Source organism: Haliaeetus leucocephalus, unplaced genomic scaffold, assembly GCF_000737465.1.
Source record: "Haliaeetus leucocephalus isolate CR32 unplaced genomic scaffold, Haliaeetus_leucocephalus-4.0 Scaffold137, whole genome shotgun sequence".
NCBI classification, from domain to species: Eukaryota; Metazoa; Chordata; class Aves; order Accipitriformes; family Accipitridae; genus Haliaeetus; species Haliaeetus leucocephalus.
In genome coordinates this window covers 1,326,809-1,398,897 of record NW_010972573.1, presented here as the reverse complement: position 1 = coordinate 1,398,897, position 72,089 = coordinate 1,326,809, and the positions used below count along the sequence as shown (strand labels likewise).

The following is a 72,089-nucleotide window of genomic DNA, read 5'->3' as shown; positions in this document are numbered from 1 at the left end:
ATAAAATTACTCTGGATTCGGAAGATGCTGAAACTTAAGGGCCAGATCCTTTTCTGGTATAAAAAGTTTCAGCTTCATCACTTTCAGGGAAACAGTGGGAACTTATTCAGTTGAGAACCTGACTATGATTGGCAGCATAAGCAATCATTTAAAACTCAGTGGCACGTATTTCATCTACTTTGGGTGACAGCCATAAGGTGAATGTTTTAAATTCTGACATGGCATAGCCTTTCTTTCGAGTTCTGTGGTGTGATTTTAAAGGAGATGAGATAAAAGCCGTGCCTCTCTAAAGGTACCTTTTCTGTGATGTTAAAGGAAACAATGTAAAAATATGCCCACTAAATAAATCATCAGGGACTTTCAGAATAGATCACATCCTTCTGTCTTAAAACTTGTAATACAACTCAAGATGTTCACCTTAACTCAGTTTCTTTTGTTCAGCAATTTTTCCGTACAAGGAGGCATACATATGTAGAGAAGGCAAGTCCGGAGGAGACGCCCCATCAGAAGAGGTTCCAGAGTATAGAGACAAGAAGCTCCACTTTTGACTTCTGGCATGGCACTTCCAGAAGGTTAATCCTCATTGATCCCTCTCGTGTTTTGAAGGAGGGGATAGCGGAGAAAAGACTGAGTGCTGTCACTTTGCTGAAGATGAATACCAGCAACCTGGGAAAGTACTTGGCTCTGCAAAATAGCCTCTGTTTTTTTAAGTACCTTCGCCAACATGCTGGAGGAGGTGTGCCGATTGGGCTTCTGCTGCTCTGGGATGAATTTTCAGTAACATTTGTCTCCAGCTTGCATGCACGTAAGCATGCAGAGCGGCGGAGGGAAGCGTGGGCTGACACAACAGGCTTTTAAGGACTGTGCCTGAAGTTAGAACTCGCGGCACACTGCATCTATAGAAAAAGAAAATACCCCAAACTCAAGAACTCGTGGAAAGTTCATATACCATGCTGAACTCTAAGGTTGAAACACATCCTACCAAATAGTAGACACTGAAGTCTTAGCTGTGGCCCCTAGCTCCCTGCTGTGATAAGTGGAGAGAGGAGCCAACACCTCCAGAGACTAGTTCATGGCTTAGGCAGGATGAATCACCCGCTCTTGTCTGAGAACCGAAGGGTGACAGCTCTTTTATCTTTCCAATTAGTCCAATGCCCATAGTTAGATACGTTGAATCTAGGCTTTAAACATTTGTGGCATGTAGCTGTAATTAAACACAAGTGCTCAAACTGAGCCAGCATGGCATAACCTCCTTAACACTCTATATAGCCCTTGCTGTGAGGATGCTTCTTTATCCCCAGATGACTCCTTCGACCATCCCCTTATGTGCAGATGTGAGGAGGAGTGACAGTTTCTCCAAAGTGAGAGTATTTTCAAATGTCAAGAAGCTTTATTTTTTAATGTGTTTAACCATATAAAATCCCCAGAAAATATACCTCATAAATGAAATGAGACTAATTAGGAGGAATGTAATGAGAGAGCGTTTACAGAGGTTACATCCCAAGGTCTGGTCACTGCTATGGAAAATGCGAGAGAGGGGTAAAACCTGCAGTCTGCTTTGTTCCTTTAGCACCGGCATGCATAGTTGTTAATTAAGCCCAGCAAGGGCAGCTTTAGAATGGCAAAATGAGGAGAAAAATGTTAAGGGACTATGAACTTTGTCCTTCCTTTCTCTCCCCTTTGCCTCCCGTCAGCATCCCTGGGCTGGCAGGAGCTCCCTACTGCTCCGCCAGCCTGCCCGTGATCCATGGGAGCGCTGCGGCTCCAGCCGGCTCCCTCTGCATTACGGCCACGCGCTGGGAAATTCGGGTTCAAGTGCCTTTCCAGGAAAAACTTAAGGGCTACTGGGACACCACAGAAGTCCTTTTGGCACAGGTCGTCAAGGTCATGTAGGTGCCCAAATCCTTTTAAACTGCAAGTCAATCGCCCATCTGCAAAAGCAGAAAATAGCACTCCCTGACCTTTATAGTATTGGAAGTGTAAGTCTGTTACGGGTTTTTGAGCACTTGCATACAAAGGTGTGGAGAGTTGTGTGAGGACTTAAAACAGACCGTTGAATTCGAAAGCTGTCTGTGATAGCAGAAGTGGAAGCTATTGTACTGACTGCACAGTAAAGGATCCAAATGGCAAATTTATGTTCTGGATTACTTAAGCTTGAATAGAAGTGTAAGGTCTCATTCTAAACTCAATCTGAGTTGATAGGATCCTTCCCTTGACTTTAATAAACATCTATATTGAGCTGGAAGTTGAACCTTGAAACGAAACCTTGGCATGCGAGTAACTGAGACTTTAAAAGCATGAATTTACAGTTTGTCAAAATATCAAGGAGATAGTGCTGATGAAACAACATCTATGCTGTGTACTAAATCGTAATGTGCTTAGTGAAACACAGATGTCTCTTGAAAGAAAAGACCTATTGAGAACCAGTCCTGTGTTGAACGAGGGTCATCCATTTGCACAGCTTTTAACAGTCACCTCTTACACCTGAACAGTTACAGGCTCTCTTGGAACGTGACAGAATTTAAAATGCTTGAGGCAAATGCAACTGAAGGAACATACAGTCAAATCAGTGCTCCCTGTGAAAGAAGCATCTGTGTCTATATACTGATTGAAGGAGCCGGATGGAGAGGGAACAAAATGATGAGCTGAGGAGATGCGGTGACTGAAGTATAACTGATGAGAAGTCAAATAAGATTAAAAAAAAAAAAAGAAAAGAATAGCACTGATGTCAGCTGTCACAAAAGAAAAAAAATTACGGACAAGCAGGTGTAATGAGAAAACAGGTATGTTGCAAGTAACAGAATTTGAACACTGTGCCAATCTGAAGTTGATTAGACCATTGTGGAGAAAAATCATAGACAGGGTGCCAGGGAAGATTTTCTTCTTCATTTCATCTCAAAACGTAAATTTTACAGATCTGCTCTCTTCATCATTTTATTCTTGGTCCAGTGTTCTTAAATATGTGCATTAATTGCACCTCAGCTACCTCTGAATTTTTCACTAGTGTAATTACTCTTAGATTTTTGTTCATGTTTTGCCTAAACTTTTTCTTCGCTTGCTTATGGCCATTACTTCTTTTTCTGTTTTCATCTGAGACTTGGCGTAATTTCCTTCCTTCATTTACATTGTTACCTTGAAGCTATTTACAGGCTATGTTCATTTTCCTCCTGAGGCTTCTCTTTTCCCCTGTGTTACTCTTTTCAGTTCCTTTCTTTTTTCTTCTCTTTCCCTAATTTGTATGCTCCCCATCTTTTTCTATCACCAGTACAGCTAAGCATTTTGACTAATTTTACATGTGATCTTTTTCTCATATTTTTAAGACTAATACTTCAGTAGCAGAACTGACCTTAAAATACTGTAAGGGACATTTTCACAAAAATACTGCATAATAGTCTCTCTTTTATCACACTCTTTTGTGCTTTTAATGTCCATCAGCAGCAAACTTCTTGTATTGCTAAGCCAGCTGCCGCAGTTATGAAAAAAAAAAATCTATAGCCTTCATTTTTGTCAAGTAGGACTTTATATTCCAATTGCTTTAGTTTCTCACTGGTGCATATATTATTTGCAAGCTGCCCACACTTGCATAGGCTCTGCATAACTTGTGGTACATACGCGAGTCTGGTGCGTGCATTTGAACAAGCAGGCAGAGTCTGTGCTCTGCAGTGAAAACTCAAGAATGGCATTCAGTGTGCGTGTCCTACTTGGGACGCTTTTCCATTTAAGAAAGGCCGGGTCAGGTTCATAGCTACATTTAAGCCATGTAGATGTCTAACAGGATTTTGAGAAGTGACTAGGCAGGCTGAGTTCCTAATCCTTAATTTCCTGATTTTACCGTTTCACACCTGAATTCCTTTGGACATCTGCTACCTGTGCTTGTTAAGTTTGCTGGGGTGGGAATTGTCATTTTCTCTGCGCAGTGCTGAGAACAGCAGAGCCCTGCCCTTACCAGTTGGTTCATCAGCAGTACCAACCTGAAAACACCTAACAGCAGCAAAACAAACCCAGAGCAATGCCAAGGGGCCATGCGGTGGGAATTAATATGAAGTAGAAGGAGCCAAGAAAAAAAGACACCATGCAATCAGTTCCTCTGATGATGAGGGAGTGAAGATTTGGTGATCAGAAACATCTTGCTTAGCAATTCAAGACGAGGCATTGCCTTTCTATTCTTTGCAAATAGACTGATTAAAAAAAAAATCCCCGAATAAAGAAATAGGTTGGATGTATAAAAAGTGCAAGAATATGTTTTTCCTTGCAATCTCTGGCCTTATATTTCTTTATAAAGATTATCTAATAGAGGGACAGCTGCAATCTGAGGATGTGTCTGCGCTGCCAGGGAATGGGAATCTCAAGTCTGTCAGAAAAGAAATGTGTATAGCAACCCACGAGCTGGAGAAGATACAGCTCCTTTGCCCTGACCCCCCTGTTGTCACTGGCTGCTGTCAACAGGAGGGTTTGGCTGCAATGTTGTGAGAAACCTTAGGCAATCTCACACAATGCAAGTGAGAAAATGACAGCCCTCTGATGATGCGGCCAGTTTTCCTGATCAGCGTGATTGTATGAGAGCGCTGTACTTAGTTATATCGATTTGTCTCTGAAAGCTCTTTCTGCCACATAAATCTCATCGAAAATCTTTAAAGATCTTGCCTCAGAAGGCCACAGTGTTTTCTTTCTCAGTAAACAGAAGCAGACCCAGGAATTCATTTCTCAAAGTTTCAACTAGAACGGTCCATTTATGAGGCAGGTCCGAATGCATCTCTGTTTTACATTTTGAAACCTTTAAAAACAGCGCTGCACTTCATGGCTAACCCTCACATCTAAGCGGTACTACAAAGAGCTGTATCTATCTCCTCTCCCTTTCTTTCTTAGTTGGAGAGGCTTGAATAAAGAAAATCACTTTTCATTTAGATGGGGGAATTCGAAGGAGTATTGTGCTTATTGTAGCTCAAGCCTTAAGTACAATAGGCAACACATTATAAAGATACTATTTGTGCCACTCCAGTTAAAAAGACTGATAGTCCTTCCCTGATGAAATTTTTCTTTCAGAGTAACTAAAAAGATTTTAAAATAATTTAAAATATTTATTTAAGAATCAAGTCTTTCAACTCAGCCAGAGCTAAGGAAGCACAGAATACAAATTCATACTAATTCTCCATAGAATTATCAACAAGTTGGAGTCATAAAGTGTGTCTTTATGCCTGGCAGACTCATGTCTTCATGTATATAGAAGCATATGTAGAAGTAAATACGAGAAAACACAAGAAGTTTGGCCTTTTTTTTCCCTGACAAAAATACTCTTTTGAAAAAAGTGATTATTGAGTCTGAATTATCTGTAACACAGAAAGAACCTCTTTGTGTAAACACACAGACACGTGTGACTTTCAGGCTGTTCAGTTACAGAATAGCTTGTATGATGGGGCTATAAATGTTTCAGTAACACTAATGTTTGGTAACATTATTATTTTTCCCTCTTTAATGGCCTGGTCAATTATTCCTTGGCTTGCTCTATCGCTCTGCACAGATACAGCCGTCTGTCCAAACACTGTAATAGGAGACTGGGGACTTCATTTCCTTCTCCTCTTTTTCTCTTCTAAACAAACTAACTCCAAGACCTTTTACAACCAATATATGCCAAAATGTCATTTATTCATTTAAACTGTACAGCCCAGTGCAACTTAAATATAATTACAGCACAGCAGAACAAAGCTAACTTCATAAAACTAGGACATGGCAAGCAACATCTGATTAGAGAAGCATCCTCCTACAGGTACAGAACCATTGGCAACAAAGGAGGGTATCACGTTAATCCAGGATGTAATAGGAAATTAAACAGGCTATCATTTTGTCATTTATTGCAGAGGGATACACCAGTACATTTGTATGGAGCCAATTTCAAAGTCAGCGCTGTAGCCATCCCTGCAAATGGAGCAAGTTTGGAAATATGGCATTAATTGTGTTAATGAACCCTGGCCTAGAGTCTGTTCATGTGTTTGTGAGTTCTCTCCAAAGCTTCTTTGTCTAAGTATTCTTATTCTGACTTTATGGTAAATGACTTGAAGTTGCTACAGCAAACAGATGAGAAATCTAATGCAGTAAAGCAGCAGGGTTTTTGAGGACTGGAAAAGACAGTGCCTGACAGTACATGTAATAATTTTGTCATGAGTATAAACTCTCGTATCTGCAGCATACCAGCGTGTCTTCATAAGTGTGGAAGTGTTTTTTCAAATAACAGTTCAGACTGATTAGAGTTTGAATCCTTGTCCCAGACTTGAAGAAAAAAAAGCACCAATCTTGCCCAGATTTATGCATATTTTTCATTTTATGCACCAGGACCGGTGCCTTTAGTTTCAGTGAACTGACAGACTGAATAATCATAAAATACAAAATAATTCAAAGTCAGTTTCTGAGCCCCCATCAAGTTCTAGAAATCAACTCCGTGTTTTTTGGAGCAGCCTTTGGATTTCTGAGTTCCCCTTGATCAGCTCTTGTGTGCCTGCAGTATTAATGGTTCAGGTCTATGGGAGAGACGTAAATATGTCCACTAACCTCTCATGGCAGTCCACGTTATATTTCTGTCAGGAGCAACGTTTCTCCAGCTGACCCTCAGCACACCTTTCTGTTTCCTGCAGCGTCAACCCCTTTTGTCCTTAGGTGAGACAAATACAGACGATTCTTCCTTTTCCATGGCTGGTACTAAGTGGGAGGAGGTACTACGGGGGAGTAGGAAGAGAGCACTAGCTGCCATCGTTTTCATAGGAAAAAGGGCTTCCTAAAGCTACTTTCTGGGCCTTGCTTTCAGTGTGGGAGGAACCATATGTGTCTCTTTCCCGTACTCAACACCCCTCACACCAGATAAAAAATGTGCCTTGTTTGCTAAGGAGCCTAGAAAGAGTTCTGGTGGCCTCTAACTCACTGCTGTCCCGAAGAGATTGGGCAGTGGGAAGGCAGACTAAGTGGAAAGTGTTTTTCCTTGAATAATTAAAATATCTTCTGGAGTTTGCATTTTCTCACTTCATCACAACAGTAGCTCCAGCAATGACAGGAATAGCTCGTGTGCTGGCAGTACTGCACACAGAGAAAAGGTCTTTTGAACTTTACCAACGATTAAAAGGTACCTAGTGAGTGCCCTGAACTATGTGCATCAGTAAAATGTGAATAGTCCATTCACAACTGTAGGGGTAAACCAGAGCGTGGGCTGAGTACCCGGCAAGGTTTCAAAAGACAAGATGGAGTAAGATGATAAGACTGAGCAAGCATTAGCATAACAGCTTTGTATGTGTATAGTTAGTTTATAGCGTAAATGTTTATGAATGTCTGTAGGCTATCTAGAGGATAAAAGAAGGGATATGCAAGAACAAGAGCTGAATGAAATAAGTTTGCAGTTCAGCTTCGGTCCAGCTGGTCTAGAGGCTGGGTATGCAGGAGGGGTGGTGAGAGCTGGCACAAAGCGAGCACTGCCTGCAACCGGGACGTGGCCTTCCGGGGGGGGAACCCAGAGAGAGAAAGGAGACACCTTACAGAACTTGATGTCGTCTCAGCTGACATACAATGAGGGGTTTTTTTGGTTTTGCAAAGTAATAGTTAAGGGGCAATAACATGAAATGCTGAAGTCTTGGCACAGTGTTTTCTATATTATGATCCTAGTGCCAGAGACCTTTGTTCACAAGTGGTTCTTTTATTTCGTAGTCCTCAGGAGCAACATCGATAATCTGAGTCCCTTTGTCCTCTGCTGCACTTCATGCTGGTCATCAAACAGTTAACCTGCATTGTCTTTCAGGAATCCCATTTCACTCCTGCAGAATCAATGATAAAATTCCAACTGCGCAAGTGAGTGAGCCCATGGGCCAGGTGGATATTTGGTATCAAAACATTTGAAAGGCTCTTTCTGCAATAAAAAGCTATATGAAGTATTTGCTCTAAAGACAAGTACTAATCTCTTGTCTCTAGGGCATTTGTAATCAATATTATATTACAGGTTGATTAAATACCAAGATATTAGAACGGTGAATCTCAAAGTGTAGTTTTGACTTTTCTTTGCTACTCAAAAACAACTGTAAAAATTGTTTAGAGAAAGGTTGACAATACCAGAAAACAGCAAAATCAAAATAGCATCATAGTTACTATTTCTGAACGTGCAACCTTGGCAAGGGGGAAACACTCATCATTGGATCGGTACCTGGCAGATGCTGTGGGTGGGCAGAATATTATAACCTCGTGGGATAAATATTCTGCCCACTTACCCTGTGCTCTGTGCAAGTAGATAGTAGAATGTGTAGAATAATTTCTATGCACAGCTTCTTAGACTAGTATCCAGCGTGTGCATAAGACATGGGTGCCTCTTGAAAAGCTGGTAGCATCCACTTGAAGCCAAATAGAAAAGTTGAAATCTGTTGTCTTCACAGATATCTGACGAGGGATGTGTCTGGTATGGGAAACTCTAGATTTCATGCATTTCACACTGACAAAAAATGGGTAAGCAAGAGAACGAAGGCCATGTGAAGAGGCATGGCTAACCCAGCCATCATTGGGAGCACTAAGAGGTGGCTCAGCCCTGTTATCACTGGATTCCTTTCATCCTTTAGACTTTCTGTCTTTGGCAATAGCTATTAGGTTCATGTCCATCTGACCATGAGTGATAAAGTCTAGGACCGGTGTGAGATGGAGGAGGCAGAGAGAACCTGGCTCCGTACTCTAACTATGAAAAAGCTGAGCCATCAAAATGCCCAGCAGTGGCAAAACCGAGGTGCACCTAGCTCTCTTTTTTGGTTCTGACAGGGATGCCTTGGTACATGGGGGAGAAAAGTACATGAAACGAGGAACAGGGTGAAGAGTGCACCCTCTGCGAGCCACCGGCAAGCAGACTTACAGACAGTGGGCCGGCTGGACCCCCACTTTCTCCGTCTGTCCCTACACCGGCTTCCCCACTCTTTCACTTACCAGACCTCTTTTATTCAGTCCTCTTTTCAATGTCTTGTTACCAAAGTTTAGGTTTGTTCCTTGTGGGCATTTTTGGGTTTTGTTTTATTTTATTAAAGAAGGTTTGAGAGTTTGTTTGTTCTAGTAAGCTGGAGCTGTGATTGGGAAATGGGTTAATCTTGCTTCCAATTAAGATAATTGACATGAAATACCCAACTGCATCCTGAGAGAGAGTGAAATAAGTTCCCCAGCTGAGTTGTAGAAGAGAGCAGCTTTGTCTAACAATGTAGGTAGAAGCAGATGTTTAGAAAAACATGTAAAAGCAATCAGGAGGGGATTTATTCATTTGTTTATTAATTAAGATGCATGCATGAGCAGACAGCCAGCAAAGTCTCAAGTTAAGAAAGGCAAAGTTCCAGCAGGGGGTATAAGGAAAGCTGTATATAGGTGATTCTTGGGGATTTGTTTTTGGTTTGTTTGGGGTTTTTTCTTTTTATAAAAGAGGAAGCACCCCAAAGCTTTTTGGAAGATTCGGGTCACCATGTCCCCTTGCACATAGTCTTCCTGACTCTGCTCACCTGGTCCTGGTAAGCTTTTTCTCTTTTGCTTAAATAAAAGGTACACGATAAGGTGCTATCAAGCTATGAGTATCTCCTCAGCTAGTAAACATATACATGGTTTTGTGTGCTCTGTGGTTTGCTAAGGTTAAAAAAATGTAGAATGAGTACTAGAGCGACTCTGAAATAGTGAGTGACTGAGGGCTTCTGACAATGCTCATGTTTGTTTTCTAATTTGCAGGGAATAAGGAAAGTGGATTCAGCTTTTCTGTTTGGAGGGGCAGAGATCCTTGGGGATCTGATGTGGGGACAGACAGCTGCTGAGAACCTGCTAGTTGGCAAGGTCAGTTTAGAGAAAAGAAAATGTAGAGGGTGGGTATTTGCTAGATAGCTGGCCATGCTAAAACCAGGCAAAGATGTACTAGTGCTGGTAAGAAAGAGGAAAGGCTTCAAAGGCTTTGGATAAGAATAGGTAATTTTTTTCCTTTTTTTTTTTAAATGTCTGTACCAACAAACTTGGATTTCATTTACAGCATCAAAAGTAACATTATCTGAGATTAAAATTGGAAGGACCAACACCGAATTCACCCGGCTGCTCATGTAAGTGATCATTCCTGCAATTTTTATGCAAATATTAAAGTATCAGTTAAATGCATTGCTCTTTTCTTTGGTTTCCTTGTTTGAGCTATCCTTGAAATTCAACAAGGACCGGCTAAACTGTTTTAAAGTAAGAGACAGTAGGCTTTAATGGCTTGTCTGGCTAACTTGTCTCTGTGATGACTTTGGTAGTATTAATGAAAGATGAATATTGGGGGCTTGTGGTTTCTGTGTTGCTTGTTGGGGGTGGGAGGAGTTATTTTACATAGATAAACCTGGTAAATTAATGTCTGAAAATCAAATATGTTTTCTGAAATGCTAGCCTTTAGTTGCCTTTTCTTTGTGATCGAGGTGTTCTTTGGCATAGTAAGTCAAATAAGAAGATAGGAAATATGGCAGATTCCTCTTCCATGTAAATAAAAGTGGTCGGGTCTGTGTGTCCTGCTTCTGGTACTCGGAGCCTCAGTACACGTGGAGGGTTGCAGAGCCTGGCCCACCCCTCGGCAGGTGAACAGCCAGGATTCCTGCTGCTGCTACTGTCTTTGTGCAGAAGATGAAAAGCTCAAGCTGATGTTTTGTGAAATCTTGTAGGGCTGCTCTGATGCAGAAAGTACCAGAGCCAAGAGGTGGGCTGACCGCGGCCGCTGTGGGCTGGCGCCTGCAGGTGTGTGTCCTCGCTGGAGGGGCAGGAGATGCATCCTCCACGTACAGCGCGGTGCTTGGGTTCTGAGGGTTGGTGTTCAGATAGTGAGACAGTTAAAAACAAACACTTTTAATTAATACGTAGACCTATGTATTGACAGCCTTATAAACTGCTATCGAGTGTCTAAAAAGCTGGGTTCTTGGGCTATTCATACAGAAGTTTTCTTCTGGAGGTCCATCAAAGATTGCAGGTGGATGCTTAGGCTAATTCATCTCTTTGGTTACAAAAGTTACTCAGTTCTTTCATAAACCACATATGGGTTTCAGTAGTAAACTGGCCACTTCTTGTGGTTAGTTCTAATGCTTTTGATGAAGTACTGCTTTGTTGTGACCTTTCCTACTCTTTTATTTGTCCTTGTATTTAGGAAGAAATTGAAACATGATGTAATTTCTGGAGATGTAGACAGATCTTTTAGTAAAGAAGTGTTAAAATGAATAATTTTCTTTGGAGGTTGTTCTCCTTATGTAAAAAGATATTGCAAATAACATTTGGGGTCTCCATAAGTGAACCAAGCCTCTAAGTCTTTTTTGGACCTCATACAATGAAAGGCAGATAACTGAACAGTGCTATTATAAATTATATGAACTTTATATACTTCAAGGAAGGTATTTCGCATGCTTTACTTTGACAAAGCTCCTGCTGACTTCCTGGGAAACCTTGGCTATGCAAAATGTGGCTTGTGATCCTAGACTAATATCCTCCACGTAGTAAGCATCACTAAATGATGCCTTCTGAAATTATATCATTCTTTTGGGAGGCCTCACTGGTCACTGAATAGTGATCCTGCTGCTCTTACAGCATGTTGCAAGCCAGACACTTAACAAATGGCATTTGAAAGACTGAGTCAATTTACCCCTGTGTCTTAAAGTGATTGCAGAATCTTTTCAAAGGTTTATCTTTATGATAGCATTGTAAATACAAAACCGAGATTGAGAGAATTAGGAAAAAAAAGCCCCAAGTTAGAAAAAACGATTTATTAAGTAGTATCATATAAATAACTTGTTACAAAAATCAATTTGCAAAAAGGCAAATTCACTCTGTCTGTGAGAAATTGTTGTTCAAATTGGTTTCTCATTAAATCCTTAAATTTCTTTCCCCCCTGCCCCCCACCCCCCAAAAAGAAGCCAGTACAGTGAACAGGAAATATAAGGGAGAAGAGTGCACACTTGCCATCTGACCATAACAAATTGCCCATCCACGCTGCAGAAGAGAGAATCATTCCAGCATGGGTCCCTTTGCAACACAGGGAAGCTTCTAGGTGTAAATCTCTTGGGTGACAAAAATCTTACTGCCCGCAAACGTCCCTCTGTGCTGAGCAGTGACCAGATCCATCCGATGCTGAGGCTCCCTTGGCATAACCAGGGGATGACATCGCGGGAGACTGTGTGGCTGGGGCATGCCAGCAAGTAAATCTTCCCAGGCGGCGGCATCAGTTTCAATTTATGCTTGGAAGTATTTTTAATCAAAAAAAATCAATACCGAAAAGCATTTATTTTAAGGGTTTAAAAATCACAAATCGCAATAGGAGTTTGCCAGATTGATTTCGCTCAGTAACACAGTTAAGATGCACATAGCATTTATTATAAGGCCTTTCTTTTAAGTTTAATTTTTCAAAGCAATGAAAGTAATCACAGAATTAAAACAGTACAGTGATTCTGAAGAGTTTTTTTATGTGTCAAAATCCAGAACAATTTTGTGTTTGCAGTGTCGTTTCTTTGTTGTGTTCACCTGAATGCTTAATAATTCTATACATTTGTTTCTTTAATAAACACTAAAGTAATAGATCATAGAAAACTAAAAGCTTATAGAAAGTGTCTCCAGGTATATTTACATAAATAGTGCAGTCTCGTAGGAAAGGTCAAAAGCCCATGGGGGTGGAAAGAATTTCTCTGTATGCTGGACTTAAGCTTTATATGTCAAATTGACTTTGTGGAAGGAGAAATTTGAAGTTAGCAGCTCCTTTCTTTTTTTCCTTTCTTTTTTTTTTTTTTTAAAGAAAAAAAAAGCCACATGCAAAAAAAAAAAAGCAGGTTCTGTAAGTAACTCTATGCATAATATGACAGCTTTGTGGCTTTTAAGTGCCACGGGACTTGCATGTGAGTGATTACCTCCCCCCACCCCCCCATGCAATCCACTTTCTGTTCTTCCTCCCGAAACTCCCAGTTCTCTGACTCTTGTACTCCCTGTAACTCCAGCCATGGCTTTTGCATATCCACTGCTGAATTTAATGAACCATTTGGGGAAAGTGTTTAGCGTATGACAAACGCAGGTCTGGGCTGAAAAGTGTAATATCGCAAAGTGATGGGCAGGATCAAGGTTGTTTCAGCTGTACCTAAATAAAACTACTGAGGGGAGAGACCAACATTAAAACATTGCATTGGCTGCTGTGTTTTTTGCCCTCCCTCTGGAGCAATGCGTGAGGCTGTAGACATTAAATATGTTTTTGTTCCTCTTCTTTAAGTACAGAAACAATCTCTAAGAAAACAAGTCTTTCTGAAGACTAAACTGAAAAAAACCCAAAACCTGTTGTAGCTTTGATATTTATTGGAGGAGGCTGCTGTTCACAGGTCTGGAGGGGTTAGAAGAAAACCCTGCCATTCACAACTTAATGACTTAGTTCATACTCATTGGAAGCAGCGTAATGACTGTTAATTTGTCAGCTCTCATTTAACAAGGGAGCTCAGCCTACAGTGTTTAATTGAAACACAAATGGGCAGGGAATGGCAGCATCCAGTTGGGACAGTGGTCTTCTGAAACACTTCAATACTACTTAAAACCAAAGGAAATGTGGAGGGATTTAAAACAGATGGTGGCAGAAAGAGGTAACACAGCGGTGTTCACAGAGTTACCTGCTCAGAATCACTGTCCATAATTCACCCTGCAGAAGGCCATCGAGATAGGTCTGCTGCAGAAATTTAACACGTTTTAATAATAATCATGACAAAGGGACTTTCTTTCCTAGAGAGCTGCATGGAGTGGCCTGGATTTAATTTGCTTGGTCTGAAAAAGATGATGTCTGTCTCTCTACCCGTGCAAATCTCCCTCTGGCTTATGTAGGAAGCGTGAAAGTGTTAGAAGTGACCGTGCACCATTGGCCCTGCTCAACATGGATAAATCTGGTTTCGAAGCATGGCCAGCTTCCAATGTGCATTATTCCCTTCTTTTTATTCATACTGTACATGTGCAGACACACATGCCCAAAGCCATTTGTCCCTTCTCTACTTCTTTATGACGGTTCTGCTTTTTATGGTACTACAGATACTCAGTTAGTTGGGTTTTGTGGGATTTTTTTGTGACAGAGAAATGGAAACGTTGTGCCTTGTAATGGAGCCTGCTACTTCCAAAACTGGATTGTTTGAAGGTTGCCTCTCCCATTCACACTTAACCTGTCCATAGAATGAAGTAAGACCTGACAACTAACAAAATAAAAAATGTCAGAAAAATATATCTGTTTCTTAGGACAAATTTAGAAAATACTGCAGTTGGTACAGGTGAAGTGTTGTACTCAGAATCTTTCCCAGCGTTTGTGGGTTTTTTTGTTTTTTTTTTTTACCAGCGATAAGTAGAAAACACAGACAACTTGTTTTTCTCGTGATTAGACACAGCTCTGTCTATGTCAGGTGTGGGAACACATCCCAGTCATGCAGTACTGTTGGTAGAGCCCTGTGGAAACACCCAAATTCCCTTGTCTGGAGCTCACTGCATGTTTCTGCCTCAGCTCTCTTCCAAGTGCTTGTCTACACGGAGAGATGTCCTGGCACAACTGCATTGGAGGTATGTGCTGCCGTGTCTCCCCACACTGGTGCTGCTGTGAGATAGAATCAGTTTTAACCTGAAATAATAATTTTTCTGGAGTAAAAAAATCATTTTTCTGGAATAAGATGGCTGGTTTGGGAGCTGGGATGAAATAGCTATACTAGAAACCTTATTCCATTTCAAGTGTAGAGATGTTATTGTTCTGCAGTAGCAAGGCTGGAAAAGTCTCCCATGTGAACATGCCCCTGTTTCATGTTAACTCCACTGAGTTCCTTGGTACCTTTTAATAGGTACCCTGGTGTTAGATCAGATGTTTTTACAAATTAAAAGCCAACCGCATTGCTCATCTCTCTACCTGGCTTAGCTAAACTTCATAATAATATTTCTTCTTCTCAAATACATGTGGTTTTAAGAAAAGCAGGCTTAAAACAGCCTTGAAACCCACTTCATAGCCCATAGTCTAACACTTGTTTATCTATGAGTGACAATTCTAGCATTGTTAAATACTCGGTTCTATCATCTAGCACGCCGGCATGCAACAAAGTGCAAAGAAATACTACTGCAAAGTTTTGTATTCACTGCAATATGGCACTTTCAATATTTAATATGCAGTACTGATTTTATAAATTGCACTTTGTGGTACTGCCAAGCAAGAAGAAAAGACAGAATTGAACTCTTCTTGCTGTGTGAGAGATGCTAAATCTGTCTAATTTGCAGGAAAAACTAGACCTTAAAACCTAGATGCATAAATAATAATTTGGATGCAAGTTTGCCTTGAATTTTCCTAGAAGAATCCATTTGCTATTCAGGCACCCTATTTGTGGTGACATAACATAATTTTATATATAATATATATACACAACAGGCACGAGTAGCCACTCTCTATTATTTACTGTGTCACTCAATGGACAAGATAAAACCAGTTTTCAATTAAAAGAAAAAAAAAAAGAAAAACAAAAAAAACCCCTTGCGCTTGGACTGCTACTAACAATCACTAAATCGGACAAAATCACTGTACAACCATAGGAAAGTAGTTACAAGGAGATCAGCGATCCTCCCGTCTTGTCATTCCACCCCAAAGAGCGACCAATGCAAGTTTACCTGCAGGGTGGCCCAGCCCTTTCGGGGTGCGAGGTCTGGCTTCGGTCAAGCGACGGTAGGTCCCTCTTCCCCACCAGCAGCTCGCCGGGCTAAACACGCGTGTGGTCCCACGGCCGCCTCTGCCATCCCCTCCGCACACGGATCTGCTTCCTCGGGGCCGGAGGAGGGGAAGGGGCAGCTCACTGGCTCGCCTTGGGCGTCCAGCTGGACGCTGAGGTTGAGGAGATTCGCTCGAGGCTACCCCACGCAGCCAAGGGTGAGACACAGGCGTGCGTTAGGGAGCCGTTTGGAAGAGCCCCCGAGGGATATTCTGCCTCCACCGACTCTGAGGAGAGCAGCCCGGAGTGAGGGACCTGGGACGGGTGACGCTGAGCATCTGCTGCTCCTCCACGTGGCTGAAACCCAGGTGGTCCCTCCTAGGTGCCAGAGCCGGGCTTCAGCCAGTTCGCCTCCTGGTTGCTCTGATTTCAAGGAAGCTAGGCTTTCAGAGGCTTTTATAATCTTAAAGGACTGAGGTGCCCTCCGAAGGGCATAACAAGGGCCTAGTCGTGCCATTGGCACCGTGACGGGCGCGACAGGCGCAGCCCCCCTAAGCGATGGAGTTGGGCACCTCGCTCTGCTGGACTGGAGCACCGGGAGAGGTCTCCATCAGGGAGACTGGGGGCTCGGGACCCTTGGAAACTCTGGGCCCCTCCACTCTGAAAACCCATCTATCTATCACGCTGGGCTTCTGCAAGCCGTTAGCTGCCTTGCCCTAAACCTATAAATGTGCTCCCCACCGCAGAGGAGTCCTTCCCAGTCCCAGCTGGGCACCACAGCGTGGCTGGCTCGTCCTCTTCACTGTGAGCTGGGTCGCAAGACACGACGTTACGTCATCGTGCTTGTAAAAGTCTAATGCTCGGGAACCTGACTGCTCTCTTTAACTCTCTAGGAGTGATGAATTCAAGGGATTAATTCTTCATCCCTTTTAATTTTCTGTTTATTAACTTTTTTCCCTTTTCTCTTTATTTTTAGAGTAAATTGGAGCTGCTGTTTAGTTTTCAAACTGCTTCACTTTAGATTCGGGGGAGGGGGAAACTAGATGCATGCTTGTAATTCTGGTATTAAATATTGTTTCAAAATGAAATAAATGAGATTAGTTATGTAAGAGGTATACTAAAAAAAAAAATAAAAATTCCTTCTTTCCTTGGCACACTGCCATGGGCTGTGTCCCTGCCTTGGGATACAGGGTGGCTTTTAGCTGCTGGAATTGGATATGTCCCATGGCAGTGCCTTAGGGTTTTCTCCAGATAGCCTCTCCTAGCTGGCTGGATTTGAAGAGCAGCAACTGCATGCGTTTCACAATCCAACAGAAATACTTAGTGGTGCACAAGCTATAAAGAAAATTGTTTTGGCCTGAGACTATGGCATCTTCCTCCACCCTACCCCGGACAAAAATTACTTAGCTTGGCAAAGCAGATAAACACACCACAGAGAGACTTGTGATTAAAATTTTACCTTTTGGTGAAGTCTTTAACAACCCTGGCCCAGTAATTTACTTTTAAAATGAGTTATAGTTATAAACCCTACTTTTCAGGCCACTGGAATGACAATTGATTCTTGCTTACTTGTACATTCAGGGCTTGAATCGGGGTGGGGGTGGAGAAAACAAACACCTGAAACACGAGAATTTAGTTCCTCTGGCAGAATGCCAGCATTTTCCACCTCTAAAGCATTTTCCAAACGACTTGGATAATTCTTGCAACATCCTGATGAGGTAGGCATTATTTCCCCACTTTACAGATAGCGAAACTGGGCAGAGAGTCAGTGGGGAAGCCACCCTGGGCATCCCGGCAGGGAAGGTCAGGACAAAAGAAGCACTTTCCTCCTTTGCGGTTGCTCCTTTTGCCCCAGTGGGTGGCAGTCCCCTTGAGGCTACTGCTCCCCTCCTGCGCACGAGAACAGGCAGAAGTGGATGGCTCGGAAAAGCCTGACTCCCACCTCCCCAGTGCAGTGGCCGTCGCTGAACTGATGTGCAGGGGGAGGCCGACTGAAGAAGTACAAAGAAAAACACAGTTATGATCTGCTACTTCCTCCAAGTCATGATCTAATCTGGTGTTGGATTAGATGATTTTCCCCATATCACAAGGTAAGTCTGGGTTAGAACTGGGAAACCATCTAAGAATTGGATACTGGGGCTACTGACCACACACACATGCACGCACACGCATCTCTCCAGCAATGCTAGGTCAGAAGAATATATACATAGCAGTCAATGAACTATATATATATATATGTATGTTAGTATGATTCAGTGCATTGGGGGCAATGGTGAGTTCTAGAAAAACACTTAGGTTTAAATGACCGTTGGCCTTTCTACCCTCCTCATGAGTAAAATACATGTTTGATGTTTTTTCTCAGCTTACTCTACTTGTATAATAAACCTCCATTCCATCACCACTACTTTTGACTATAATACATAGGGTAAACTAGGGTACCTCATTACATTGGGATGTGCAATACACAATCGGCAGAGCAGTCGTCTGAGCTGAATAGTCCAAATACAAGTAAAAAGAGCAAGTGAGCTTAAACAGTAATATACTCCAATTTACAATATAAGCAGAACAAGTAAAAATATTGCTCCCCATCTGATCCTTTTTTTTCCCCTCCACTACTGCCGTGCCTGTAAGATTGGCTTGGTAAACTGGATGCACTAAAAAATAAGAATTTTGCCTCTTGGAAGCTCATAAAATGACGCTAGAAAAAGTTTTCTGATGGCTGAGCCACACAGACTGCAGTCATTAGACAATTTGAACGGGTAGAACAGAGAACCCCTTCACACAGCTGTGGAGAAATAGAAAGAAATAGCCACTTCACATATCTTAATGCTGTTTCTGAAAATGAGGAAGGGAAACAAAAAAGAAAAAAAAAGGCAACATATTAAGAGTCTTTGTCACTGTCCATTGCGCCATACATATCTGCCAGCTTTTTAAACCGAGGCCCCCAGTCACTGAGGTAATCGTAGTCCTGATCTCCGTCCGTAGTCACCGACTCCAGGGAGCTGAGGGACTCGGCCACAGAACCATTACCTTCGTACGCGTAGGTTGCTAACGAGTCATACGGGGGGGCGGTTGGGTCTGTATCATTTTCCTTTAACCTTTGGTTAATGAAATCTCTGACATCCGTGTTATCTCGCGCTGTTGCAGTCCGCCGTGGCATAAAAAGTGTTTCGGGCACAATGTCTCTGCGTAATTTATTATCGTCTATGGCTTCGGGATTCCTCAGCGTGCCGATATCAAATGCCTGGGTGTCTTCCTCTCCACCACCTTCATCATTATAACTGACAATGTTGTCTCTGATGTCTTCTTTGGAAATAATCAAAGGCTCTTTTTTCCGCTGCCGTCTCAGTGCTGTAAACAGCACCACTGTAACTGGAAACAAAAAATAACAGGGGAAGCGAAAGGGAAAGATTAATCCCTAATTCCATTAAAACCCAGAAGAAATGCGGCACCTCTGCTCGAATTCGAAGTCTTAAAAGATGTTTTGCAAACATGCACATCAGGTTTTCAGACTATGCTTGCTCTGCCTGTGAGTACCTTGGGAGATGAAATGGCATGGATATGCACAAGGAGAAAGGAGACGTCAAGCTTGTAAGAAGCCAAGTGGAGCGCCTTTTTGTCAGTAGGCACATTTTCACCCAGAGTCATATAGCAATTTTGTTGCCTTGAGAACAGAACTAGCTGCATGAGAGTTGGGAAGGAAGAAATGCTTTCTCCAGAATAAGTATCAGGTGTTATTTACCTTGAACTCCTGGGACGAGATGCAACTTGTGCTATGGACAAGGCTAGTATCTACTGGACTATGACAAAAGGTTAGCAAAGCTGCATTTCAAGAGAAGTAAATCTATTCTCCTCTGGAAAAAAAGTTTGGAGTATGGAGTGGATTGTCAGCCAGCACAAGGTCCAAGTTTTCTTAACTCCCCTGGCATGTTTTTACAATGTACGTCACCTTAAAAAAGTACAGGGTTTAAGTGTTAGACTGATGAGATATGGTAATGGTATTTTTTAATCTGCCAAAGGCATGAGATTTCTCAAACAGATATTTTATGCCTTTTGTTCTAAAGTGTGTGTGTGTGTTTACATATATTTTTCATTTATTTGGAGGGCAGGAACTCTTTCCAAGGCCCTGATCCAAATTTAAATATTTTATAATGGTCACCAGTACTGTTGAAGAAGTGAGCACAGAGGGTGGAAGGGGATATGTTCAACACTTTATTTCCTTTTGAAGCTAATTTCAGATTTCTTAGCTGGATTCTACCTTAAGATGGCAAATGGTTGAATATTTACAAATGAACAGCAATCACAGCTGAGTGATGATTCTTTGTGCTGCTGTGCAAAAATGCAGTAAAAGAGAATTCTCTTCCTTAAGAGCATAAAGCTGTGCCACTATATTGGAGGACTGGGGGAAGGTCTATGTGAGAGAACAGAGATAGCTGGAGAAAATTTTGGAGAACTTGAAAGACACAGTGTTGATTTTGAATGGGCTTCCAGAAGAGCAACCGGTAGAACGATCTGAGAAAGTGTAGGGATGATAGTTTTTGCATTGAAGGGTTGCTGAAGTATCTCATTAACAAAAAAGGTGTTACACAGAACATGCAAGGATGAGACTTTGATAATTATGTCACATCTCTGATACTTGGATTTTCTTATTTTGTGCTGAACTTGCAAGCAAAAAAACCCATTAGAAGTTATATGTTAAAGTACATCACCTTTATTTGCATGTCAGTTTTTAGCAGTATCTGAGGCTTCCTGATAAGCTGCTAGACTTACTCAAACTGCAAATAAACTTAGTAATTTACAGGCACTTTTTGTTGTTGCTAAACTTTAAGTTGTGGTTCAGGGCTGCCCAGAGTATTGTTTTTCACTCAGTAGTGGTTGCACATGCAAACCCTGCAACCAGCCTGAAAATAGAAATTTATATAGCTGAGTTAATTGAAAATCTGCTTATGGTGCATGGTGGCGTGAGCAGTAATTGACATAAAGTGCTGCTTAGCACACAGAATCAATTATTTTCGATTGACATAAAACAGGAAATCGTTTAATGTCAGATTGATATTAATGAGCACAGTTGTACTAACGAGTACAAGACTACCTGCAGCATTAGATTTCTTTTTCTGGTAAGGAGCTTGATACAAAGTGAGCTCAACCCTTAGAGGCAATGATACCATGTTTTGAAAAATGAATTTAATGGTAAATTAAGGGTAAGATTGTTATTGTGGGAATCTTTTCTGAAAATGGGATAGTACTTACTTGGGCAAGCCATGACTATATTGTTGAAGTCTGAGAATCACAACATGGTCTTTGACTCATCACTGGAGAGGGAAATTTCATTAATAGTAAAGATTGGGATGAATCCGCAGTGGTGATGAGCATGTCCAAGGAAATTACGAGTATGGTAGAAAGAAGCAGAATCACTGAGGAAACACTTTCTCCCGTTTGACCCTACTGCTATAAAATTGGTCTGACTCCTGTCGTTCCTGGCCAGACACTAACGGTGTCTCCCCAAGAGCTGCCTGTGTTGTATTGTACACTTCTCCCCAGATGAATAGACTATGGCTAATGGCTGAGGGACCAATGGGCTCTGTTTGCTGTACAAGAGGGGTGGAACCTGAGTGACAGGAATGTGAGAGGTGTTGCAAGCTGTCCCTATTTTTATATAAAAATAAACGTTTACCACCTGTAAGTGCTTTAGCCAGAGGCTCTACATCCTCCACACTCAGGATCCAACCCCTTCATATTCACAGGTGCCTGAAAGAGAGAACCCTGCAGCTTTTGAGAGAGTGCTTTAGTACCCAGACCATTTCAGCATCCTTTTCCAGCAGAATGGAAGCAGCGAGAGTTGCTTCTCCTCAGTTTAGACACAGGAAGTTAATTGTTTAAAACTAAGTTACCTGGCCTCCTTCTAAGGTCAACAGAAAGAGACGGACACCTGCAGAAGGTGCATAGTCTGGTCCACTCCAGATACCAGTAAGGGGATAGGATGATGAATCCCCACTCTACAGGTGCCTGTCTCTTTCCATTGACCGGAGGATGCAGCCCAGCTGTGTCCTCTTGCTTGGCCATTGCTAACTTTTAGATAACTAAGATTAGATAGGATGTGTTCTATACACCATATCTGTAGCAGCCCTCAGAGGAAGAAACACATTAATATAAACAGAGGATAAAACAAGGATGTCTTTGCTTTGCTCTTGTCCTAGCCTTGGTATAATCACTTGTAGAAATGCAGAATAACCAGGAAAGGAACAAAATGCCTCTGAGCTACTTACCAAGCAATATAATGATACAGAGAAGAATGGCAATAAGAGCCCCAGTGCTAAGACCAGTAGGATGAATCAAGGCTTCTGCATTACAGGACAGCATCTTTCCTCGATGGTCACAAGCACATACTCGAATAGTCACCGTTTCAGTGCTGCTCTGGATAGGGTAGTCATTGTCTGATATTACCACTGGCAAGAAGTAGGTACTCATTTCATGCCGGTTATATCTGTTTTTTCGGGTGAAAATCCCTGCTGTGTTGTCTGGAAACACAAAGCATGCATCAAATCTTCATCTGAAGACTGAAACAAGGATGAGATAATAAAGAAAAGTCTTCCTAGAAATTCACCTCTGTTGTCCTGTAGTGTAAAGTTTGAGCTGCTGGCTGCCTCGGGAGCTAAGGAGAATGAAAACTGATGTCCACTGTAAGAGTCATCTTTATCAACAGCACTTAATGTTTGTATCAGCTGAAACAACAAGAACAAAATTATCTTTAAAGTCAGTGGACCTTATGCTTATTTATGTACTCTAGGATTGTAAAGCAATCTTATTGTATTAATTTTTTCCTTCTGCTTTAAGGCAGCTGCTGCTGCTATGGCGAGGTAAAGAAAAGTGGTCTGTGTGCTGCTGATGCTGTTTAGGATCACCATGCTATTGTGTCCTGTACCATCAGCCAGTAACATAATGAATTTGAAAGTTGGCAGGAAAATCATGTTGAATTCAAGAGCAGGCTTGGGTTGATGCCACTCCAAATGGGTAGGAAACCTTTGTATGTGACAAGCAATAGAGATGAAAAAGGTAAGACAGTCCAAGCTGTATATTTATCTACGCAAATCTCATGTCACAGGAGTTGTTTGGCTGAACCTTCCAAATTATCTGCTACTTTGAACCATTTAGTAATAGGACCGGTAGAGTGAGAGTTATCTGGCAGAGAATAGTTATATCACAGACAGGACCTGTAACAGTTATGGACTTGAAATTGTTTTTGAAGGAGACAGTGGAGGTGCCTGAATAAAGCAGAGAATCACAGAATAAAAATGAGTCAGGGATAACAAGGTGCAGTACAGAAAACAACAGTCTAAAACATACTGACACATTAGCTGAAAGAATACTAAGTGTAATCAGGTACTATGCAGCCACTGTTTAGTTTAATTTTGCAAAACTGACAGTTTGATGCAATGCAAAGTATACCTCTTGATGAGGTGATGCAAGAGTAACAGCAAAGCTCAATTAATTTGGAGTATTTTCTTAGTACAAGCAGACAACACACCTGTTCTGCCTTCGCATTTTCACAGACGAAGGTCTCGTAAAACATGGCAAACTCTGGAGCATTGTCATTTACATCCAAAACCTTAATGAACACTGGGACACGGCTGCTTTGTTTTGGGTTGTCTGAAATGATAAAACCAGAAAGAATAGAGATTTTATTTAGCCCAGCTACTGACTCAGTGCAGGAGAAGGAACGGACCGACTTAGGGGGTCATTGCCTTAATTCTTCTCATTCACAACACTCCGCTTATATTCGGTTGATTTCTGGGGAATGCGTTATGGGGTGAATTCCACAAAATCGTGCTGTGTTATCACTACTCTGATTCTGTGTAAGCTAGACAGTTAAGATTGGGTAGGAATCCAGGATTTACACATTCCTTTGAACACTCCAAGTATGATTATGAATGTATGCATGACATATATACATATATAAATACAGTACTGGAATTAAATTTAATCTATTTATTAGCCTAACTGATACAGTTTGGTGGCAACAAAGTTTCTAGAACATAATCCTTTCCTTAACTCTGAAACAGGAAGACTGAAGAGTCATGAATTTGGGATTGAGTGGTTTTTTTCCTCTCCACCCTTTATATATAATATTCTGTCTCCTACAAACCTCATGACAGAGTTCCTTAGGCTACCATGATTACCATTATGTTATATAAATAGTAACTGAGGCTGTGATCACAGATATTTTCTAATCTGTTGTGAATTGATTTGGCTGATATTCCAGAGTTAACACTAAAATGTACCAGCTGAAGAATATAAGCGTTCTGTAGAATCTGCAGACCCCCATATGTGAACATGGTTTTCTCCCTATAAGGACTGTACGGTGCCAAGAGATTGAATTTGACAAGGATATTCCTGAGCATAAAATACTGATGAAACTATTGTCATCTTTCTAGATAAAAATAAAAACATTTGGAAATGCACCACATTTTATAGATCCTTCCTTTTCCTGTTGCACTATTGGTCCTGTTGGACCACTCCTTTTCCTGTTGGGGGAGACAGGCTTTAATCATGAAGATACACAAAATAAATAAGAAAGAAAGGCAACAGGCATCAACCTTGTCTAGGAGCCATGAACAGTGAAAGAGGCAAGATTCAGAGGCAAAAAGTCACATCATAACAACCACTGACTCCTGAAAGGCACAAGATCTGCCCCCAAACTAATTTGTCATCACCAACCAGAAGGAAACCAAGAGGCATTGCCAGGACATGATCTGTGCTCCCTATCACACAAAAAATTATCTAGGCCAGGTCATGCAGACCTACCCACCTCAGTGCCTGGGAGTATGTGGGTGTGGGAATGTGAAAGAGTAAAATCTATGAGGGAATGTGTGTGATTGAAATTAGTTTCATTTAAAATAAATACCTTCCCCCTCCCCTTCATGAGGGCTCACACTGAGTTTTGCTACGTTAACTTCCTACCCTTGTTAATATAATTTATTAATGCATTTTAATCTATGATACAAGTGAAAAAAAAAAGTGCAATAAAGTATTGAAGGTCTAAGACTCTGTATGCTTTTACAAGCATTCATTATAGTAGCTTGTTGAGTTAGGCTTTAATAAAAGTCCTATTACTGTGTTTATCATACTTTTATAAATTTGAAAATGCCTTCTACAAAATTGGCACTGTATATTTGTATTACAGAGTTCAGTCATTTGGACAAAATATTGTGCTTTAAAGCTCCACAGCCCCATTGAAGTTAATATGATTCCATTAGGCATAAACCACTTTCTAATACAAACCATAGGGCTAAATTCATTCAATGTCTAAAATAACAGTTTATGTATAATATAGACTATGCTGAATTCTATGCTGAAATACATCAATACAAATGTTGAATTTTTATAATAGGCAGAAATCAAAGGTACTTGTTTGAAGTCACAGGACTACTGGCAAGACTATTTTATAAGGGCATACCTTTCTAACAAATACATTCAAACATATCGGCAAATGTATTTCTTCTCCTCTCAAGAATTACGATTGTTTTCTTTCCCGCTTTTTGAACCATGAACTACTTATTTTCATTTTGATTCTCATGATGTAAAATAATACTGTAATAAATAGAAGCTTCATAAAAACTCTATGGACGTGGGCCTTTTTTCTGATTTACTGGAAATGTAAGTCAAAATATACGCATACGTCTTTGAGTCTTCTTTTGTCATCTTTCAAATTATTTTTGCAAACTAATGGATGCAGGTTAATTTGTTTGCATTATACTTTAATTACTGCTGGGCTTCATCTCCAAAACCAGCTCCACAGACTCAACAAACTGCTTAAATTTACTCATCTCTATAGCTGTGTGTTTTCTGTTTAGCCAGCAACCAAACTGTTGAAGTGGGTTTTTTTCTGAATACAGCCTCAAAGTCCTGCCAATATTTGATTTTACCCTTAAGCAATAAGTAAAGAATATTTAAAAATACTCTGGGAATTCTCTCTGGTAAATCGGCTGTAATTCTGCAGCTGTGAATCACTAGCCCTGTGTACTCAGTTTTATTGCCAGTTTGCCTTCTGACTATAGCAGATGTACTGACCTAGTGTTTCACTATTCGTCTGCAATATTCACAGAATGATTCTCCAGGCTGCTGAGCAACTGCAGCTCATACTGGTGAAAAAGAAGAACATTAAAAAATGGAGCTATCTACGCTTACTGACAATTCTAGACAATTAAAGGCAAAACAACTTGCATATTTTCTTTTTTTTTTCTACTGTAAAATGAAATCAAGAACAGTCATCTCTGAAAGGTGTTTTTCTTTATGACTTTATAATTTTTTTAAAACTTTTTTTATATCAAAGGCAGCACCCATCTGTCTAAACACACATCCTGCCTCTAACTTGACTGGATATTTCTTTTAGATTACTTCAGTGAAATATACCTGGAGTTTGATGTGATGGTATGTCACTGAGAGCAGTGATTAGCTGGAATTTAGTGGAATGGGACTTTAGCTAGCCTTGCTAGAAATTACCAATTTCAGCTAGGAACATTAAGCAGTGGTGCTTTCCAGTCTAGTCTCTTGAGACTGAAACTAATGAGGTAGCCTGGATCAGACCAAGGCTTGTTTAAACAGTAGCTGCATTTCAAACATGAAAATTTCCTTTGGAAGGCATCTACCCCAGTTATGCCAAATTTGGTCTAGGCTCAGCGAAGCAGAGCCTGGGAAGTAGCTTGTTGCAGCCTGGAAGGATTCAGACTAAAGAGGTATCGTAATTAAGACAGAAGCCTGTGTCAGACACAAAAGGTTTAGTTGAGAGGGTTTGGCCCACTAGAAGGTCTGTCCTTAGAGAAGGAGGCAAGGAACTAAAAGAGTATCTCTCATAGATGCTAAATTGGTTTTCAGACAGTATACAATTGTCTATACTGTATATTATTTCAGCTCTGCTGGGATCAATGCAAGTGTGCTTCCTAAATGTGCTTGCTATTCTTTCCTTTTTAGGTGTTTATTTTTCCCCTCCTCCTCTACCCAGGAGCTCAGTCTACAGTGTACAACTCTTGACCCTAGATCACTCCTTCAAAGACTTAACAGAAACACAAACACCCGACTAACAGTCAGCCAGAAGTCAGTTTGGTATGCTGAAACCACATACCTAGCGTTAAAACGTGGAAACTTTCAAGAGAGGGAGAAAACCGTTAAGACACATCATTCCTGTAGGCTCTAGCCCACTACTCTTTTGCATAACCCCATCTCCTTGCCTCAACAGCATTGTTTCACATCAGTTTTCAGTTTTAAAAAGATCTACAGAATAAAGAAATCTGGAGTCAAGTACTCCTTAGTTACACTCTTCTCACCATTCAGCAGCCAACTGAGCCATATACCCCTACACACAACGTAAGAAGGTAGAGCTTATATTGTCTCAGATTATGTTCATAAAAAAAAAAAAAGCCATTTAGCCTCTGAGTTGCACAAAGACTTTGTGACAGTTATAGAACTGGTGTTCATATTAGATCTAGCTACCATTCTGCCACGCTTCGCTATCATAGGTACTGTGACTGGAAAAACAAATAGAATTGCATTCCCTAATATTTAAGCATGTCACATGCTTGCAGTTAATGTATTAAAATAAAGAGGATGGTTTATTAAGGCCATCTAGCATACATGCCCTTATCTAGATCCCTGGCATTTCAGCTCCTAAAATCTACATGGCTAGTATTATCACAAGATTAGTTCTTCTGAGCAATCCTAAACTAAGTGACAGACTGATTTGTAACTATAGCTCATAATTTTGAAGGATGCAAAAGAGGTTAAAAATGGAAAACCTTAAAACTGTTTAAGATCTGGGCACCTAGCTCAGCCTAGCCACCTTAGTCTTACTTGAAAGCACCCAGCCTGTGCTATATTCAGTCTGGATCAGACTGAATTCAGCCATGGAATGCAGTTTGGCTTTAAATTATCTTGCCTGCTGCATGCCAATTTCACAATTCAACAATCATGTTCAAAATTAAAAATGGCTGTTACTGATTAGAAAACGCAGAATTGTTACTTATCCTCCCTGCTCAGCTAAGTTACGTCTTCATGAACTGTGTCCCTAGTAAACACAAAACGGCAGACCACCTCTCGCAGTTTCCGCTTCTTCATTAGTATCGAGTGGACTATCCATATAACCTGACATCTGTCCAGCCGTGCTTTCCACACGCTCAGCTAGAAGGCTAAATTCATTACATCAGGCACGGCAGTGGTATTTAGGTTTGACTTACTGATCTCTGCTGCTATTACTGTAATGTTGTGCCATAGCAGTGTTTCCCGGTCAAGGGGTTTTGAAGTGAATATCGAACCATTTCCTGAATTGATGTTGAATACTCTGTCCATATCAGTGTGTCGATCTACAGAGTACCTGCAAATACAGAGACAGGGGTTAGGCGAATGCTTTCCTTTTAATTTCTGTGTTCTTAAACCATTTTCTAAGACCAGACATCAAACAGCTAGTAAATGGGGTTGCCTTTTGTTTCCAGTGCAGGCTTCAGAGTCTTTATATATTCACACAAAGAGCTAGTTCTGAGCTACTGGATAATGACACATTGGAGGTTTGACTTAGAAGGTGGAGCATTGTCACTGAATAAATGAATTACTGCAGAATTTACATACCTCTGAGAATCATCAAAGCTTTGTTTTTAGTGAGAAATGTGAAGTCTGTGTCCTGAAAGATATGAAGTTTATTTTAAGGCTGAGTTGGCTTCCCCTTTATAAAACTCTCTTTTTATGGTTTGATATCTCAACTATTTCGAATAATTTCTGATATAAAATTTGACAGCTGGGGTGCATTTCTGCCTTTCACTTCCTGGCATTTAAAAAGACTGTCCTGTCCCCCCCAACAAGTCAGCATGGAACAGAGCTTCATTATTCCACGGTACATACCACATAAAGGTTAGCTGTAATTCATTAAAACTAACATGCTCAGCCCCGCTTGATGGTATCTAGATGTGAAAATGCATGCTAACAAGCTCTGGAGGAGCTCAGAGTCTAAATACAGATTCAAATTTTCAATCTGATCTTTTGCTTTTTTCTGCTGAACTGAATCCAACTTTAAAAGCAGAACTCTCCAGTTCGCGGGAGAGGGTGCGACCACCCTGATCCAAACGCTGTGACTTGGTTTCATCTCTCATGAAGAGCAAATTCTTGCATAAATTACAGAGGGTTTGATGGAAATACGTCTCTGATGTTGCTAAAGCAAGAATGTAATTGCATGATTCTGCTCCTGTTTCAAGCCCGAATGTGTGCTGATGTACAGTCCAGGATAGAGCCTTAGGAAGCCCCATGTGCTCCCTCGGTCTCCTTGCAGGCCACGTCAACGGAGACAAGGCAGCTACTGCTGTGCCTTGTGTCCAGACAAGGATAAAGATACGGCTGAGCTGGTATGCAGTCAGATGAAAACTGGGCCAGGAGAAAGACTGGCAGAGTTTACTGGCACTACAGAACTGAGGGGAATGTGGAGGCTGAAGAAAAAGTTCCGTCCCCTGCTCTGCCCTAGGAGCAGCTGCGTGACATGTCCCTTATTCTGCACAGATTTCCCAGTGCCTGTGCAGTGTCTCTTAACTTCTGAGAAAGATCTTGCATGGATGAAGGAAGGAACAGAGGAGTCCAACTGAAACACGTGATTCAGACAAAGGTTGAAAATTAACTAACTTGCTAATTACCTTGTAACTGCATTTTTTTTTCTTCTTTGCAAGTAAAAAAATGGCATATAATATCCACAGCAAATTAGACAGGTCTTATTCTAAAGTAAGAATTTTAGCATAGCCTATCTTCCTAAATAAAACTATAGCAAGTATTAATTATTTGCACTAATTTTTTTTTTTTCTTTTTCCACATTAAATTCTTACGGAAACAACCAAATGAGATTCAAAGGTACTTGCACAAAAAGCTAACCTTTTTTGGTAGGACTTGCACAGGCACACCGTGCTAGTTTTTCAGGAGTCAATTTAGTTTTTATTTGCTGCTGTCACTTGACTAACAGTACCATAGTTTCAGCTGCACAAAGTCAACTGTGGTGTCGCTAACCTAGTTCCTTTATACAGCATTGTAACGTTACCATCAGCTTGAAAAGAGTGTGTGAGAAGGTAGGTAATAGGCAGCGCTGACTGATGGGACAGCTCCAGCAAGCTGTGTTGTTTTGTCCAAATCTAAATAGTACATGTGAATTTGATGACTTAGCTGAAATGTTTGATGGAAACAAGTTTATACAAACCAGTCTGACTCTCTTCTATTTTGACAAAGTAAGTATTTGATATGGTAAACATTTCATTTTAACTTCCAGTCATTCAGGCTTTTATATGATATTATGTTGGTATTTTGTGAATTCAATTATTTTTCAGATATTCTGTAGCTCATTTCCATATCTTTCAGCTGAAATACTTTGGTATTTCCATTTTGCAGTAAACCTAGATTTTGCATTCCTATTTGAAATGAAATATCAGGATTTTCCATAGATTAGCTGTTCCAGCCAACTGTAATAGTGTGTTTCAGGCTTTTATTCAGCAAGGTATTTAAGTAAGCAACTAGCTTTAGGCATGTGTTGTCCCTTCGTTTGTTTTTTTTCTTCAATTATGCTTTCACTCATGCTTCATATTATGAATGGACTTAAAATATCTTAATGCATTAGCACATTTTAATGCCTTGGCATATTGTAATCTCAACCTTTACTTTTTAAAATTTCCCAAATTCAATCTGTGGTACAGTATCTGGAAAAAATGGAAAAAAAAAAAAAAAAAAAAATGTTCTGGACTTTTTCTGAGCTTACCAGAGCTGTAACATTGAGGACCTCTTCTTCAAGATATGAAGAATTTTAAAATATAAGGCCTTGTAAAACTGTATGTATATTCAGTCATTTGAACATGACAGTTTTGTGGAGAGTTAAACTCACAAAAAAACCCAAAACCAAACAAAAAAACCCTCAGAGAACGACTTCTTAATGAAAGGTTAATTTTATTTCTTCATATCCAAAAGAAAATACATACAAGGTCAATGCAGTTAAAGTATATTCTAATTATACCATTAACCCTGGTCTGGAATGATGATTTTAATAAGCTAGACTGTCACTTCTCTTTCTCAGTTTGTATAATCCAGTCTCTTTTGATCAAGGACTGTTAATTATGTCGAATTGATGGTGATTCTGACTTATGGATCATAACCTAGTAAGAATTAAGCAGACAACATCAAACTCATTTTTACATTTATTTAATGAAATTACTGGTGTGTATTAGTCAGATTTCAGGACTTCATCCCTTTCAAATCTTGAGGAATTGACAAGCTAGGAAGTTAAAAGGTGTCTATGTAGATTCCAGTCTCTCCTTGTACATAACAGGAAGAAGGGGAGGGTGAAACAGAGAATCTAACACATGCAAATATGTTGTCAGTAAAATACACAAACAAAATTAAGCCTTACATTTGTTTGCAGATCATTTTCATCTGGGATACTTTAGTAAATCAAATCACAGCAGGGAGACAGTTCCAGTGACTGATGAACTTCATTATGCCTCTGAGGAGTTACTATAGCAAAAAAACTCAACTAGCAATTTAAAAAGATCTGATGTACAATACAGCAATGCCAGTTGCAGCATTATTTTTTTCAGTATGCAGCAGTTCATAATATTTCTGTTTAGATCAAACACAAGCAGAATGCAAAACTTTTTTTTTTATAACACAGCTGGACAGTGGAGTGTTACTCGGGAGTGTAGTAATGTCACTACGCATGGATGCATATTCAAATATAGCCAAACATCTACTGGTGTAATTTTTTATTTTCTTAATGTCATGTCACAGCAAAGCTTATTTATAAGGGCTGGACTGGTGAAACGCTCTACCAATACACAGGTCATGAATGATTATGAAGTCTTACAACTGGGGCAGGTATCTGCTTCATATTTTGCTATTGCTTCATTGTCTTCTGATGTTCAGCAGCTTGCTGCCTAATGTAACCGCAAGTCAGGAAGATTTGTGGGTCAGGAAGGGATGTGTGTGTGAATTTTTCATAATGCATTTTCATAATGATATTGTGAAGGTTTCCTTTAATGGAAGATCAAAGGGGCTTTCATCTAACAGAGTTAGGGCTCAGTTTGTTTAAAAAGAGAAATCTTCCCTCAAGTAGAGGAGAAAATGGAAGGTTTTCATTGTAATATCAAGTGTCTAAAGATTTTATTTTTAACCGTCAAAAAAAATTGACAAGCAAGTGACAAGTCATATATATACAGTCTAATTGCATCTTCCCTGAAGCTGAGAGTGAAAATCTGATTTAGCATCTCTATTGCATGATGGAAAAAAAAAAAAATCACCCTGTCAAAAAGATGCAGACTCAACCCATGCCCCTAAATTCTAGGAGATACCCAAGACATTAGCACCATAAAATTACATTTATTGCAAGCTAACCTCTCTCAGGCTACTCTTCTCTGCTGATTTCTTTCCCCTCTTACTGATTTTCATGTTTCTTCTCGCTGTGTTTATTTCTATTACTCTAACCTCTTCCTCATTTTTCTTTGTCTTCTCCTTTCACCTTGATTGTTGCATGCTATTAGAGTATAAAGGAGACAAGTTTTCTGCTGCACTGCATCAATTTTGACACCTCTGCTAAATTTTGCTCAATAATTATCTGATACTTTAATATGCAAAGTACCTATACCGTATTAAAGGACTGCCCTTTGAAAGATAGGTAAATTTTAGCACACACATTCAATTAACAGAAAAGAGCCAGTAGGCAGTACTCAACAATGAACAGCATAATCCCTATCCACTGTAAATCACTTGTAATTAGGAGCTGCCGCTGGTGCAAAATGCAAATGGTTGTAGTTATCACCACAGGAAAGCAGAGGGAAGCAGGGAAGTACTCCCCTCACTCTCCAGTGCCATTAGATAGAAACAAGCAGGTTCATATGAAGACTGCAAGGGGCCTGGGTGTCACCCCAACCAATTTTTCATCTTCATGCTAGCGTGCCCATGAAGATATGCTATAGAAGGTATTCATGCTCTCCCTGGGCTTCACCAAAGTCAGCAAAACATTAAGTGGTTCTTTAAGTTATGATGCTCTGCTAGTCCAGAACTCAATCTAATTGTTGCGTGTCGTGATATAAATGAAAGCAATCCTTAATTAAAATTAGAAGGCTTAGTCTTGAACAAGAATTCACACGCAGGGCTTGCATGTAAACTGAAGACAGAGCAAGTTTCTGGCAGAAACATTTTAGATTCAGTTTCTTCATCTAGGAAATTAAGATGATAATATTTACCCCTCTCACAAGATGAGCTGAGAGCTTAAAATTTACTCATGCCTCATAAACATTGTAAGATATCTTGATGAAAGATAGTTGTTTGCAGAAGTGCAAAGTATTGGTGGATTGGATTTTTATTAAACCTGCATTGTTCTATTTTGATCTTAAGACTACTATTGCATTTCCAAGGTGCCCAACCCAGAGACATGCTGAAAATTGACCTGGATTTAATATTGCTGTATTTTTCATTTCCTCCTCTTACTGCCTTGTCAGTAGCAATGAACTTTAATTAAAGCAAACAACTCTTTAAAAGTTCTTTTATACTCTATCCAATATGACTTAAGTACTCCAGTATGTTTTCAAATGTACTGAAACAATATACCTGCTAATTAACAAAAAATGAAAGCTTAGCTTTAGCTTCTCCAACCTTAACACTTCCTCCACTTCCTCTAAGACTAGTTTATTGATTCATGGCAAGTGTAATTTATGAAGTCCATGAGACTGATTTCTTATCTTATTAACCTTACACTGATACAAGTGAGATCAGAGTCTGTGTGTGCACATGAGCTGCTTTTAAGGCATTTCTACTTGCAGTTTAGAGAAGGTAAAAGTGACCTCTGTTAAGTAGGTCTGGAGGGATGGGAGAAGAAAGGGCTGCTCAGTCAGCCCCCTGTCATACAGCCAAGAGGATGCACTGCACTGCACTGCACTGGAAAATCTTAAAGGTGGAAGGAGAACACTAACATCTTAGTGCTCTCTTTGCAGTAAGTTCTTCCATGGTAGAAGTAACCACAAACGTTAGTTACTGAAGAGAATAGGATATAATTTAAGATGCAAGGGCCATGCAAACACAATCACACATACCTAGATATGCTCAAGTGTGAGAGATCATTTACCATCTACAAGACTCCATATTTAAGCACATCTGAACAATTTCATTGTTACAAGTGGGGGTTTTGTGTGCTAACACGAAAAAAATCAAAATTAGAGCTGTAAAAAATTCACACACAACCTGAAATAGTCTATGCTTACTTGACAGGGTTCTTGGCAGCATCTGGATCCTGAGCAGTTACTGTTCCTATCACACTGTTTATTGGAACATCTTCTTTCACTTCCATTATGTATGCTGGTCTGCTGAACACAGGGGGTTCATCTACATCCTCCACCTGAATTCTGACTGTAGCTGAGTCCTTGAATGGGCCCAGGTAGAGGAATCGAGGGTCCACGTGAGTATTGGTAGCTTCCACTTTCAGAATATACAGGTTTTTATTTTCAAAATCCAATGCCTGGGAAGAGAAAAAAAAAGTTTGAGAGGTCTGTGAGGATTGCTGTCGCTTGCAGCCAGATGAGCCAAATGAGTAGGGGGATGTCATGGAAAGGCCTGTGCTAGGTAACAGGCGGCTGAACGGGAATTAAAATGCCAGCAAAAAGGACAAAGACAGGACTCTGTGCCACTGGTGATACAGTGTAGAAAAAACACTTTTTCAGGGAATTCTATGCCTGGAACTCCTAAACATCAATTAATCTTTCCTTCTCAAATAGTCTTAACTCCTCATGCCTTTTATTCTGTCATTTTTGGCATTTTGATCTTTTCTTATCTACTTCTTGCCCCTAAGCACCTCACGCTAAAGGGGGGAAGATTTTCTAGGAGCTGCTTGTTTAAATATTGGCATTCCATCACTGAAATGAAACACCGTGACATCTAGTGCCTGGACATCCAGGACCACCCATCAAGGAAAACATTATTTTATGATAGGCTATGACTATATCACACTCTTTTAAAAGTATGAAGAAGCAGCATTTAGCGACTCATTGTTACAGTACTTAGAGAAACGTGGGGAGAGAGTAGTCACCCCATTTTTCCATTATGTTGTAGAAGACTCACAGCTTCTGTCAGCAACAGACAGAAATGCAAACAGAGTTAGACTGATATCATAATCAGCCCCTGGCAGGCATCTCCTAAAAAACAAGTAATGACAGGTGTCGTACTGATATCAACAAGCAAGTGCATGTTCGGAAAATCTACACAATGTCTATCTAGTGGTGACTGAACTTGAACTGATGGAGGATGATATCTGTAACCTTATCAAGCTTGCCTGATAACCCACTGTAAACAATATTTCTCAAACCTTTTCTGACAGCCAATGTGCAACCTAGTAGATGATGTCCATTGTGATCCAGCAAGGCACTGTGATTTTTTTTCTAAAGCAAAAGCACGCTGATGGATTTATTAATTAGTTTTACAAAATGTGATTCAAAAGAAATTTGTCTATCTACTTTAATGCTTTACAGCTATACAATTCAACACCTTCTGATAGTGCAAAACAGGCAATGTCATACTCATTATTTCTGTGGTGTTAACACAGCACCTTCTAGTAACTGGGCAAATCCCGTAAGCATCACAGGGAGAAAATCACAGTTGGATGGTGGTGACTCCTTGAGTTATTCTGCAGATATGTTCAGACTGTAGAATTTTTTTCTCAGCTCTATCCCACTCCCTAGGTTATTTACTCTCTCAGGTCCTTCAAAGTATGTGCACTGGTTTAGTAAAGGAGGGTATAAGAGGAAGGATTCCAATTGCTTGTATAAAAGAAACTTTACATAGGTAATGTAGAGATTCCTAATAGATAGCATTCAAATTAATAAACAACACACGTTGCACTAAAAGTGGAAAACAAATATGTGCTAGATAAAGTATTGAGTGGTATTTCAGAGGCTGGGATTAAGTGTTTTGTGTACCTTTTTGACAGTTATAATTCCTTCCTGTGTGTCCTTGTCTGTGGTAATTCCAAACATGTCATATCCATCCCCCTCAGTGATGCTGTATTCAATCTCTGCATTTTCATCCACGTCAGCATCATTAGCTTTTATCCTGCCAACTGGTGAGTCAGGTGGCGTAGACTCAGGAGCTCTGAACTGGTATGTGCCTACAGCAGACAGAGAAGGAAATTTTGTCAATCGGTCTCATGGTACTTTGGACACCAGCTCTCATCCCGCTGTCCAGGCTGGGCATGCACAGATGAGTTAGCAAGTCGCTATGTCTTCAGGCCTTCTAGGCAACAGCCTTCAGCTTCTGCCTTACTTTCATGTGGATAAAAGTAAATAATTTTTCTATCTATTTGCTAGTATGAAGGATGGACTTTTTTTTTTTTCTCCTACATACATGTATCTTTAGCAACATATGTCCCCTTCTAGACATTACCAGGGTGTCTGTTGGCCATATCAAAATTGTATATGAAAAATGTCTTGAGGCCAAAAGAGGAATATTAAGAACTTCCAGAGGCCAATGCAGCTTAGTAACACTAAAGCCAAGTGCAGCGCAAATGCCTATTAATAAGGCGCTACATTGAATTCTCCTCTAAAAAAACTCTACTTAGGGAATGTTGGCATTATGAAGCTGTATCTTTGGCTTTTATATTGAAGACGCTTATGTCCAGAGATGTATAATTAACTCATTGGAGGCAGAGTGCTATATTTTCTCTTAAGTTGCTCTAATTTAAATGGAAACGCTTTGCCCACAGCTAAGAACAGACTTTGAACTCAAATGACAAGTTGCTTCCAATAACTTTCCCAGTGACTTAACCGCCAAAGCTTGCTGATTTATCTGATAGTATCTGCAATTATTTTCTCTAACAGCTGCTCTTGACTTTGACACACACTGACACTGTGATACACACACATAACACACAGAGCAGTGGTTAGACAAAGCAAAAAAGAAAAAGAGAGAGAGAGTGAAGGAAGAAAAAGAAAGAAAGAGAAAAGGAAGGAAAGAGAGGGAAAGAGAAGTAGATGAAAACTGATCCACTTTGAATCATTTATAGCCATGAATGGTCATTAATAGAAATTACTTTCTGGCTCAACCGATTCCCTTAAATATCACACAGATACCTACCAAATGATCTGAGACAGGGGAAGGAAAATAGGCAGCAACGTCTGGTATATTTATGTATGTGCTTTTGTTTCTGTATGCAAAGAATATAGGAAAATCCATTGAGGCATGGCACCCATGCTTCTTGGGTGTAAGTATTCATTTTGATAGAATTGCTCTTAGGATCTTTTTATGTACTGAAATAAATGTTTCAAAACTCAGATATGTTAGATTAGAACAGATATCTTAAAACTCAGTCAACCACAAGTTCTAATAGAAATAATATTGATCAAGAACTATAGATTACATCAAAGCTATTTAATGGGTAGGAAAAATAGTGTTTCTGTACATTAATTCACCTCTCAGACTATCTGCTGCAACTGCAGTAAAAATACTAAAGATATGATTCCCAGTTATTGCAATTAACCTTAGCATGATGCTATTGCTTGCTTGTGTGTCCTTTTTTTCTTTCTTAAAGGAAGTCTGATACTCAGTAAGTGCACAACAGCAGAAACAATATCTCAGGTGAAAAAAAAAAAAACAAAACCAAACCAATTTTTCTCCATTTTAATGTAAAGACATAGAATGTAAATGTTCCATACTCTGGGGGAAGCGAGGCGGATTGTCGTTTACGTCAGTCAGTGTGATGTTCACGGTGGTGGTTCCTGATAATCCGCCCATCTGGCCGCCCATGTCCTTAGCCTGGATGACCACTTGGTATTGCTCCCTGTTTTCACGGTCCATGTTTAGCAAAGCAGTTTTAATAATGCCTGAAAACATGAAAATTAAAGAGTGGGGAATTCACAAGTAAGGTACTGACTTTGATGGAAATTCTTATTAAAAATAACCCCACAGCCTAAAGAACAAAACAATCGCTGTGCAATAAGTAAACTTTGCCCAATACAAATATTTACTGTTATGAGATGGCACATTAAATTACAAACTTGTCATATCATATCTCAGGCTGCTGCCTATGTGACAGACACAGTATTAGTGGCATCCCCAGAAAGATGTTCTTTCTACCTATTTGTGAGCAGTGGTATTTTACATAACTATTTACCCCCTTGCAGTTCCATGCTAAAATCTCTCACTGAACTGGAAAAAGGGTCTTTGTTCATTATAATGTGCTCCATCTTTTCTCTCTTGTTCTGTCAATATTTTTATTTTGACAGACATGGTTAAAAAAAAAAAAACAGTTAACTTCAGCGAGACATCATTAAAGAGGCAGTACAACAACATTAAATGGGAGAAGAGAAATTAATTAAGAAAATTATGAGCATCCAAGCATGCCCAAGTATATATATTTCTATTTATACATTGATTTAAATGATTTTGCCAGTCACTTCCTTCTTCAAAGGCACAAATATCAGTTATGAGGCCAACTCCTATTGAAATTCAATCATTCAGATTTACCCTGAAGTAAAATGTTTGCATTCTCACTGGGTCTTTTAAGGCTAAGAACTGACTCCTTTGTAGGCAAAAGGGGTGAAATTCAAGTACTGAAATCCATGCCAAAATTCACAGCAGCTTCGACAGACACTTATTTCAGTCTAGGAGTTTTGCAATTGATTTCCATGGCAGGAAGATCAAACCTGTGGTTTACCTTGCTTCCCCTCTGCGCCCCACACAACCCTCTTGCTAAAAGATTATTACTGGTGAACTCCCAGCTACATTATCCTTATTATAACTCTAGATAGAAGAGCACATAGTGTACTGTCCAAGTCAGAATGAGTGCATCAGTGCAAAAATCCTTGCTTGTATTATCTAATACCTTATGCTTGAAGGGAAGCTCCCTTTGATCTTGGCTCTCACTTTTCAGAATTAAGTACATTTTTTCACCTCAGGTTCTTCTTTGAGACATCTAATCTCTCCTTCCTTTCCCCTGCCTGAGTTTCTAAGATTTATTTAAGAAACAATGCTAAAACCTGACTAATTGTCTGGGATAATCCATTCCTTCCTGTAAGGATGCTGAGGAGAACCGGTTTCTCTGGTTTCCAGCAACCTATCACAGTGAATGTTCCTATTTAAGGAGTTTCTTGAGATCCTTTGTTTCTTGTTGGAGAATTTTGTTATAGATCTTGGGAAAAGACTATCTATGTAGTCAGATAGTCAATGATACAGCAGATTCAGTCAGCCAGAGTTCTATGTTTTATATGCACAGGTTCCAAGGCTGTCTGTTACTCAGACCATAAAAAATTCCAGTCACTGTATATAATTTAAATGCCTTCCAAAAACAGAACTCAGAAGTTTGGGATTCTATTTGTGATCTTCTAGTGTAGCGCAACAGCCAATTTTACCTCTTCTATCATTATTCTTAATTAAGATTTCTTTCATAAAATTAGCATTAAAGTGATATGTTGCAGATGTACAGAAATTATAATTACTTTAAACAAGTTTTGAAGAAGCAGAAGGAGGAAAAAACCCCTACCCGAACAAACCCTCAGTCTTAATTTAGCCGTTATGAAGATCTATGAGGATTAAGCACTTTTTTTCCACACCCACCTGTTTCTCATTTTCATCTAAAAGCCAACCTATTTGGTTTAATTTAAGCATCCACAGCAGTCTCTGTACCCACCGCTTGTTAAAAATGATTGAAAACTGGTTCACATCCAGTATTAATTGTATTTATTAGACTTCGCTGGTAAGATTAAAATAATGTAGGTGTCATGTTTACAGATGTATTGCCCTATTAAGTTTGTCAGATTTTGCACTGAAGAAGATGTAATCTCTTTGAAGTTTTTGTCTAATATGTCCTAGCTTGGCTTAGCATGTCATTTTGAATTACAGACATTGTCATAGAATGACAGATAAGGTCCCCTGACCTGTCTCAGATTCGACAGAGAAATATGGTTGTCCCTGGAGAATACTGTAGACAACTTTAGCACTGTTCCCATATGTAGGATCATCGGCATCAGTTGCGGTGACTTGCACAACAAAGGTACCTGCAATGATAAATTAAAGAAAATAAAAATCCACAGGTTTTTTTCATGGCCAAGACAGTTTACGATGTAGAAAAAGCATAGTTTATGTTCAGGTCAAACTTGTGGGAAGAAGTTAGAGATATTCTTATTTTGTAGACGTTTCTCTGTTCATAAAGGACATACATAGATACAAAACCAAAATAATAGTTGGGTTATTCTCAGTTCATTAAAATACACAGTTACTGATTGGATATGTAGAACCTTCATCATATTTCTTATGAAGAGACCAGAAGCGCACCCTTCTGCAGATATTGAAGGCATTCAGAGTTTGAATCTAGGTCAAGAATATACTTTTGCAAATTTACTCATGCTTGTAAGGTGTTTGACATAGGATTGTAAATGTGTTTTTTTCATGTGTCTTCTAGAGAAAGAAATGGTGTTGAATCATAGGCAAAGTGTTAACAAACATAAAAAATTAGCTTACGTTTTGGCATTTAAAACAGATTTGTGAATAAAGTATTCACTTCACATATTAAAATGTGAATATTAGGTTCTCTCTTCACCAGATGAGGTTTCATCCATGTGAGAAGTCCCATGAATGAGAGGAGAGAGTATGCCCCAAAGTCTTTATTTTCATATTGCTTGAGCTTTATTTTAATCTCATTCTTGATTATGATTAATTAATGTTCCTCTCCCTGGATACTATTTCGGATTAGAAGTGTGCTTCTTGCAGTTCAACCATACATCGCTCTCTGACAAAGAAATCCAAATGACCTCCGTAAGAATCAGAGACAAAGAATCAAAACCTGTCAACTTCTCTGGAAAAGATCCAATCTTAAAATCATATTTCAAGCAAGTTATTTTATTCTCTTTTATTGATTGATTCTTACAGCTTGATACATTTTAAATCAATAGAAAGATTTCAATGGACTTCAGTAGACTTAGAAGCTCTTTTCTTTTGCATGAAAAGAGCAACAAAGGTCATAGGAAGTTAATGGCATATCTCAGAATCAGTGATGAGTTGACTCGGGTTACAGTTTTCGCTCCTAAAGTGTGTACAACCACTTCTGCACCTGCCCTTTTCCATTTTTTTTAACCTTCCTGAACTAAAGAAGTGTTGCTGAACAGATCTAGGGGTGGTATGGACATGCTTAGGTGACCGTGGATTACCATATTATTATACTGCTACTAAATCATGTTAACAAAGCGTATTAAACTCTTTACGAGTGTCACGTAACACAGCTTAGCTCAGCTCACTTTCACTGTGAACTAAAATAGATTGTATTCACTTGCATTTTTTGTGGTACAACAGAGGGAGTGGGTTTCACTCAGCTGGCACCTCTGATTCCAGCAGACTGTTGTCACTATCTTCCTAGAGTTAGACTGTGGGGTTTTTTAAATGGCTGAGGTGCTTTTACTCCAGACTCAACCAGCGGATGCCTGTTTTCAGTGCCTGTAAACTTTGGGCCCTTCATTAGCTCCACAGAAAGACCCCAGACCAGACACTGAAATCAATTATAGTTAGCACCTACCAACATCTGACATTTCGGGAATGCTGGCATTGTAAACGTCCTTTGTAAACATTGGCTCGTTGTCATTGATATCATGGATCTTAATGATGAACTCAGATTCTGGTTCCACTGGTCTTCCAGTCCTTCTGTTTATAGCCTGGGCACGGAGTATGTATACAGGCTTTTCTTCTCTGTCTAGTCTCTTTGTGGCCTGGATGTCACCAGTGTTTTCATTGATAATGAAGAGGTCTCCTGCTCCATCTCCAGAAAGGATGTACTTAAGTGATCCATCTCCTTTATCCTGGTCTGAATGAAGCTGGTGGTGAAATGGGAATAAAAGAAAGAAAGGAAAATAAATAATTGGGACACAATTCTAGATACTTTAACTGACACCTTGATACATGCTTTACTATTATTAATACCCAGCCAAAAGGCTGTACACTGCTTTTGGGAAATGAGATGCTACCACAGTAGAAGCAGTGAATTGATCGAGTTGTGTCTTGATGTCGGAATTGAAATGGTCTGCAGTATTATAAGAAATTGCCTGAAGGAAATCATGAACGGAAGCTGCAGATCACTTTCCCAAGCTAAGCATACATCAGTCAGGTCTAAATGCTAGTGGCTTGGGTGGAATCCTAGGAATATGTAGGACAGTGAGATCCTACAGTGGAAAAACATTGGATTTGGGAACTGCAGTAAGCAAAGAATTAAAAAGTGGCCAGGCCAGCCACTTAAGTTTATATTCTGGGGTGCTCTGCGCTTAGGCCCCACGGACATTATGTAATATACCACACAGTGCACAACATGATGACATACTAAATACATACGTGAATAGCAGATAAATACATGCATTCACAGATGTGGTAAACTAAGAGCAGAATCAGGCAGGCATACTAGACTGTTAGAGCACTGGCAGTGAAGAGATCGGCTGCCTTATCCAAAGGGACCCGGACAAAGCTGAAACATGGTGGGGGCAGGGGAAATAAGAGAATGATGGTAATTAGCATACAAAGCATGAGCTGCCCAAAACATCACCTTTTTTTTTTCCCAGGAGATTTCCACATCTTTTGAAAAGCTGCTTAGCACACACGTAAGGTATGACCGATTAAATCATACTCTCATGGCTGTTCCTTTGATAAAGGCTTATTTATCCCCCTGGCCTTAAAATCAAAGCTAATCAACTACAATTTGTTTTGTTGTTACATTAGAGAAAATAGAAAATAAAAAAATGAAACATTAAAATTATTTCTAAAGTCAGGGCATAGGTGGTGAAATTCATGGGGAAAAAAAAAATCTATTAGGTAGCAGATTCCTGGAAATTGTTGATTTCATAGGAAAGACTTGTTTAGGAGTCAGGAGTGCTGGACTTTCTCAACCAGTTCTTTGCTTCTCTTTTCCTGCATACAAGTTAGAAAAAAACCACCTAGTTGACTATGTGGCAAAGTACTTAGCATTGTTGGATAACATGCTTTGTAGAAAAGAAAGATTTCTGGGTTGAAAGAACATAGAAAGTCTTCACATAGACTTTACCAATGCCTGGCTATGCCCCTACCATGCTGGAAGGGCAGCCTCCAGCATGACCATATGGTCAATGTTTTAGGCTTCCTCTAGCTTTCTGCCCAGATCAGTGCTGTGCTGGCAGCCTACTGACTATCCACTTGGTGGCACAGTGCTCCACAGCTTGCGCTTATGCCTATGGTCCCTACAGAAAACACGTTCCATGCACTAAGTCTGCCTTTAAGGGCAAAACTCTTTGTCACCACACATACAAAAAGTGTCCAATAACAAAATATCAGAACTGTAGCACAGTTAATCGTTAGCAGACATGCTGAGGCACTCTTCTTAAGTTTCTCCTTCAGGGAGAAAATGGGCATTCCATGTAATTTTGCGCAGAGCCGTTCCTCTTGATAATAGGAGTAGTCTCCTGGTTTCAGCTGGGATAGAGTTAATTGTCTTCCTAGTAGCTGGTACAGAGCTATGTTTTTGAGTTAGGTATGAGAAGAATGTTGATAACACTGATGTTTTCAGTTGTTGCTAAGTAATATTTAGTCTAAAGTCAAGGATTTTTCAGCTTCTCATGCCCAGCCAGCAAGAAGGTTGGAGGGGCGCAAGAAGTTGGGAGGGGACACAGCCAGGACAGCTGACCCAAACTGGCCAACGGGGTATTCCAGACCATGTGACATCACATCTAGTATAGGAACTGGGGGGAGTGGGGGTGAAGGGATCACTGCTCAGGGACTAACTGGGCATCGATTGGCGGGGGGTGAGCAATTGCATTGTGCATCACTCGAATATTCCAGTCCATTTATTACTACTGTTGTCATTGTATTAGTGTTATCATTATCATTACTAGTTTCTTCTTTTCTGTTCTATTAAACCATTCTTATCTCAACCCATGAGTTTTACTTCTTTTCCCGATTTTCTGCCCCATCCCACTGGGTGGGGGGAAGTGAGTGAGCGGCTGTGTGGTGCTTAGTTGCTGGCTGGGGTTAAACCACGACAAGTACCAATCAATAGCTTGTATGCAACATTTTTCATAAACAGATTTCAAAACCCTTCACAAAAGCAGTCAATACCATTTGCTCTGTTTTCTGGAAAACAAAGCATAGAATCTTGAAGTTTCTCAGAAGGCTAGTCTTGGAAGCTGGAATAGAGTTTAGGTCTCCCAAGTCCCATTCGGTTGGCCAATACACTCAGCCATAGGGCCTGGAGGAATTATATGGTTTACTAGATATAACCTCAGCCTCTGATGAATATCTGTTAGACCTGCTTGTTAAGAAGTCAGACTAGAAGTCTACTGCGGAAAGTAATTTCAATAGGACATTGGAGTGTAATTTTCCTCAAAGGCAACCTGAAACAGGAAAGGCATGGAAAGAATTTTGTCTTGAAAATTGTGTATTTTTTATGATTGTTTCACATCAAAAATTCAACTTTGTTTGCCTTAAAAGTCTCTTTAACTTTGTCTGTATCATATTGGGACAAAAACAGCCCTCAGTAACAGACCATCATTAATTCATAAGAATCATGGAATAGTGCTGTTGTGAGACTTATTACAGGCTGAAATCCCAAACTCATTTTTATCATCATTTTAATTAAAACTAGTTTCAATGAACAAGGTAGCAAAAAAGGTCAAGCTAGAAAAGGTGTTGGAACCACTGGGAATTGTCTGCCATAATATTCTTTTCCAGACCACCTAAAGAGCTAAAAATGGAAACTTGTGTCATTTTTCCAAGCCCATAGTTTATGAAATTTCCACTCCTCCTCCACAGTTAACCCACCTATGTAAGATCGACTGCGACTTTGGATATCAAGACAAAGTATACCTCAGTGTAATGACTCATCAATATTGAGAATGAGGTGATCATCAAAAGATCAATCTCTAGCCCTTCAGCAAAAGCACTAACTTTTGAAAATAAATGTTCCCTAGGCCTATACCACAACCCCAGCATCAACTGCTTAATAGCTGGGCCAAAATAGTTTGGATTTTGTTCCCTTCTTTTCAGAAAACCGTTTTGGTTTTATATATTAGATAAAACAAGCAGATCTCCAGAAAAGTTTCTCATAGATGATAAATTTGTAACATTCACTTGTGAGGAAAACATCTGAAAAAAATGATTTATTATTTTAGATTACTTTATCTGTCCTTGACCGTTTGCTTGGTAGAAAAGTTTTATCCAAGCAAAGGCAATCATCTGTTTTATTTTTTCTTAAGTGTCAGTTTATCTTGAAAGCAATATTTTGCCTGTGTGACCTATATGAAGAGGGAAATTGCTACCGTAACCAAGTTAAAAAAAATAAATTGGGAATAAAATTAAAGGAGAAATAAATGTGCAAGTTGAGGCTAAAAAGAAGGGCCTGGAGGTGAGATGCACTTAAAAATACAGTTGATAGTTTTGTATATAAAACTTAACACCATTGTTAAGTTATGAGGATGAAATGAGTAGTAATAACAACACCTCTCTTTCCTTTTAAGTTGAAGTTATTTTTCACTACCCAGACACCTCATTGCAAAGGAAGTTTGCTGTGATGAGATACGCCTATAAATTATACTGCAGATGCTTTTAGCAGGACTGATCCTAGCCAATAAAAGATATTATAGCTTCACTCTGCTAACCTGTGTTGCAAGAGTGTCCATTATCCTCTGCATAAAGTCGGTCATGGGACAGATAAATGGACCATGGCAGATAGTCATGGGATAGAATAAAATGTCTTGGGACATAGTGCTCATGTCAGCTGGGCTGTATCATATTACCATTCCTCAATACAAAGTTAATTCAGCCACAGGTTTTTAGGGCTCCACTTAAAGGTAGATTTTTTTTATTTCCTTAGAAACTCAGTGTTACTCAAAGGCATTCCCTTCAATTGGTGACTGAACTGAGCCATACCTCAAAGGTAAGCAAAATTGTGAAGAAGTAAGTCTATGCAATAAAAAGTAAATGCATCAGCAATTGCACTGTATTAATATTATAGTAAATTGATTCATTCAGAATCTAATCTGGACACTTTTGTGAAATCGTCCATCAATCACTGGCTAAGGCTGAGGATGAAAGACAAATTAAACATTTTACTATGCCCTAGGCATACTTTTACTCATTTTACTTTAATACCACTGTTAAGTGAACCATCTGGTTCGCTTTTAATGACCTACAGTCAGATAAAAACTGTCCAGCCGTTCTTTCTTCCCTGTGCCCCCCCGCCCCAAATGTCCTGGCCCAAAAGATTCAAATACGGTGTCCTGAAAACAGGGAAGGCTTCAGGCCTCCAGGAAAAGGCGTTTAAAGTGCATACAGGACTGCAGCATTAGCTGCCTGTATTTGACATTCTGCTTGTTGTCACATACACAATTACTTTAAAAGGAGAGGGGTTTTTTTCAAAGTAGCTACAATCTGGAGTAATCTCCTTCTCTGCAGCGCTTCTGGCAGAGCTCTCTGAAAGCGCCAAGGGTGGTGGCAATCGGGTGTCTTCAGCACGACGAAAAGGAAAGGGCAAGTGAAAGCTGTGCTCAAAGTATCTGCACCGTGAGCCTTTTTTTTTTCTTTCTTCCCCCGAGTGAATGTATTTACAGCATTTTTCTTCATCTCCGATAGACAGTATTGCTTCACTTTAAAGCAACACTCCAGGAAAATTTACCAGGGTTTTAAAAATTGAGTTGGACCCATGCTACACAAACAGGAATTACTTCAGCTACGTATGTGGGAAGAATTTAAGGGCATGTTTCATGCGCTTTTGCAACAAGGCTATAAACTGAAACGGCATGAAAACAGCAGATCCAATTTGCATTAAGTTGTACAATTCATTATTGCCCATCTCTGGTATTATAAATTCATGAGCTATACTCCAAAATGTCGGCAGTGCTTACAAAAGAAGCAGCGTTAGTGTGTTTGGAAGAGGTGAGGGATGGCGGCTCCCCCGGTGGGTCATGGCGGGGCCTGGCAGCCAGGACCCGTCCCACCGCCCCAGCCGGGAGCAGGGCAGCCGGGGGGGCACCGGGGCAGCCCCAGCCCCCGGCATCGGGCACAACCCTGGGGAGGCGAACAGGCCGAGGCCGGGCCAGGACATGGTCCCATGGGTGGGCCTGGCTTGGCAGGGCCCATGGCCCGGCAGGACAGGGCTGTGGGGAGCCGGAGAGCGGCCCTGCTGTGGTGTCGCTGGGGCCGACGGCCTTGGGGGCTGCCGTGGGGGCCTGGGCCTGGGTGGGGGGGGGGGGGCCTGGGCCTGGGCCTGGGCAGGGACAGTCAGGGCTGGCGGGGCCTCAGGGCCCTTTTCTAACCATGCTAAATTAAATTTGATATGAAACTGTATGAAACAGCAGGACCAAGACTGTATAATGAAAGTGAGATCCCATATATTTTAATAGGTTAAGGCTAAGCGCTAACTTTTTTTTGTGTTTGAATGGAATACATTAGAGAGATGCAGCTTTCTAGCACGCATATTTGTAACAAGGTTGTACTGAAAATGTACTTTTATAGCTGTGGTAATTAAAGTCCAAAAAATTGAAATTGCAGGCTCTGAATATTCTCCAGAATGAAATAACATCCCTCCTCTACCTCACTCTATAACACTGATTTAAACAACGTAGTTAGTCTCATTTATGAAGTGGCTTTAGGTTATGCAAGACGGCTGTAAACTGCAGTTAGCTCCCACTAATGTCATATTGCTGGTTATGATACCTGGCAATTCAGTGGGTGAGATGGTTTTCCATCCACCCTGCAGACCAAGTTCTGTTTCCTGTTGTGAATATAACACCCTACTTGCTGAATTTCAGAGTCATTACTGAACCTCTGCAAAGATCAAAGTCAATAGACCTTGGGATGTACACACTGAACCATCAACCTACGATTATCCAGAAATAAGCTGCCTGTTGTGTCCTATTATTTGTTTGTATTTATAAGAGAAACTTGCTATTCTGGGGTTTCTGTGGTCACATTTTTGTCTCCTAACACAATAATGAAATAGAGACCAATTATTAAAATAGTAAGTAGGCAGTTGGTAGGTAGCTAATAAAGAGAATTATGGGTTTGCTCTTGGCAGTATTCATAGCACATGATTTTGCTCCAAATTGAATAGATCCAAACAGCAGAGCCCTGTCTAGTCATTAACAAACTCAACCACATGTATTGCTTGAGGTTACACAGTGCAATGCTACAGCATTCAGAAAAACTAAAGCACTTAAAATGAAACTGCTAATACTATAATATTGCACACAGTTTCTATTTCAGAATAATAACAACTTGCACTCTTCTGTTTCTCTTCTGGTGCTCTGTATCCCTATAGCATCAACAGTTAATATCCTAATCAGCACCATTAATATCATCAAATAATCACTGCCAAAGTTTTTGCTCCACTTGGTGCCTCCATGTTAAAAGGAAAATGGCATTGGTTTTGCACATTAGGCAACAAGTGTTTACGTATATTTTGCAGAAGTTTAAGTATAGACTTCTTCCTAATGCACAAAAAACACCCCCCAAACACTATATATGTGTTCCATATACTTACATATACACACACTATATCATGTATCATCAGGGCAAATGCCTACACAAATCATTTATTTCAAGCCATAAAAGTTCCTTTCTTCTAGAAAGATATTCCACAAGATCCACAGCAAGATCCAGCATCACCAGAAATGACAGATTTCCTATGGACGTGTGTGCCATGTTCTTATGGCCTCAATTATGCTAAGGTCTGGTTCCTTTCATGGTCCACATAACCTCTCTATCTGACTCACCCTAAGGCAAAGCATCCTGCTCTCCCTCATATCACTTAGTCCACTGCATGGTATTTTATACTTCCTGCTGCAGCCCGTGTCCTCAAAGCCTCTTGACTGCAAAATGCTGCTACTTCTTGTGTTCCCTAAATAGTGGCCGGAGAAGAGACAGCAAGGGCTGTAGTTGGTGGTGGCTTATATGTGTGTTCATGGAACAGCTAACTGACCAAACAGCCAAGGCACGATGTAGGTTTATTTGCCTTAAGCAACTACTGTTCTTCCAAACCGTATATGAAATTAATGGTTTTGGCACCTTTATTCTTCTATAAAATTTAATTGAAAGCAGTTAATTAATTTAAAAATTATTTAGAGGTGGCCAATGGAGAGAGAGAGAGAGGCTAGAGTGCTGAAGTTAGTTATATGCTCAGGCCAGATATCTGGAAGGTTATGTCAAGACTTAGTTTACACTTAGGGACCACTCTTTCAAAAATGTAGCTTAAGTTTCTGTTAAAAATGGGAGGATAAATGTTAAAAAAGAAGTTGGAAGACAATGGGAGAAAGATGCTACAGTGCTTCCAACTTTTCTTGGTGTTTAGAAAACTAGAAGAGGTGATTTCTTTCCATTCTTATATAAAGTATTTTGAAGATCATATGAAGATTTATACTCTACATCCTCAAAAGAGCTGGACAGCCAGAGTTTGAAGTAAGATTCAAGCACTGTCATTTTCAAAGAAGATAAAACAACAAAAAATATTTGACAAAATTAAAAAAGAAATGCAAACAGACCCAGCCTTACCAGATCACAGCACCACGATTCCAGATGTACAGCTGTCAGAAAGAGCACTTCCACACAGGGGCTGTTAGACTGCTACAACAGGCACTTTTTGCATCTCATCACTAACCCAAGATCAGCTGTCCTAAGCAATCAGCAGTCTTCATTGTTTGTCACTTTCTTGAACTTACAGATGTCACAGTTTACAGAATACTTAAATTAGTTAACTATAGAAAGTGACAAGTTTACTATAGTAAGTATAGTTACTATACTATAGTTAATACAGTAAACCTGAATATGGCTCAGTGTGACTGATTCCTGAGTGTTTCAGTTTTTTAACGCAGTTTTAATTTGCTTGCTTCCCGCTATGCCTAGTGAAGAAAAAAGCACAACAGGTACACAGTTCCTATTTGAAGAAATCACTGCTCTGGTGATTAGAAAGAGTCTTGTTTTCCAGATTAGATGTGCATTTCTTGTGCCAACATTGTTTTTCTGTTTTAAGAACCTCTTCCCACATAGATACATTCTTCCTCATCCAACATTTATACATAATAATCCCATATGCTCTCATTATTTTTCTTTGCTAGGCTACCAGTCTATATACAGTCCTTGCTTGCAAAATAGGCACTTCTGAGTCCTCAGTTGGAATCCTGTTTACAACCCCAGTCTCTCGTTTTCAGGTCAAGTGGATTCCAAAAAGAGCCAGTGAAGAACAGGCCAGATATGAAGGGATGATGATACTAGTCATTTTTCTGTAATTGCTGCATTTCAGCTGGCCTGCCTTCTGTATGAATAGACCCAGGTCTTTGAACAATAATGTTGATATTTTCCTTTCTATTAGAAATGGTACAAACATTTGCCATTTTCATTGTCATATCAAACTACCTTTTCCCTATCATCCCATGACTAAAACACTCAAATTTTTTGTCCTTCTCTTGCTGTTTCTAATGTATGACCATTCATTATGTGTTGGATTTTTTTTTTTAATAACTCCTATTTCAAGAACATTGCATTTTTATCCTGTTTCCATTCCTTCCATTTTGAAGAGCATACATTTCTTCCTGTGTGATGTTCTGGTCAGCAATAAAGGTTAAGATTTACTACTGAAATCTAGCATGCAAACATTAAATCTGTAGTAAATTAATGAAATAGACCACTGAAGGTTACTGAGGTTATATGAGATTTCTGCATTTTGGGGTGTTGGTCTCTTTGGAGCTGTTGGAAAATATGCTGTGTCCTATTTGCATTGTGCTTATTTTTCTGGGTTTTGTTTATAAGAGGTTGTATAGCAGAACCTGAAATTCTTTAAACCATGGCTCATTCAGCTGTGGCATCCCATTAATACAATAATACATAACAGACTATATTTTTATATAAAGTTCATAACGACAAGCTACTTTTTTTAAGGAAACCTTATCAGCATCAGCCCTGATTGCATGGAATCAGGTATGCTAGAAGAAAAACTCAGTAAAAAAAAAAAAAAAAAATTGTAAATGATACAGGGATCCAATACTTGGACTATTAAAATGCAAATGAAATGTTTTATTAAGGTAACCACCTCAGAGTATACCAGGGAAAGGGTAAAACAATAATGCCCCCTAAGGGTCTCCTTTAGCCTAAGTACTGCTTCTTAGCTCTAACTCTGAGGTTTTTACCAAAAAAATTCCATGAGATTAAAAAAAAAAAGAAAAAAAAGCTAAAATTTCACCCACTGCAAATGGGGAAAAAAGCTAGATGTCAGATAGAAGTGTTCAGTAACAGCAGTATCTTCTACAAAAAAAGATTGTCCTGATATCAAGAACTATAGGAGGAATAAAAAAACACCTAGAAAAAACCCCACCAGGGTGATGCTATCTTTCTGTTTCTTGAGAGCATCAAAATGTTAGTGATCTTTCTCATTCACTCTCAAAAGTAGGAGTGCCAATCTATTCCCTGTAAATGAATGACACTAAGAGAAGCTACAAAACAGCTTTGTGCTGCTGAACAACTTCAGGAAATGAATGGACCAAAAAGGACTAAGAACATTTCAAGATTCAGAAGCAACCAGGTACTCAAAAGGCAAACTGAGAATAAAAGATGGTGGCATCTGATTTCAAAACAAACAAACAAAACACAGAAAAGGCACTATAATAAAAGTAAAGGGTGCTGGAGTGAAAAAAAAAAAAAAAGAGTAAGAAATAGAGTATAAAGAGCCCTGGAATACAAATTTGTTGTTTGACCAGGGACAAGAGGCAAAGCACTCTCACTTTGGACCCTCCAGGCAGGCTGGAAGGCTCCTTTCATTCTCTTTTTGTGAGGGCTATATGTGAGGCTGCGTGGCCTGAGATAGACAGGGACAACAGTTTGTCTGATGTTGTGATCCTTGGTTTATGGAACAGGCTGCCCAAACAGTAGTCAGGAACCTATTGTTCTATTTTAAACTTACGAAGCTAAGAATAAACATCCATACTCTGGTGACTCACACCTTTATTACACATCCTTCAAAATCACAAACAGGTTTTCTAACGTGAAGTGCAAACATGCAACCACAGCTAATCAGCTTTGCAAAAAATCAATTGGAAAATGTCAATCCTTTCAACATTGCCTAGGGCCTATCTACTCTTCTCCCTCTTGGGTTCCCCAATTGCTGCTGCTGCTCTTCACTGTGATTAAACAGGGACAACGGCACAAGAGCTTTTGTCCTGCACTGCAGTACCTCAAACTAGAAAGGTCCCTTATTCTGTTGTCCCTTCTCTCTAGGGACAACTTGTTATCAGATCTTAATGAATATTTAAGCTACAAACTAGATATAGGTGTCTCCATGTTCTCCCAAGCTGAGTGCTGCTCAGCTCTTCTGTGGTAATGCAGTTTTATTTGTTCCTCTTCCTAATATCTCTAAGCATAATTATGGCAGGAATTTACAAATTTTGCCTTTACAAAGACAAACAGGTCTTTAATTTATAAGGCACAAGAGACTGTGGTGTCTAGTCTGATCTCTATATGTATGGGCCCTTGAATTTCATGTTCTTTTATCAAGCTTCTTGCTTTTCTTTGAACTACTGTATAATGGTAAGAAAGATAGCCAATCTTCTGTTTAGACTCTAAGGCACTCAAAACAATTCTGCCTCTGAATAATAACTCACCTCTCACTTAAAAAAAACCAAAAACCCTTGGTTGTAAACTAAATTTTTCCCAGTTTTACTTACAGCAGGTGGGTTTCATTATGCCTTTGTCTGAAAGATTAGAGAGACCCTCTCCAGCTAAACGGTAGTGATGTTAAAAGAGCATTGTACAGACTTCTGCAATTACCCTCACAAAAGCATGGAGCTCTGGTTGTTCTCTTAAGGAAGGCCAAGGCAGTTTAAAAAATACCTGTATTGTCTCTGTCACAGTCTTCCTGTCTCATCTTAGACAGATCAGTACTTGATGCTTCCACGTTCTCCCTGCAGTAAAATGTGAGTTGTTAACAACGTCCAGTTCTGTATGTAATGATTATAACATGATTTGAGAGCCTTGGGTGTAATTTGTTCTGCGTTAGTTTGCGGAAAGACTGAGGATTATTTAACTGGAGTCAAGGCTAGCAATACCGTGGCTTTGCCACAGCCTGCTGCATTTAGAGGGTGGGGGGATGGCCTATTCCTAATCTAGCTGCAATGCTGGAAAATCTAATTGCTCTCAGGTGTTTGTTATTATCCACCAACTGAAGGTTACTGTCACCACAAGTTAGCTAAGGGATGGGATAGATAGGGGAGTTTCTGCACTCCAGGGCTGGCTATATTAGCTCAAATAACATTTCAAGGTACCTTAAGACTTTGTGGTAAAGTGAAATGGAATATATGTGCTTTCATTTCTATTAGGTAGCTGTGGGGTTAAGGAAAATTAAGTGCTTAACTTGTAATGATTTTCAATGGGAATACAATGAGTCCCTAAAGGGATGCATGCCTCCCTGGGAAATCTCTCTCCAAACCCCCTATTTTTCAATGCGAATTGTGCATACAATTGAAGACCACCAACTTTCATTATAGCTTTTTTCCAAGTCAGAGCAAAATAGTTCCAATATCCTGATATCCTTGTTTATGTAAAATACAGGTATGTGCACAGGAAAAGGTACTTACAGCATAGTTAATGTACCTCCACTCTTTAAGCTTACTAATTAATACATAAACTATGTCCTATTTTCCTTTTTTTCAAGAAAAGATACTTATTGAGCCAAAAGACCCATACATATATCTCATCTTTTAAAAATTACACAGGGAAAACCCCCCAAAATCATATGAGTCTTTTTGTGTACCCAGCCATTTTATGGCAGAATACTTTTGTGGGTTTGATCTAAATATTTTTCAGTTAATTTGAAGGTTTTCAACTGACTATTATGAGACTTCTGTCCTGTACTGCATTACTCAAACCAAAAGGGAACTCAGATAGTGGTAGATGACAGCAGGTTTTCTACTGAGATTAGGAGAAAATATTTTTTTCAGGAAAGAGTACATTCAACAAACATGCACTTCAATAATTAATAATTTGGTTTAGTATATGACCCTTAATCTCTAAATTATGTGATGTGTATAGTTCGTGAAATCGGTCTGTATTATATGCCCAGGTTTGATTGCCTGTGATTTCACAGAGAATTTACCCAGTGACAGTTGCTTACTTTTTATCAGTGGTCAAAATTATCAATTTCATCACTGAGAAAATGTTTTCTTTGGACTCATGAATTTTCAAAAATGGCTCTCAAAATTTCAAAAATTATATGATAGGCAAATATAGCACCTTCATTAAGGTATATGAACAAGTACATTTCTAATTCAGTGAAAACCTCTATTCTCCTGGGGGGGTAGGGGAGAAAGTATCTCAAAGAACAACCAGGAAAAAAACAAACCAAACCAAAAAAACCCCCATGGCCTAATATCCAGAAATGTTTTTACTGGGATATAGTTGAATAAAACATCAGGCTGCTTCAGCAAGTAACAGCTTCTGACTACTCCCTGATGGATGCGCTTGAAAGCAAATGCTCATCCTTTGCTTACTGACAAAGGTGACCCTTTGATATTCTGAGCACTTGATGCTGACAATCAAATCCTGAAATATGTGTATGAATTTTATATGCTATATAAAAGTGTGTGTGGCAGGGAGGAAAGCAGGGGGATGGAGAAGGGAGGATATAGACAAACACTAAAACAAATGAGAACCCACATTCAGATTTAAATGAAGACTTAACAAGAAGGAAATTAATTCATATCCACAGGTTTAGTTGAGTCTTTAATCTATTTGCATGCCTGGATCATTTAGTTCTACAGTTCAGAAGCTGGGGAAAGGAAAAATATCTCCATGCTGTCGTGTTCCCTAGCTTTGTTTCTCAACAAAACTTTGTGTCGTGGAAACAGATAATTAAGGATTTGTGTGAGACAGCAGGTACAATCTAAAAGGCTGCACATTTAAATCTCAACAGGACCTTCTTGAGGAAGGCTGCTCAGCTAGGAATATGTTTATGGGAAACCTTAGCCAAGGCTGCCGTTGAGTAGATTTTTCTTTCAAACGAGTATTCCTCAAAGTGCATTCATCAGGATGTAAAGGGATAGCTCACATGACTTGAATGCTGCAACAGAAGGATACAGACCCTTTAGAAATGCCAGGCCAGGAAGGCACGCAGGTGGATTAGCAAAATATCAGCTCAGGTAGATGGAGCTTTGCTTTGGAACAGGTCACAAATCAGTCAAGAGCTTGTGAATAAGAGGATAGACCAACACAAGATATCACGGTAGGCATCTGCTACAGACTGCCTGCTCAAAGAGATGAAGTAGCTGAAGCCTTCTTTAGACAGATGGCAGAAACCCTATGATTGCAGGCCATAGTACTCATGGGGGACTTTAATCATTCCGATGTTTGCTGGAAGGGCAATATGTCTGTGTGCAAGCAACCCAGTTTTCTGCAGAATGTCATAAGAGAATTTCTTGATCCAGGTGATTGATGAGTTGACCAGAGGATGCATTATGTTGGACCCATTACTCATGAATAAAGAAGAACTGCTCCGGGATGTGCAAGTGCAATTTGCCCACAGGCCCCAAAGATCCTTGAGCCTAGCAGAAAATTCTGGTGGAGTATTATCCACAGCAGACAAAAAACAATAAATTAGGAGCCTTTTAAATAAATTGGACAAACTCACTTCTCTAGAACAACATTGATGCATCTAAGGATGGTGATATCATTGGGGAAGGTTCTTAAATTCCAAAAATAGGGAAAGTCACACTCATTCTAAAGAAGGGCAAGAAGAAGGATCTGGAAACTGGAGACTGGTCAGCTATACCTCAGTTCCAGGGAAGGTTATAAAGCAAATCCGCTTGGAAGATACATTCAGGTACATGAAGAAAAAGGTGATTTGGCACAACCAACATGGATTTAGTAGTGGAAAATCATGCTTAACTAACCTGATTGCCTTCCATGATGGCACGGATGGCACTGTGGGCAAGTAGAGAACAGTGGATATTGCATGCCTTTAGCAAGACCTTTGACACAGTCTCCCACAGTACCCTGACAGACAAATCAGTGAGATATGGACTGGAAAAATGTCCAATAAGGTGGGTGGAAAATTGGCTGGATAGCCAAGCTCAAAGTATTGTGAACTGTGATATGAAGTCTGACTGGTGGCTGATTACTAGTGATGTTCCTCAGGAGCTGATACTGGGGGTCAATGCTGCTTCATGTCTTTATTAATGACTCAAATGATGGAATGCATCCTCAGCAGTTTTTCAAATCATTAAAAAAATGGAGGTTGGTTGGGTGAAGCTCGCTCAATATTGAGAAGGTAGAGCTGCTATCTGGAGGGACCTCAACAGCCTGGAGAAATGGACTGGTGGAAAACTCATGAAGTTCAGCACAGGCAAATGCAAAGTCCTGCATCTATGCTGGAATAATCCCTTGTGGCAGTACAGGCTGGATAGAAAACAGTTTTGCAGTGAAGTATCTGGCCATTCCGGTAGACAAGAAATTGAAGATGAATCAGCAGTGTGTCTTTGCTGAGAAGAAAGCCAACTTGTTTGTTTTAGCAAAAGTATATATAGCCTGTTGATTGAGGGCATTGATCATTCTCCTCCATTCAGAGTTTGTGAGAATACAACTGGAGTACTGCATCTAGTTTTGCCCCTTCTCTGTACAAGAAAGACATTAACATATTGCAGTGAGTTTACAGAAGGGTCACCAAGAGGGTTAGGGGGGCTGGAGCATATGATGTATGAGAGGAAAGAGAAATGGTTTTGTTTAGAATTAAGAAGAGAAGGCTTATTGTTGTTTACAGTTACCTATCGGGAGGGCGTAGAGAAGGCAGAACTTGAGAAGGCAGTGACAGGATGAGAGGCAATAGACACAAGTTGCAATGAGGGAAATTCTGATTAGATATTAGGAGGGGAAAAAAAAAAAAAGAAAGGAGAGATGGTTAAGCACTGAGAGAAGTGCCCAGAGAAGTTGTGGAATCTCCATCCTTGGAAATACACAAAACTTGACCAGACACTGCTCTGAGCAACATGCTTTAATTGGTTTGAGGAGGAGTCTAACCTTCTCTGAGGAGGGGGTTAGGCCAGGTGGCCTCTAGGGGTTTCTTAATTATTCTGTGATTCTATCTGGCAGGAGTGATATTCAGTCCCAGGCTTCAGGTAATAGTTCAAGATCCAACATTGCCTGTCTAGGAATGAGGGTTTATTTTGACTGCACTAAGAATACTTTGTGTCTATGCTTTCCCAATTATATCATATCTAGTATTCATGAAAGAAAAGAATTCTCTCTGCAGCACATATAATTGGTGTGATCCTATCACTCTAAATAATCTAAAAGGAATTTTTCATAAAATACTTTCTGTAGGTAAAATAATAGATATTTGCATGAGGTAGGTTTATCAGGTGAATGGTGTAGATCCTGACAGGCTTTGTTACTTGGAAGTAGCATAAGGCTTAAGCACACACCAGTTTACAATTACCATGAATATACATGCAAGAGTTTTCATCCACAGGGCATTAACTCTTTGCCCTCAGCCCCCTTGGCAGTTGTTATTCCCTATGTGTACAGGACATTCTGTGAGGAATTTTAGCAGTTGTAAGCAGCATTAACTCTGCTTTAAACAACTGACCTGAAATGTGTAAAACCACAGAAAGAGCATGGAGTGGAAAGAAATCATGAATGCTCTGACACCTGTGTTTGCATGCCCTTTAAATCCTCTGCCAGTGCCCCAATCAGCTTGATTGTAAGGGCTGCTAGGTAGAAGGAAGCATGTCATAGAGCCAAAGGTACAGTTATACTGTTTGGCCCTGTCTTTTAGAGAGACCTTAACCTTCTGTTAATGATAACATGATGCTAAACACAGAAGTTATAGAAATGACTTAACTTGATGTTGCCTTCCGACATGAAGATATAGTATGGGCAAAGCTGACAAACATGCTAAAGATGACTGAATGATCATTATGTGAGTCTGTGCGGGACGGTAAAACCTTCTTTGTTCCAATAGACATCTAATGGTGAAATATTGCCTGATGTTCCACAGAGACAAAGTAAGAAATAGTGCCAGATAGATGATATTCCTGTACAGAGAGGCCATTCCAGCTGAGCTCTTCTGGAGCCCGGCTCTGTACAGCACAGCATATGCAAGTTGGGGATAGAGGGCTGCAGTCTTCATTGAATGATATGATTCCAAAATAAACATCTCTGAAAAGAAAACAGTGGGAATGATAGTTCTAGCATAAACATTTGCTGATCTGTTTTTCCCCTTCTCCTTTAATGTACGTTTTTAACTCCCAGCTAACTCAGTGTTGTATTTCTTTACAACCTTTGTTGTTCTGGGGTTTTTCCTGAAATTACAGAGAAGAGAGAAAGGATTGATATTTTTCCTTTCTCCTTTCCTTCCAGAGGGTGATTCTTCCCTTTCCTTCATCTGCTACCTCAGACTTTCATAACTACAAGCTTCACTGAATCCTCAAGTACTTGCAAGTGCATGCTGAGGTTTGTTTCACCCCATTAATGGTGAAAGCAAGCCACAGTCTGCATTAGCGCATACGGATCAACAGTAGGTATTCACATCACAACACATTTTCAGTTTGTGTTTTGAAATGTTACACTGACTGGCCACAGCTCTCAATCTGCTGCTGCCCCACTGTGAACCTATGTTCACCAGTGAGAGAAACGGCAGCAAAAGAAAAGGGAGTCACAGACAATATGAGTTTCATTTAATAAAGAGATTTCTCCAAGTTTTATGGTTTAATATTTTTGGTGAGCTAAGTGTAAACAACAAATGGTGGAGTAACAAGGGTTCTTTGTCTTGAGCCTGAAAAAGGGATTTTTTTTAGCTGTCGCTAGCCTGCAAGTTCTATATTCATGACATTGCAGGTTTATAGTGAGGACTTTACAGTGCTATACAAACAAATAAGAAAATGGTAATCATGGCTCCAAAGACCAGTGATCTAAGTAACCCAAAATAAAGCATGAACTTCACCTGCAGTCTCTCCTTGGGGAGGAAGATTAATGTGTTCAGCTGTTTTTCTATAGCTAGAAGTCTAAGGGTACACAATTCAGGAAGACATGCTGATTGCTAACAAGAGGAGGAAAGGATGATCGGCGAAAAGATGTGTCCCAAAATGTAAGCACTGGTATAAGCAGGTCATTAGCATATGGAAAACAAAATTCTCTAGTTCAGGGCACAAAAAATGAAAAATAAGAATTAACAGAAATACTGGCTTGAGGGTCCCAGGGTTTGCTCGCTTCTCTAGGTGAAATGGGAAGAAGGGGAGGAGGTTATGTACTGTTACACTGTAAGTACCATCATGTGCCATAATGGAGGAAATGTGGTATGTTTGAAACAGATGGTTGTAAGGCTCTTATATTGTGTAATATATTTGGATACAAGGATGATGCCAAATAGTTTCACAATTATGATGATCGTAAACATTAACCATGTTATATTTCCTGCCTTTTCATTTTCTGAATAACATTCTTGCCCATCCCACCCATTTCTCATTATCTCCTTTCTTAGCCCCCATATGACAGTTTAAAATCTGCAAGCTGTTTCTGGATTGTCATCCTGGGCCTCTAACCTCTCAACTGTCCCTCATTTCAGAGTTATCTCTATTCCACAGAGACCGGCAGTACAGAGAACTTCTATCAGCGCCAGTAAATCTTTCAAAGAGGAATATAAGACAAGTGTGTGTATGTGTGTGCAATTCAATATAGGAATGAAGGGCACTTGGGAAAGTCAAGTGGTGGAACATAAAATATGAATGATGGATGAGGAATAAAGGAGGTGCAGATGCACCACGGCATTTGTTCTACCTTTTAAGAGAATGACAAGTATTCAGCCTATTGAAGCGGGAGGCAGGTGACCTAATCATTTAAACGGAGGGGGGAAAGGGGCTAAGAACTCTGATTTTATTATTTTTTTTTTAAATCTCAGTTTAGAAATTTCTGACTTTCAGCTGTGCATAAGGTCATTTAGCCTCCCTGTACATCAGTTTCCTCGTGTGTAAAAGGCTGGTCTTAATGTTCCTTTCACCACAAAGTTAAACATATCATTGCAATTAACTAACGGACCCTGTGACTTTCTTGTCAGGAGCAAGGGCAGAAGTGCCATAAATGGCCCACAAAAGCCCTGTGCCCTGCTAAGAGAGAAGTTCCTCTGCAGAGGGTGATGCAGCCAGCCAAGGACCACAGCACCCTCACACAGATGGTGTGCTGGAGGGAGCCTACATCTGGAAAAGTGCAAAACTTTAGTCCTCCTCCTTCCGCGTGGTAAAGGGTGTGGAAGTCCTCCGAGAGGCACAGCATAAAGTCAAATTTCGTGTGCACATTTAGTTGTGGTAGAAGACTGTTGAGGACTTGCCAGAAACAGGGGTCCAGCCCAGAGCCTTGTGTACATTGTGGGCACTGCTGCAACCCACAGAGCACCTCAGATTGACTGATGCAACCTAAGGATGACTGAGAGCTGCCTTCAGTTTTGCTGTGAGCCACTTCAAGCCCAGGAATTGTTCAGGACTGGGAGGTCATTCAGTCTTAAAGCCTGGCTCTTGGGCTGCCAGTTCTCCTGGAAGGCGAGTGCAGAATCTAGACCCAGAGAAAGGATATTCTGAGCGTCAAAAAAAAATTGAAAACTGTTTTGAGGAGAATCCCTGAATAAATAGAAGTTACAAGTGGAACTTTTCATTTTAGGCCTTGGAAAGATAACAAATAGTCACTGCCTTTGGAATAGGAAACTGAAGACATCAGATGTATATCATAGTGCAAGTTACAAGGTAAAGAAAACAAACAGTGAGCAAGTGTTTGCCAATACAACTGCATAAAGGATGTTTAAAGCGCAGATAGGAAAAATGATTTTAGTTTGACTTTTCACATCTTGTTTTTTGGAGGAAGAAAAAGTTTTGGTGATAAGTACAGAATGCTAGCATACTAAAGATCTTTGAGAAAGTGAAGGTTTCTCTTGCTAGTTACCACGTCATCCAATTAAGATATAACACCTTTTAACCACTGGAGTAATGTGACACATTATTGCCTCAAATGCTGAAAATGCATGGACAGTATTACATGACAATAATTTTCCTTGTTTAAATAGCCCCTTGTGTGTGCTCACAGCCAGATATTTTTGTCTCAGTATGTGACTTAGCCCCATTACTTGCAATGGTTTGGAGAGATTCTACCTTTTGTTTGATTTGCTTCTGGTGAAATACGCTGCAAAGAACGGTTCTGCTTGCCTTCAGAACAGCTGTAGCCGGAAGTAAAATCAGGCAAAAGAAAGAAACACAGTACTGAAACTATATTGTAATGTGATGCCATTTAATTCATCCCCTCCCCCTCCAAAGCAGGATCAACAGTACCTTAAACCATTCCTGACAGAGGGGAATTTATTTTTCCCAGTGGTTCTTTCAACACCAGACAAAAGGATTCTGGTTTTGCCTACAGTAATGCAGTATCCTCTCTGCTTTGCCCAGTCACATAGCAGCAGGACTTTGACTTTATCTTCTTTGAAAAATGGAGTTGTCAGCAGAGGATGATTGTTTATGATGGGTTGTACAGGTAGTAACATCAGATAGCTTCCAGGCAAGCATACTGCTTGAACTATATGAACATCAGTAAGACATAGCAAAAATGAAAATTATGTCTGGAAGTTTCCTTTTAGTGCCGGACAGAGAAAGTGTGACAAAACTGTTCCCCAGTTGTGCCTGATGTTATCAGGAAAGCAAGCTGCTTCTTTCCACTGCAGGCTGCCAGAAGCTGTTTCTAGGTTAATGAGTAAGATTTAAGACTTGCTCAGATCTTTCTTTAGTCTAAAAGAAAGCGGCATCCTATCCCTTTACATAACAATGATTTGTAGGTTTGTGCTCTAACAAGACCACTCAGTGATGGATGCCAGTACATGGATTTTATGTAGCCAATGGGACAGCCGTGCAAAGACATCAAGAGCATAAAAATGGTAGCTATACCTTTGAGTATAATCTTGGAATAAGGCAGATTTTTTTCTCTTTTGCCCAGGAATATATGAAGACCTCTAGGGAACGTAGCATATATTTCTATATACAGCTTCATTATTTACCAGTGATTTAGAGATGCATTCACACCAGCCCTTTAAAATTGTACTAAGCAGCCACAGGTACAACTAGATCTCTTTTAAAACCCAACTCAGATGTGGCAGATTTTGGATAGGCAGTAGTGCTGGGCACTTCCCCACTTTGATGCTCATGTGATCCTTTTATTTTATTTTGGGATTGAGTCCCTGCCAAGTGCCATAATTTCTGAACCAGAAAAAAAGATATCTTCAGGTTAAAATGTCACTGTGCCTATCAATCACACTTCAATGAATAGCTGTAGTTCACAAGTTATTCAGCAGTGCAATGAATAATTCTAGTCTAGAACTTTTCTGCAAGTTCCTTATATTATTATGTCTGAGACTAACCAAGACTGGAGGTGTCAATTTCTACTCTTTTTAAAAGGCTTTATTTCATGAATATACAGGGATGAAATTCAGGAATAAAAGAACTGGATAATAAAGGGATGGATCTGGTGTCAGAGCCACAGAATACAATCAACTTGTCTTGATAACACTGGGAGCTTCTTGTTGGCACCCGCATACTCTTGTCCAGTGTGATACAGCAACATATTTGGGCTGACAGTAAAATGCGTAGCAGACAAAACTGGGGAGCACCTTTTAATAGCTGACAGTATGCACGGGTACCAAAAAAGGGCTACTTTGTCTCATGTGTGCTTAGGCAATTATTTCCTAAAGGATGGAAAGCATTTGGGTTTATTTGATATAGAGTATACGGGGTATGAATCACAGTAGTGCTCTGGTCCATAACTCGGATGATGCTTCAGCATGTCTTCAGTACTGCCTTCAGCTCTATCTTCAGAGAGATTACCTTTCTTTTTTATTATCTCAAACCTGAAAGCATTCCCCTTCACTTTTCTTCCCCTTCTGTCTAAAACTAATATGATATAAATGTGGGGTTTGTAGAATAAGCAGTTACAGGATTTTACAAGTGTAATTTGGGCAGTTTATAGAAATAATGCTGTTAGAATCTTTCACAACAGACTTCTTATATCTCAAATTTTGATGTAGATGATTGAATTAAACAGATGCTAATAAATGAAAAGACAAAAGTAAAACCAGCCCAACTAAAAGATTTTTTTTTTCTTGTAGCTTATATGGAATCACTTTTTTACAATTATAATGTTAATGCCCATCAGCTTTAACCACTATACACAAAAAAAACCCAGAAGATCTGGGTATGACTGCTTATACAGTAAGACATAAGCACAACTCCCCTTGACATACATATATTGCTATTTTTTTTAAAGATTTTTCTGTTCACATTTCTTTATGTTATAAGAGAATAAAAGGACTATAACAAAATATTCTTACATTTTTGGTTCATAGTAAAGGTTAACATTTAGTCCTCCTAAGAAAAAATATGCTTCATAAACATGTTCATTATCCTCATTTGCCCACACCAATCAAGTTTAATTGCTCAGTTAAATTGCCTGGTTACCTCAACCTGGAGACATTCAGCTGTTTCTATCATTTATCCTCACACCAATATGCAACTTTCTCTGATAATAAATGGCTGCTCTTCCATGCCTCTTGGCTAATTGTTCAATTACAAGGGTGTGAGCAGTTCTGACATTTGAAAGACGTGTGAAAGGCCACTTGTGAACAGCCCAGGAACACAGAATCAATGACATTTATACATTATGTGTTGTTTCTATGCTTTGTAGTGGTAAGTATATAAAGTACCGATAGGCAGAAGAACAATTTTTAAAAATAACATCCACATTTTTTTTTCCCTCAATGACTCCAGTTCAAACTCTCTTGGTTTTCCGGTCGAACTAGACCATTATTTAACTGTCTTTCAGCAAACTCATCCTACAGGAATATTTGCTCCCCCATCAGTCCCTTTGAAGCCAACAGCTTCTACTCCAATTCTGCAGTGGAGAGAATAGGGACTTGAGGCTGAGCAGGTTTAATGTCAAAATTCACAGTGAGAATGACAGGCTGTAGGACTCGCCTCAGGACCACATGCTTCATATTTGGAGAAAGAGATCCCCATTACCCTGACCCTCCCCGAGTAGTCTGTGGAACAGAAGAGTGTATGGAGGACTGCTGTCTTTTAATTTCTTTCCTTTTTTTTTCCTTGACTCCATTTTTCTTACCTGTTGGGTTTTTTTCCTTTACTGTCTCATCTTCTGTTTTTATTTGTGCTCTCTTTAGGTAACCTTTTTCTCCCAGCTCCTATCATCTACTGCCATTTGATGTCCCTTTCCCCTCCTCAATCTTGATTCCTCTTTGTAAAGTTTCCTCTCCTTCCACCTCTGTCTTTCTAGTTCTTCTCTCTTACTCTCTTCTGCCTTTTTTTTCTTACCCTCTTATCTTCCTTCTCTACTTCTTCTCTCTGTGGACTCTCTGCCTTTGGCTTTTTCCTGTAGATTGGGCTCAATGGTACCCCTCATGAATGCTGATTATCCTGGTCGGAGCTCTATGAGTATTACACCAGCTGAGTAGCTCTTCATTTCAATCATGCCTTGCAGCCATTTAGCAGGAAAGGAGTGTCGCATCCAAGTTTGACTGACAGCTGATTGGCAGGCAAGAAAAGCAGCCACCATCCCTCATGGGAAAGCTCAGAAGCTTGCAGAGGGAGATAAAATGTCAAACCACTGTGATCTGCAGCCTTTGCTAAAAGGCTTGAGAGATCAAACTAGTTCAGACACAATCCCATTTTAGTTTGGAAAACTAAGCTGTATTGTTTCTGCTTTGAATGTCATCATCAATAGCATAATTACTGCATTCTGCAAGAGAGACTCCTATAGACTATGGCACCTTGGGCAGTATAGACTCTCTCTAGACTTACCACAGGTGCATTAGCTCTACAATTCACATAAAGGTTGTTACCTACATGGGGGTCTGCTGCGCAGGGAGATGGATATTCTCAGAGTTAAGCTATGATTTTTATTATTATTATTTTTTACAGACAGTTTTCTAACTGTCAGCATGCTTTGAGCTTAGAAATTTTCAGCTGCCTGTTGCTTCTTAGTCTATAAGCACAGTGTGCTTCAACTCTTTGTAATAGCATGGCTTGTGGTATTAGGGTCATGTCACAGAGTCCTCAGTGGCACCACAAAACCTCATCAGAAAATGGCTGCAGCATTGTTGTATGCAGTGGGGAATGAAAAGGGAAATGGTTGCCTTTTTCTGTGTAGAGAGAATCCTTACCAAAATATGGGTACTGTGAATCCCAAATATCTTGGATCAAAACCTCTTCTGGTTTATATAGTTTGACTCTAACAAAATTAATGAGCATGAGGGAAAATGCATATTACATTTTAAAGCTAAAAATCTGGCTTAGACAACCGTATAATTAAGCTGCATTATTTCCAGACAAAAATAATATGGAAAATCTTTAACATAATTGTGCATGATTGGCCATGGGATTGCTAGTTAAATAAGGAACTTCCTGTTGTTGATTACAATTTGAAGCTGAAGTGTACTAACCTTTCCGCTGAATTACTCCTCAGCAGGAGCTGGGCAGATAGGAAGACGAACTAAAAGCTGTAGCAGGCATTGTTCTTACCTACTTGCTATTGCTGGCCTTCCAGCACTTCTAAAATCAAAACATAGATGTGTATGAAAGAATCTTACCTTGCCAACATATTGGTAGTCAGTTCCTGTGTATTCCTCCAACAAAAAGAACTGATTCCACATCCAGCTCCTTTTGGAACGATGGAGGTCTCGCCTGCTGTTTCCAGACAATACCAAAACCTTTTCCTTTTCTGGAAAGCCACTAGTCCTTTTGGATAATGGAGTTAAGAAACTTTGGTGGGGCTGACCAGCCCAAAACAGCAGCCAGAAGCAATGGTAAGTTCTCATCACGGCAACACAAGGGGGTCTAAATAACGACTTTTTGTCTTGTCCTCAAACTAACCTACTTTACTGCATTGAATCCAATCTCATGCCGTCTTCCTTCCTTAAATAGTCTTTGCAGTCTCAAATGATCTCTGAAAAGAAAAATAACAACTTTTTGAGCATTTTCAAAGGTATTTAACATTCATCATTCAGTAAAAAAGTCCAAAAAGTAGAAAAGTAATAGTGATTGTTGAAAAGCTGGGCTGTTTCTGGTTCAAAACGTTGCAAGTGGTCCTTCAAATAATCTGAGTGAATCTATATTGAGTAGGAGGAAGGAGTCCCAGTCGTGTTGGGGGCGGGGGGGGGTCCCCTTTAACTCCATTTACTTCCATTCATTGACTAAGGCAAACCAGTCATTTGTCTTTTTACTGCCTGAAGATTGGGATGTAACAACTGATTAGTTTCTGACTGGGGATCTTGATGAGGTTACCTTATTACATCGAAGAAGGGCTAGCAAGAATGCACATTGTCTTCCCAGGAGGCATTCTGTTGCTATAGTTATGGGATGAAGAGCCTGGACTTAGATAACTCCAGGATTGTTCCCTCACATTTAAGAAGTTTTGCCTTTGACTTCATTTAGGAAGTGTCAGGTAAACAGGTTAGTGAAAGAAATGTGCATATTTGTCAATATGTCACACATACTACACCTGTTTGCTACTGCGTAGGAAGTTAAGTGGACATTTTGGTTTTCTCAGTTACCTACTGCCAGAGTTTTGTACTGAATTTAGGTTCTTTAGATAAATAGTTATATATGTAAATGTTTTCATTAATAACTTCTAAAAAGAAAAAAAATCAGCTAGTTCATCACTACCTGTGGGTTCTTACTAGCTACTGCTTCCTACTATTATTAACACTAAATATCTGTGCACCTACAAAATAGTTATGAAAATGATCCCTATCTCTGAAGACTGCATGATTTTATAATGAAAAAAGCTATACATACAGTACCACAGTGTAGTGCAGACAGTTCTGTTTTTAAAAAAGTTGAAAGCTTCTGTTCAGGAAGAAGAAATTACACTATGTGTTTCAGGTAACAGGTTATGCAAAATGCCTAATGAAGAGCTCTGGATCATTTTATAATGTGAAGAAATCAGAATTAGTTGACAGAAACACTCCACAACCTATAGTTTTCATAAACACTTTGTTAAATTTTTAGTCCAAACAGATCCATACTCTTAGAGAAGGATCATTTGATTAATTTTCATTTGGTTTCACACAGAGGCTTTTTGGAAAAGTTTTTTTTTTCAATATTCTGATCAAAAAGCAAGAAATCATTCTGAACCAGCTCAAAATTCAACACAGCATCTCTCAATTTTTGTAAATAAAGATTGTGGAATGACAGTCTGGCTATACTAAATTGAAAACAGAATTTTCTTTATTTTTATTCTGTAAGCATTTCACACAATGCTACTTGGATCGTATTCTATATCAAAGGCCCATTTTTTCCCTATATCATGTGTGTTTGTTTTTTAAAGGTGTAAATCAGGCAGAATTTAGCCTTTGAGCTACACTGATGGAGTCAAAGCATTTACAATGCCTCAGGTTAGCCACTCTTCTGGTTATCATTGTTTTTAGTAATAAATTGTATAAAATAACCTCAAGTCTCTTAGAAAATCATTTTCCATAAAGAAATATCACTTAGCTTTTAGGTGGATAGTAGGTAATGGAACCGGGCTGTTCAAACAATATTGTTTTACTGCTTCACAAGGTAAAATACTGTAAAAAGGTAACTTCTGGGTGAGCAGTCAGTTTTTCAGCATTAAGAGAAAGAATGGAAAAGGTACAATTAATTCTGAAGTAGTGTAATTTCCTCCGGAGAAGAGGGAAAGTTTCTCGTTCACTGTCATTAATGTCAGTGAACTTTCTGTAGCTAAAACCAACTCTGTCCTGCAGGTCATGGGAGCTGTGTCCACATAAGGCTTCGGGTGTTGTGAGACAGACAGTGACACCTAAGTGTCTACACACATACATATAAACATTAACACGCACACACACAGATAGAACAGCAAGAACAGAACCACTGCCCACCACAAGAAGATCTTCGCAGAAGAGGAACAGAAAAAGCCAGCGCGACTGAGCTTTACAATGTGTTCAACGATTGCCTTCAGTGCAATCCATGGAGCGCCGGCAAATAAATATGCAGGTCACTAAAAGGGGACACGGGGAGATTCAGGCACCGGGCTAGGGAGAGCTGAGGTGGCTTTAAGTCTCTCCCAGGTTATAGTCTCTCTTACCCTCCTCCTGCACCCTCCCGACCTGCGTAGGGTCTCGTCCTTTACGGCTCTGCCAGCACCCACTCCTCTAACCCCCGGCTGAGCGGAGTCTGTTCTGGTGGGCATATTCCCTGGCGTGACACGGAAGAGGAGATTATGTCTCACCCAATATCTCTGACTTCATTTTCTTGCCGGGTTGGTTTGTGGGGAGGCTGGGCCTGCCCAGGTGAGTTAATTAGTGCCCCGGGCAGCAGCAGCACGGCTGTCGTGATCCGTGCTCGCCCTGCAGACGTGAAAAGACGGATGAGACGGCAGCTCCGGCTGTGCGCACGTGGCTTGCCTTATCAGGGAGGCAGGGGCTGAGGTAGGGAGTGCAGCGTATGAGCAAACCTATTATTTTGCTATTAGTGAAGTCCGCACGGATTGCTGAGGCGTGAGGGAGTGAAAATCATCACTCGACAGGCTCCCCAGCGCTCGTCTCATTACCCCTATGGCCAAACCCCACTGTGGGGCTCCACACCTCTGCTCCTGCACGTAACGTTTCCTGAGCAGTGCTGCCTGGAGCAGCGCTACCTAGACAGGATTTGCGCCAGCCTTTTAAAGGATCTGTCCTTCAAATGCCAATTGCCAGGAAACGATTATTCTTGTGGGGGAATTTTCTGCGCTTGAAGTCAGCTATATTTCACAGCTCTGATGTCATGGGAGAGGTTTTATAGTGGCTCATGCTGAAATATAGCTCATGAGAATGATATCATAGCTGTGAAATACAGCCTTTTACTCTTCTCTGCAGAGATGTGTCCAAAATGCTGAAATAAGGGCATGATCCCGTAATGTCCTTCTTGACTGGGTAGTCTTCACTAAGCAGCAGAGCAGCTAAGCCCCGGCAGCTTCCCTGTGCGTGGCATGAGAGGAGACACACCTCTACAGACCTCGGCTGAAGCGTGCAACTGGGGTAAGTACCAACTGAAGGCCAGGATGTCTTTGCCCTGTAGGTGCTGGTAACTGGTTTATGGGTCATGGTGATAAATTCAGTTGAGTGAATAAAAAGGACAGGAGCACTATACTCTGGGCTGAGCCTTTAGTAAAGAGTGAGCTCCTGTGGCTCTTAAATGCCATTTTGTGCCCCAGTCCCAATATCTCGTGCTCCAGAGAGGTCTCTGCAATATAATAGCTTTTCTCGTGCAATCTCCTTTCTTTATTTTGAAAACAAGCCATTCACCAGGGATATTTTACTTTCTTTAAATGTAGGTGTGCAAATGTAATTGATGGGACCTAAAATTTCTTTGGTTTCTTCACACCGCACAAAGACAGGCAATAAGACAAAAGGGGCGCTTTACACATGGCATTTCTCTCAACCATCAGCTGGTCAGCTGGTTGGGGAACTCGCTGTGTTAATCAACTCTCAGGAGTGAAAAACAATTTTAATGTACAACAGCCTCAGCCAACTGGCTTAGCTCTGTCAGCTCAAATGTGTAGCAAATCAGGGCTTTTTACAGGAGAAGAAGGAATCTGCATACCCAAGCTTAAAAATACTCCCAGTCTAACTTTAAGTATGATGATTGTTAACTTAAAAGCAATGTCACTTGCAGTCACAGAACTGTCTTTGGTGTGACAAGTCATAGATTTAAAGTTTATGCTCATGCCTCTTTGAAGGATCAAAACCTCAGACAATTGCTTAATCACTATAAATATCAACTTACTTCAAAATGATTTCCCCTAGGTGATGATATTCATAGTCAACCTTTCTAGTCACCCTTTCTTCCAGTATCTCATTAACGTAGGTAATGTCTTAATGCCACCAATGTGAGAATTCAGTGCAAATTTACACCTTTCCAGAGAAATACTTAATTATTTCAACTATAAATCAAAGAGGCAATGTGTCCATTGGAGTCATTCCTATGAATCAGGGAGCTCTGCCCTGGAGATGCCTTTCTGGCACAGCAACAGGCATCAGGTGCAGGTTCTTGACATGAGGAACCCCAAAGAGGTTCCACCTCCGCTCCCACTCAGCACTGTGGCTTGTGCTGCTCTTCCTAGTTGGTGGTTAAATAAACCAGACTAGCAAAGAGCCTTCCCATGAGAGGCATCAGCAAGGAGAAGGAAAACATCTTTTCTTCATTCCATTCTGTTAAGCCCCATAGTACTCCTCCCATCAACAGAGTCTCAGAAGAATATGCTCTATAAAGTATCCTATACTCTGGATTTTAGCATAATTTCTTTTCAGATCCCATGCATTCAGTTACGTTTCTGTATGTATTTATACATCTCGGACCTTACAGGCTGCTGACTATTAGATTTCAAATAGCCTCTAAATATGCCAACAACCATCAGCGTCTCTAAAGTTTCTGACATAACGTTTATTCAAACAGAAGTGCCAGTATAATAGATCTTTTATTCCCTAATCATCTAGGCACAGTTTCATTGAGGGTTGGGTGCAAAGCTTCACACATTAGGGTTAAGGTCCATTAGTACACTGGATTGAACATTAATTGTATTTTCAAGAATTGATAATATAATGTTATTCTCACACCAAGACTGAATGAGGAGGTGAAAGTTAATAGATGATGTGGCATAGTAATTTAGGAAACTGAACATGGGAAATGATACTGATGTACCTGGGTGAGTGTAATACGGATCTGAAAATTCAGCTAACAGGAATAGTTAGTTCTAGGTTGGGATTTTGTGTGTGTGTGTGGGGGGGTGTTCCATTTATGTGACGCAATAAACTGCATCCATCCTCATGGAGATTGCTTAGGTTCTTGGGGAAAAATGCACAAAGACAGAGAATAGACCCTCCTCTCTCATTCTAGCAGATTACACTATGAATGCACCAGTGTATGTGCCTTTACTGCCCCCAGATCAGGTCTGATTTATGGTTGTTGGTGCATGATGCAGACTAGTCCCTGGCTTCACTAACAGACATATTATATGAAGTGTCTACCACCATCTTTGGAAGAAAAGGAGGGTTCTTCCCTGGAAGCTTTAATTTACATTTAATTTTGTAGAAGATGTGGGGATGCACTAAAAATATTCTGATACCATATCGTCTAGATGCTCACCCAGCCAGCACCAACTGAGTTTGCCAGGCAAACTGACTCTGCTTAAATCCCAAACAATGCTACAGAGCAAACTGCCAGCCGTAGTAACTGGACCACAGGCTTCAGCTTCACAGTTTCCCTGTGCAGGAGAGTCAGTTGCTAGTCCCCCAGCAAGACCATGCAGTGAGAGACTCTCCATACTTGCATGGTCCTGCTGGAAGGACCTTCCCCTGGCTCAAGCATCAGGTGCAAGTGTTTAACCCATCAAGCCTAAGAGAAAAGAAGACATCAACACTTCATTGTCAAAGCCTGAGAAATGAAAGATGGGGAAAGCATTAATGGGGGAGGAGGATAATGGTGAAGTAGTGAGTCCTTTTAAGGTGTGATAGTTTGTGGTATGGAATGAGGCATGCTAGGTAAGGATCTGGTGATTATTTGCTTGGGTTTTACCTTGTTGCAAAGCTATCCCAAAGAATCAGTGTCCAAGTCCCTAAGAGAACTCGCATGACCCAGAGGAGCCAGGACCCCAGGCTGTCGTTGGGGCTGTCCTCACAAACATGAAGTATGTAATTCTGTTACCCTGCAGGCAAGACTACAAGGAAAAGATTAAGGCTGTAAGGAAAACCTGCAGAAAAATTACTTTCTCATCATGGGGGGGAAAGTTAAAATAGCAATAGCTTCACAAAGAAAAGAAAGTATTCCAACTAACTTCAAAAAACAGAAGCTTCCAAATTTATCATATTCACTTCTTTTCAGTGTCATATTCATATATTTTAATACATCATATTGATACATTTTCATATATAGCAAAGAATTCCTTTGCTAGATATTTTCAGTAATAGCTAAGTTTCATGTGCTCAGAAGCTGTAACACTGCAGACTTGTCCATAATTGACTTGGACTTAAAAAGCAGTTGAGTTTGAGCTTACTTTACAATTATGTCTCTCTTATGACCAGTCAGATCTGAAAGTCTCCATCTAACAATTTTCTCAAGCGTGAATTAGCTTTTACAGTTCTGAAATCCAAATGCCCTTTTCCCTTCATTGTCCATGCGGCATTCATTTGTAAATATCAGTCATAAACAGAAAAAAAATTTCAAATTTTCAGTGTAAAGATAGCTGATGAAATTTTAATCTTCTGATGTTCACTTGTTTTGATGTCTTTGTTATATAAACCCATATGCTCTAGCGATCATTCCTGTAAATACACCTCTGAAATAACAAAACAGAACAGAGCCAAGAGAGAATTCAAACTGAAAGATTTGTGGTTTTAAA

At 40.0% G+C, this 72,089-nt stretch overlaps 1 protein-coding gene across 1 annotated transcript; it reads right to left on the bottom strand.

The window, feature by feature from the left end:
* Positions 1-18,282: 18,282 nt before the first annotated feature.
* On the bottom strand, positions 18,283-65,661 carry CDH6 (cadherin 6, type 2, K-cadherin (fetal kidney)). The gene is made up of 11 exons (XM_010585977.1): positions 65,302-65,661; positions 41,212-41,506; positions 39,581-39,700; positions 37,361-37,528; positions 35,630-35,817; positions 33,923-34,176; positions 27,893-28,029; positions 23,191-23,312; positions 22,270-22,387; positions 21,932-22,183; positions 18,283-19,037 (listed from the first exon to the last, which is right to left on the bottom strand). The coding sequence occupies exons 1-11, from the start codon at positions 65,527-65,529 to the stop codon at positions 18,547-18,549; spliced, it is 2,373 nt and encodes a 790-aa protein (XP_010584279.1). The 5' UTR covers positions 65,530-65,661; the 3' UTR covers positions 18,283-18,546.
* Between the last annotated feature and the right edge of the window lie 6,428 nt (positions 65,662-72,089).

Excerpts from the sequence above, each read along its gene's own strand:
- CDH6 (XM_010585977.1), bottom strand. The coding sequence starts at position 65,529 with ATGAGAACTTACCATTGCTTCTGGCTGCTGTTTTGGGCTGGTCAGCCC. Across the intron at positions 34,177-35,629 it reads GAATTATAACTGTCAAAAAG|GCATTGGATTTTGAAAATAA; the intron begins GTACACAAAACA and ends TTCTCTTCCCAG. Across the intron at positions 22,184-22,269 it reads TACACTACAGGACAACAGAG|ACAACACAGCAGGGATTTTC; the intron begins GTGAATTTCTAG and ends TTGTGTTTCCAG.